At 38.1% G+C, this 72,089-nt stretch overlaps 2 long non-coding RNA genes across 3 annotated transcripts; both read right to left on the bottom strand.

Annotated features, from left to right (window-relative positions):
• Nucleotides 1-29,925: 29,925 nt before the first annotated feature.
• On the bottom strand, nt 29,926-31,497 carry LOC122029891. The gene is made up of 2 exons (XR_006125225.1): nt 31,328-31,497; nt 29,926-30,001 (listed from the first exon to the last, which is right to left on the bottom strand). It is a non-coding gene; the product is annotated as an uncharacterized LOC122029891 (long non-coding RNA).
• Nucleotides 31,498-31,514: 17 nt separating this feature from the next.
• Nucleotides 31,515-32,187, bottom strand: LOC122029892. Of its 2 annotated transcripts, none has more exons than XR_006125227.1 (3): nt 32,046-32,187; nt 31,784-31,846; nt 31,515-31,595 (listed from the first exon to the last, which is right to left on the bottom strand). It is a non-coding gene; the product is annotated as an uncharacterized LOC122029892 (long non-coding RNA). The 2 variants fall into 2 exon arrangements; XR_006125226.1 differs by having other exon boundaries at nt 31,522-31,595; nt 32,108-32,187.
• Nucleotides 32,188-72,089: the final 39,902 nt, after the last annotated feature.

The raw sequence follows: 72,089 nt of genomic DNA on the forward strand, positions 1-72,089 counted from the left end.
ATAGGCCATAGAAAAGAAAATATTTATCAAGTTGAACTATTTGGTGCTACTAATGTGTTTGCTAAGTGTCTCATGTCCAAAGAAGAGGAGACGTGGCTTTGGCACCGGAGACTCGCTCACACCAACATGAAGAATATCAAAAATCTCTCAAGGAAGGAGTTGGTGCACGGATTGCCAAAGTTGAAGTTTCAAAAGGACAAAATATGTGATGCATGTCAAATGGGTAAGCAAACCAAAGCTACTCATAAAGGTAAAAATGTTGTAAGTACTTCAAATGCTTTAGAGCTCATTCACATGGATTTATTTGATAGTAGCAAATATATTTCTTTAAACGGCAGTAGATATTGCTTTGTAATTGTGGATGATTACACTAGATATACATGGGTGTTTTTCTTGAAACATAAGGATCAAACTCTAGATACCTTGATTGCTTTTTGTAATAGAGTAGAAAATGAAAAGGGTCATAAGATAAACAAAATAAGAAGTGATCATGGAGGTGAGTTTGAAAATGATAGATTCACAAGTTTTTGTATGGAAAAAGGCTACAAACATGAGTTTTCAACCCCTAGAACACCTCAACAAAATGGAGTTGTTGAGAGGAAAAATAGGGTGTTACAAGAGGTCGCTAGGAGCATGCTAAATGAATATTCACTACATAGTTTCCTATGGGCCGAAGCAATCAATACGGCTTGTTATGTCCAAAATCGAACTTTAATACATAGGTTTCTAGGAAAAACACCTCATGAATTGTGGTTTGGCAAACAACCTACAATTAAGCATCTTAGAGTATTTGGGTGTAAGGTCTATATTCTAAACACCAAGGATCACTTGGGAAAGTTTTCCGCTAAGGCGGATGAGGGGATTCTTGTAGGATACTCAAGTCATAGCAAGGCATACCGAATTTACAACAAAAGATCAAAACTAGTTGAAGAATCACTAAATGTTGTATTTGAAGAAAATCCCTCTTTAAACGCTATAAGAACAAACAATGAAGAATTACAATTTGAGTTAGAGAAACTAACACTAAATGAGGAAAATCATCAAGGAGAAGAAAATCAAGAAAGTGATGGTGAGAAAAATGAACCTTTGCCACTTGAACCCGAAGTTATAACAAATCAAGACTCAAGACCTATTAGGACTCATGTAAATCATCCCTTAGATCAAGTAGTAGGAGACATTACTCAAGGAGTGAGAACTCGATCTTACTTTAGAAATGAAGGAAGTCAAGTTGCCCTAATATCTCAAATAGAACCAAAAACCATTGATGATGCCTTGTTTGATCCGGATTGGATTTTAGCAATGCAAGATGAATTATCTCAATTTGAGAGAAGTCAAGTTTGGGATTTAGTTCCTAGGCCTAACAACAAATCAATTATTGATACAAAATGGGTTTTTAGGAACAAACTTGATGATAAAGGGATAGTGGTGAGAAACAAAGCTAGATTGGTCGCTAGGGGTTTCAATAAAGTAGAAGGGTTGGACTATGATGAAACTTATGCACCCGTAGCAAGATTGGAGTCAATTAGAATGATGTTGGCCTTTGTTGCCCACAAGGGCTTCAAATTGTACCAAATGGATGTAAAATCAGCATTTTTAAATGGTGCAATAAAAGAAGAAGTATATGTTGAGCAACCACCGGGATTTGAAAATTTGGAGTGTCCAACCCATGTATATAAACTTAAAAAGGCCTTATATGGACTAAAACAAGCTCCTCGGGCTTGGTATGAACGATTGTCAACATTTCTAGTATCAAAAGGGTTTCATAGAGGAAAAATTGATCCTACTCTATTCTTGAAAAATAATGGTAATGATTTGTTTGTGGCCCAAGTATATGTAGATGACATTATTTGTGGTTCCACAAATAAAGATTTTTTAAATGAATTCATTAATCACATGGAGAGTGAATTCGAAATGAGTTTGGTTGGTGAGTTGACATTTTTCCTAGGATTACAAATTAAGCAAACAAAAGAGGGCATTTACATTCATCAATCCAAATATGTCAAAGAGCTATTTAAGAAATTTGGAATGGAAAATGCAAAGGAAATATCTACCCCCATGGCCACAAATACTAAGTTGGATAAAGACATTGAGGGGAAAGAAGTTGACTCCAAAGTGTATCGTAGTGCTATAGGAAGTCTTCTCTATCTCATGTCTAGTAGACCGGATATACTGTTCGCCGTAGGTATATGTGCTAGGTATCAATCTTGTGCCAAGGAGTCACATTTGAGTGCCGTTAAGCGAATTCTTCGTTATCTCAAGGGGACTCAAAATGTTGGTCTTTGGTATCCTAGAACCGAAACTTTTGACCTAGTGGGCTATACCGATTCCGATTATGCCGGATGCAAGTTGGATCGCAAAAGCACTAGTGGTAGTTGTCAATTTCTAGGGTCCTCTTTAGTAAGTTGGTCAAGTAGAAAACAACATTGTGTAGCTCTCTCCACAACCGAAGCGGAATATATTGCCATGGGAGAGTGTGTATCACAATTATTGTGGATGACTCATACTCTAGAAGACTATAAACTTACCTATAACAATGTTCAAGTACTTTGTGATAATGTGAGTACAATCAATTTAACAAAAAATCCCGTTCATCATTCAAGAACGAAACACATAGAGGTTAAACATCATTTTATCCGTGATCATGTAACTCGAGGTGATATCATTTTAAATTATGTTGGATCAAAATCTAACTTAGCCGATATCTTCACCAAATCTCTTCCCGAAGTTGAATTTAGCTTTCTTAGAAGAGAATTGGGAATGTGTTGTATTGATTAAATCAAATCCTCCATGGTCACTTTATAGGTAGAGTCTTTGGGTTCTTCACCTTAATTTTTGCCTCTCACAAACACATAGGGTTATCTTCTTTGTGTGATTTAGATGGGGGTGAGAGGTTAGGAACATTTATCTTGGTCATAATGCTTGTTATGATGCATTAAGATTGGCCAAGAAAAATGATTGTCACATGAAACATTCATTTGTCCAATCATAGGGAAAGCAAGTGTACAACTCATGTGCCCGTTGCCCTACGATTATGATTGGAAATTTCCAATTGATCATGTAACAACTCACTTCTGAAACATTGGTTGTAGTGTGTTATTGGATGGGGATTATTATGAAAAAGATAGATACAAACTTCCTCATATCTTTGAAGTTTTCAATAATTTGTGATTTTGTTTAAGTTTTCACTAAGACGAGTTTATTTTTATTAAACTTTATTTTTCCTTGATAATATGGGACATATATAGTGTCTATGCAAAATTTCATGATTTTTGGGGTAGTGTACAATTAGTTGTGCTTTTCCAAATCTTGGTTCTGAAAGTTTTTCAGACATGCAGAACTATCAGGCTTCCCAATCGATTGGTCAATCGATTGGGAGGCTCGCACTTGGCCACAGAAGGCATCTGAATCGATCAGTGGATCGATTCAGAGTACCTAGATCGATCAATGGATCGATTGAGAGGCTCACACTTTTCCACAAAAGGCATCTGAATCGATCAGTGGATCGATTCAGAGAACCTCAATCGATCAATGGATCGATTGAGAGACCCTTTCGTTTTTCCACAGAAGGCATCTGAATCGATCCATGGATCGATTCAGTATTTTGTTCGACTTTCACAGAAGCATTTTGAATCGATCGACCGATCGATTCAATTACTCTCAATCGATCGGTCGATCGATCGAAGCCCTAAAACCCGTCTTAAACCCGTGGATCCGAATCGATCCCTTACTTTTTCCTTTTCTCTTTCTCTCTCTCGACGCGGCTTTTGCCCTAGGCGACTTCCCAGGCGACGGTTCTGCCTGTCTCGATCATCACTCCGGCGTGCTTCTCCGGCGAAGAGGCGCTATTCCACTTCTCTTCCAGTTCTCTCTCGAAACACTGGGCAGCTCCTTTCCTCTTCTCCGCGTCCTCACACAAAATGCGGACTCAAAACCCTAAACCTAGGTAAAACTCATTGCTCTACTCCTTGTTGTTCCTTTTTGCTCCTATTTTTGACCTAATCTGTATTTTGTGTGTCTTTGTGCATTGCATTATCCCTCATGCATTGCATTACTTGCATTACCCTTGAATCTTTGCATTACTGTCAAACCATTCACTGTCCCTTACTCATGCACTTTGTATTCCTTCCCGTTCACTGTCAACTCTGGGCATCTCGTGCATTTGTTTTCTATCCCACAGAAAGAAACAAAAGGTCCGTGAATCGGGCGAAGGGTCGTCTGTTCCTTCCTCACGTCCTCAACCTCCCACTGACCCTAGGTTTCCAAATGCTGCAATGCAACAAACTTTCACCAAAAACACCTTCAAACTTATTCCCCCTAGATCAGTGAATTTGCAATATTATAGATCTTCTTGTTTTGATACCTATAATAGGTTCAAGCATTATAAACTTGACTCTTTGTTGACTTGTGAGAGGGACATCAATATAGGTCTTGTCTCCGAATTCTATAATAATTTACACACTTCAGATGGTGTAAATTATCGCACTCGTGTTGCAAAACGGAGCCTGGACTTCTCTTGTGAGATTCTTCAATCTTATCTCGAATGTCTACCCTCAAACAATGATTTTGTCTTTTATCCGAATCTTCCCGATGAGCTGCCTCCACCTTTTGAGCATATTAGCATTGCCTCCATGCATCAGTTCTTCTTTGGTCGTCCTCGTCCGGATGGGCCAGATGCTCATATCACTAAGTTTTCTTCTCTTGAGTTATCGGCTGAAAATGCCGCTTTGTTTAAAGTAATCATCAACTGTCTTTTCCCCATTGCCTCTCGTGCCCTGGCCATTCTATGACCGCCTCATATGTTTGCTCTCTACGCCATTCGTCATTCCCTTGACATCAACATCCCTCTGAATATCTTTCATTGCATCATCCATTTCACCCAGCCCGTGCAGCAGACGATACATATGCCTTTCGGACATCTTATCACAGATTGGCTGGCGTCCCAGAAGGTTGATGTTTCCCGGGGACGGCTGGAGCACATGACAGTGGCTTATTCTCGGATCTCTTCCCGCTCTTTCAAGAAGTCGGGTCTGATTGGTGGTCCCGCTGGAGTTCGATGGATCGATGGCCGTGCTTTTGGGGAGGGACCCCGGGCTCGCCACAGGGGGGATGCACAGGCCTTGGCTCCTGCGGAGGATGAGGCTGAGGAGGAGTTCCACGGGCCAGCTTCTCCGGATCTTGAGGAGACGGTTTCCACTCGCCTTGAGGAGCTGACCCTGGAGGTAGCCAGCCTGCGTACCACGTTGGATACCGTGGTCCAGCAGCAGACTTCGATGCAGGCGACTATGACTTCGATGCAGCGGACTCTGGACACACTAGTGGACTTAGTGGGCTCGTGGGTGACGGTCCACCCGTCTCAGTCTGGTCCATCCCCCGCCCCTGTTCCCCCTGCTGAGGATGCCCCTGATCCTGACTCTGCGGCGGTTCCTGCTCCGGCTACTACGTCCGCTCCAGCTGCTGATCCTGCTCCCACTCCTCCTGGAGACGAGCTTATCGAGTTTTATGTTCCTATATGATGTATTTTTATCTTGTTGTATGGATGGTTGTTCTGGAGTCCTTTTTGTGAACTCTCTTTTATTTTGAATGTATGATATTTTTTTTTTGCTACACTCTCCTTTTGATTCTACATTTCAGTGTTGTTCTGTTCTGTTGATATATGTGTTTTAGGGGGAGCATTCATTGGATTTATCATATTTGCCTTGTGCACTTATTGAGGGGGAGTTATTTGCTTTTGATTTTTGACAAAGGGGGAGATCTATGTTGAAGTTCATGCTTATTGCTTATGCCTATCTTAGTAAATTAAAATCAAGCTTACTGCAATTATGCAATTATTATTTCAGCAAGCTATAATCATTATTTATCATTGTATTGAAAATTAGCCTAAACTTAAATAGATTGTCAAACATCAAAAAGGGGGAGATTGTTGGTGCAATCATGCCCTGGAAGTTTCAATGTGTTGACAATTATTTAAGTTTAGGTTAATACGGTTGAACTAACATGCATTGTGAGTTTGCAGAAGGAGTTTCTTGCAGGTCAGAAGACCAGATGCAAGAGAAGACCAAGAAGGTCGAGGACTGGATTCTTGGCAAAAAGAGTTCTTGCAGGTCAGAAGACCAGATGCAAGGCAAGAGAAGTCCAAGAAGGTCGGATACCGGATTCTTGGCAAGAGAAGCTCCTGCAAGTCACAAGATTATGTGTGTGATAGGCTCACTGTCAGAGATCGACTGGAAAATCGATTCAGACATTGTGAGTTTGCAGAAGGAGTTTCTTGCAGGTCAGAAGACCAGATGCAAGAGAAGACCAAGAAGGTCGAGGACTGGATTCTTGGCAAAAAGAGTTCTTGCAGGTCAGAAGACCAGATGCAAGGCAAGAGAAGTCCAAGAAGGTCGGATACCGGATTCTTGGCAAGAGAAGCTCCTGCAAGTCACAAGATTATGTGTGTGATAGGCTCACTGTCAGAGATCGACTGGAAAATCGATTCAGACATGGCTGGGCGGAAAATTGCCTCTGAATCGATCAGCCGATCGATTGAAGGTAAGGCAATCGATTGGCTGATCGATTGGTAAAGTTCTGCGCAGCACAGAATGCATCTGGATCGATCAGCCGATCGATTCAAGTTACTGAATCGATCGGCCGATCGATCCGTGAACATTCTGTGCGAAGCACAGAATCGTTCTGAATCGATCAAGGGATTGAATCGATCGGCCGATCGATCCGTGAACATTCTGTGCGAAGCACAGAATCACACTGAATCGATCAGCCGATCGATTCAAGGTATTGAATCGATCGGCCGATCGATTCACGCAGCTGCTAATTTCATGAGCAAGCGCTTGAATCGATTCAAACGCTGCCCCAATAGATCCAAGTCAAATAAAAGAATCTGCACCGTCGATCTTGACGCGATGGTTTCCAACGGATAGTTGTGAATCGATTGGAATATGACCTCAATCGATCCACGGCGACGGCGATGTGAGAAACGGCTAGTTTTCTCAACGTATAAAACACGGAAAGAAGTTGGAAAACATATACAACGAAAAACATACTGTTCCATTGCTCTCCAAGCCTTTTGAAAGCTCTCAAGTGATCAAGATTCAAAAGAAAGGGTTCAAGCTCCTCTCCACTACGTACTGAAATCTCACCTGCAAAGAAGAAGCTGATTAAAGCTTGTAATCCTTCTCTACTTCTTCTTTGTAGCATTTGTGATATTTATTTTGAAGAAAAGGAAGAGGTGTATTTCTGTTAAGATTTCTCCACCTTCGGTGTGATTCCGAAAGGAGAGTTTTTGATAGTGAAAGAGTGTGAGTGGTGTGGATCCTTGGATTAGTCACCTCCTTGAGGAGGTGGATACCAAGTAAATAACGGTGTTAGCATTGCCTTCAGATTTCCGCTGTGCAAAACAAAGTTGGTCAGAAAAAGAAGTGAGCCATTCACCCCCCCCCCTCTAGCTCAACCGATCCTAACAGTTTTGATCCTTGGTTCTCTTGTGGATGCATGCATATGTTAACCAAGTGTGATAGGAGAGGATATTGTAAGAGGAGAGATAGGAATTTTAATTAAAGGAAAGAAAAGAGAGAAATTAAAGGAAAGAAAAGAGAGAACTCAAGAAGCATTTCTCTAGAATATTCTTATCATTAAAGAGGAGAAATAAATAAGGAGGATGAATCAAGTCAAGTTTTCCTCCCCTCATTTTAGTATAAATAGGCATGGAGGGGTGGCTTCATCCTCAACTCACTCTCCTCCTCTTCTCCTAGAGGTGCCGAGACACTCCCTCTTTTCTTTCTTTCTTTTTTGTTGCCGAGCAACACAAGAGGAAGAAGCCTCCTCTTCTTCCTCCTCCTCTCCACCAAAAGACCTAGCCACTTCTTCCTCCATTGGTGCCGAGCAAAGCAAGCAAGGAAGAAAGGTCCACAAGCAAGTTCTCAACTCTAGGAAACTTAAGCAAAGACGGTAAGCTTCCCCTCACCTGTGGTACAAGGCTTTTATGTGATTTTCGGATTTATAAGGATTAGAAAACCTAGGAAAGAATTTAAGAAAATTCGGCTAAAGAAAAGGTTTTCAAATCTAGGATGATTTAAACAAGACCTCATTTCATGATAAGATTTTCTATGCTATGTAGAAGGATTCTTTTCCATGATTTTATACTGATATGATGTATGATCAGAGGAGTATCTAACCCTAGGATTTAACCAAAAATATTTTAAAGAGGCTAGGAAGATTATTGTCTAACCAAACTAGTGCAAGGTTCCTTCTATGAAATGCTAAGGACCTTTCTATGGATTTCTTGCTTGGAAATTAATTGGAAACAAAAGAAAACTCACTTGTATGCTTCGGACCAGAAAGGTTAAGGGTTAGAAAGACTAAACATGCTCCTATGATAGGATATAAAGTTTCTTAAAGGGTGTTCACATTGCTAGAAACTCATGAACTCTTTTTAGGGTTTTTCGGCCATGATAAAAGGGATAGCTTAGATTAGCCTAAACAAAAATATTAATATGCTCAAGACCTCTGTGATATTATGATATGAAAGTTGATTAATGCTCTCATGTTTAATTGGAATTTAGAAAATTAGTTACATGATATAAGACATGTAAGATCACAAGAGTCCTAGCTTGTTTATGATCCAATTTTGTGTATGATGTTCTTAGTAACTTTTGCCATGATATTTATTTAGGCTTTCCATGCTTTAGGCCACATAAGAAACCTAGCTTAAGGACTGGTAGGTTTCGGCCATGAAGGAAAATAAAAGAAAAAGGGAAAGAAACCTAGGAAATGCTATACATAATGAGAAGAAATGAAATTATGTTATGTAATATGCCATGATATGTTATAGCATAGGAAATGCTATACATAATGAGAAGAAATGAAATTATGTTATGTAATATGCCATGATATGTTATAGCATAGGAAATGCTATATATAATGAGAAGAAATGAAATTATGTTATGTAATATGCTATTATGATATGTTATAGCATAGGAAATGCTATACATAATGAGAAGAAATGAAATTATGTTATGTAATATGCCATGATATGTTATAGCATAGGAAATGCTATACATAATGAGAAGAAATGAAATTATGTTATGTAATATGCTATGATATGTTATAGCATAGGAAATGTTATACATAATGAGAAGAAATGAAATTATGTTATGTAATATGCCATGATATGTTATAGCATAGGAAATGCTATACATAATGAGAAGAAATGAAATTATGTTACGTAATATGCCATGATATGTTATAGCATAGGAAATGCTATACATAATGAGAAGAAATGAAATTATGTTACGTAATATGCCATGATATGTTATAGCATAGGAAATGTTATACATAATGAAAAGAAATGAAATTATGTTACGTAATATGCCATGATATGTTATAGCATAGGAAATGCTATACATAATGAGAAGAAATGAAATTATTTTACGTAATGATATGTTATAGCATAGGAAATGCTATACATAATGAAAAGAACTGAAAAAGGAAATGCATGAAAGATTGTTAGGGACATGATATGATAGTTATGCTTGATAAGTTATTTTTTTTGTATGGTTTGTACCATGGGTGGGCTCCGTAAACGCCCCGGGGTCAATGGAGTAAGACTCGGGCCTCGTCAGTAATGGGCCTCTGAATGCCCTAGGTCGATGGAGTAAGACTCGGGCCTAGTATGTATGCATGGTAGGGTTCAAGACTTGCTACCTTGGACCTACCTATGAAGCGCGCGCATTATGTATGTGGTACAAACCAGGATCCCCTCTAATGATGATATTAATTTCAAGTACTTATAAGTATAAGTTTTCAAATTCATGATGCATTGCCTACATATGTGCTTGAATTATCTGATGATTAAATATAATGTCATGTGATATTATATGAATATGAATATGATACCCTTGTATGTCGTATTCTTATGATACCTCGCATGATATTGATATGCAATGATATGAATTCGGTTTTAGTGAGTAGGAAAGGAACTTACTGAGCCATGAGTGCTCATAGCTTACTTTCCTTGTACCGCAGATATGGGGGACGGATATTCGGAACGACGGAGCAGCAGGAGGAGCAGATAGTGATGTGTGTGGTGGTGGCTCGGCAAGAACGATTCGGACAAATTAATATTTTTAGTTATATGATCAATATTTGCACATTCGAACTAATCAGAATATGTGATATCATGCTTATTTAAATAAAAGGAATGATTTAAAATTTTCTGCTGTTATAGTATAACTAAAGCATGTACGTAAGTAGTATAAGATCGTAGCGCCACCCTTGGGTAAGAAGGGTGGGCTTTACATTTGACCCTTAGACCCTAGAGTTGACTTCTCTAAATTCTTTAGGGCCTTTTCTAGAGTGTCAAGTCTTGACTTCAAGACTTGATTTTCTTTCTCTAAAACCTCAAGTTTTAATTTGTCATTCTTTCTTGAGGTGTTCCTAGGCATATGTCTAGTTGTCTTGGGGTTTCTACCTAGGTTCTCCTTAGCCTTAGATGAGTTAGTCCTAGGGTTGGCTTTCCTAGTGTTATCCTCATCTAGGCTCACATGTTTGGCACCTAAGCATGTATATTGATTCCTATAATTAACATGCTTATCATTCTTGACAATAGCAATAAGGCTACTAGCATGCATCCTACTAGAATTGCAAGAATGTGCCTTAGAGATTACCTTAGGGTTTGCCCTAGCTCCCCCTATACGTGTGCTCGATCTCTTGTCCTTGTGAGATTGCCTCTCCCTCGGACATTGGCTCCTATAGTGTCCCCTTCGCTTGCATTGGAAGCACACCACGTGCTCCTTGCCCTTGCGTGTTGGGACTCTGGCTTCCTTGACCTTTGGCGCCGGTGGAGTCTTCCTAACCCTCCTTGGACACTTACTCTTGTAATATCCATACTCCCTACACTCAAAGCACATTATATGTAATTTACAAGAAATTAAATTGCTTGAGTTACCTAGGGTTGAGGATGGTTGAACGCTCTCTCCTTCATCCCTTCCGGAGGTAGAAGCTTCTACTTCTTGCTCCGAACTTGAAGAAGAACTCTCCTCCTCTTCATCCTTAGATGTTGAGTGACCCTCAACCTCTAAATCCATGCCTCCATGATGTGAGCGACTTGGCTCACTTGCCTCCTCTTCATGGCTTGAAGTGGAGTTCCCCTCATGAAACTTGGCCAAGTTATTCCACAACTCCTTGGCGTTGTTGTAACCACCTATTCTACACAAAATGTCATTAGGTAAAGAAAATTCAATGATTTTCGTTACCTCATCATTGATGGTTGATTGGTGGATTTGCTCCTTGGTCCACTCCTTCTTCTCTAGGGTTTCTCCTTTCTTGTCCATCGGAGACTTGAAACCTAATTGAACACAACTCCAATTTTCAATGTTAGTCATAAGAAAATACCTCATTCTTACCTTCCAATACGCGAAGTCGCAGCACTCGTAGAATGGTGGAAACGTGATGTCTTCTCCGAGTCGATCCATTCTCTAGCTTGTGCTCCCCCGGGTGTTAATCCGATGAAGAGCAACCTCGCTCTGATACCACTTGTTAGGATCGATGATCGCGGCTAGAGAGGGGGGGTGTGAATAGCCGCCCCAAATTACTCGTTTCTTTCTACAATTAGGGTTAGCGCAGCGGAAATAAAACGAATAGAAACGAAAGGGAAAGAAGACAAACCTCAAACAAACCGATGTAACGAGGTTCGGAGATAAACTCTTACTCCTCGGCGTGTCCGTAAGGTGGACGAAACCTATCAATCCGTCGGTGGATGAGTCCCCGGAGAACCGGCTAATAGATGCTCCTTGTGGGTGGAGAAACCTCGCCACAATACTTGTAACAACAAGAAAGAGTACAAGAAATACAAGTAGAAAGACAAGAACAATGTACAAACACTAACTCGCCTTCTCGTCGACTGCCTGTGAAGCAACAACTTCTTGGACAACAGCAGCAGCTGACCGTCGACTGGAAGCTCACACGAAGCTTACTGGGGAGAGCTCAAACAAAGCTCAGATCGCAAGCAGCAGCAAGCTCGAAGAAGGAGAGGAAGAAGAGAGTGTCAGCCCTGTAGCCCTCGACCTCTTTATATTACCTGTGCCTGCGAAGAACCTGCAACGAAGACAGAAGACGCAGAACCTAGCCGTTGTTACTCACAACGGCTAGTTCTGGACCGATCAGGCTGAAGCCTGATCGGTCCAGGGAACCTCTGATCGGTCCTGGGGACCGATCAGGCCCCAGTCTGATCGGTCCCCGGACCGATCCCACCTCTCTTACAGAGAGGTGGCTGCATCTCTGATCGGTCGTGGAGACCGATCAGACTCCCTGCTGATCGGTCTCCAGACCGATCAGTTCACTCACAGAAGGTTGGCTCAACTCCTCTGATCGGTCTCCAGACCGATCAGATGACTTACAGAACCCTTCTGTTTGTTATCTGATCGGTCACCAGACCGATCAGATACTCAGGCGTATCGCTGGATCGGTCACCAGACCGATCCAGGTTTAGAACTCCGACCTAACCCGGTCCTGAGAACGAGCTACCGAGCCCTCTCCGACTTCGTCCGGTCCAGAGAACGAGCTACCGAGCCCTCTCTGACCACAGTTCGGAGAACGAGCTACCGAGCCCTCTCCGACTTTCCGTGCCAAGTCTCCAACTTGGTCTTCTCCGTGCTAAGTCTCCATACTTGGACTTTTCCCGTGCCAAGCTCCCTGCTTGGACTTTTCACCAGATGTCTGGTCAACCTTGACCCATCTGGATTTCCCTTGCCTGGCTTCACTCACCAGGACTTCCAAACTGCCTAGCTTCACTCACTAGGTCTTTCCCTTGCCTGGCTTCACTCACCAGGACTTCCCAACTGCCTGGTTTCACTCACCAGGACTTTTACCTGGCTTCACTCACTAGGGTTTCCCATCTGCCTGGCTTCACTCACCAGGGTTTTCCCTTTCACCTAGCTTCACTCACTAGGATTTTCACCTGGCTTCACTCACCAGGATTTCCCGATTGCCTGGCTTCACTCACCAGGACTTTCCAAACTGCCTGGTTTCACTCACCAGGACTTTCCGAACTGCCTGCTTCACTCACCAGGACTTTCCGAACTGCCTAACATCCCAGTTAGGACTTCCCAGTCAAGTATCTGGTCAACCTTGACCTACTTGACTCTTCTTCATCCAACCTGATCAGACCCTGATCAGTATCTCTCCGCATGGACAACTGCACCTGCATTGTCCATGTCTACATGGCTTTCTGTATTGTCAAACATCGAAACCATGACCAAGGTTTACGCTTGGTCAACTAGGTCAACCTTGACCTACTGAAAATTACACCAACAGGCTTGACCATTTGGGACTTAGGTTTGTGACCCAAACCTTTCTTGTCCTTGGACATTGGTTTTTGACCCTTAAACCCTAGAGATGACTTCTCCAAGTTCTTAAGAGCCTTTTCCAAAGTATCAAGTCTTGACCTCAAGACTTGATTCTCCTTCTCTAATACCTCAATTTTTAATTTTTCATTTTTCTTTGAGGTATTCCTAGGCATGTGTCTAGTTGATTTGGGATTCCTACCTAGGTTTTCCTTAGCCTTAGATGGGTTAATTCTAGGGTTGACTTTCCAAGTGTTATCCTTATCTAGACTCACATGTTTGGCACCTAAGCATGTGTATCGATTTCTAATGTTATCATGCTTACCATTATTAACAATAGCAATAAGGCTACTAGCATGTGTCTAATTATTATTGCAATAATGTGCCTTAGATATTACCTTAGGGTTTGCCTTAGCTCCCCCTATCGATGTGCTCGTCTTCTTGTCCTTGTGAGGTTGCCTCCCCCTCGGACATTGGCTCCGATAATGCCCCCTTCGCTTGCATTGGAAGCACACCACGTGCTCCTTGCTCTTGCGTATCGGGACTCCGACTTCCTTGACTTTTGGTGCCAGTGGAGTCTTCCTAATACTCCTTGGACACTTACTCTTGTAATGTCCATACTCCCTACACTCAAAGCACATTATGTGTAATTTATTTGAAATTAAATGGCTTGAGTTACCTAGGGTTGAGGATGGATGTGAGCTCTCTTCTTCATCCCTTCCGGAGATAGAAGCTTCTTCTTCTTGCTCCGATCTTGAAGAAGAACTCTCCTCCTCTTCTTCTTTAGATGTTGAGTGACCCTCAACTTCTAAATCCATTCCTCCATGAAATGAGCTCCTTGGCTCACTTGACTCCTCTTCATGGCTTGAAGTGGAGTTCCCCTCATGGAACTTAGCCAAGTTGTTCCACAACTCCTTGGCATTGTTGTATCCACCTATCTTACACAAAACATCATTAGGTAAAGAAAATTCAAAAATTTTCAATACCTCATCGTTGACTAGGGATTGGTGGACTTGTTCCTTGGTCCACTCCTTCTTCTCTAGGGTTTCTCCTTTCTTGTCCATCGGAGGCTTGAAACCTAATTGAACACACCTCCAATTTTCAAGGTTAGTCATAAGAAAGTACTTCATTCTTACCTTCCAAAACGCGAAGTCGTCGCGATCGTAGAAGGGTGGAATCGTGACATCTTCTCCGAATAGATCCATTCTCTAGCTCGTGCTCCCCCGGGTGTTGATCCAACGAAGAGCGACCTCGCTCTGATACCACTTGTTAGGATCGATGATCGCGGCTAGAGAGGGGGGGTGTGAATAGCCGACCCCAAATCGTTCGTTTCTTTCTACAAATCAAGGTTAGTGCAGCGGAAATAAACAATAGAAACGACAACGGAGAATAGCAAACCTCAAACTCGTCGATGTAACGAGGTTCGGAGATAAACTCCTACTCCTCGGCGTGTCCGTAAGGTGGACGAGCCCTATCAATCCGTCGGTGGATGAGTCCCTGGAGAATCGGCTAATAAATACTCCTTGTGGGTGGAGAAACCTCGCCACAATCTCTTTGCAACAGCAATAAGGAGTACAACCGTAGAGAAAGCAAACAAGAACAATCGAAATGTAAAACCCTTTGCTTGCCTTCTCGTTGCCGACTGGAATCCTGATGAAGCAGCAACTTCTCGGATCCAAGCTCAGCTAGAAAACCAGCAGGAAGCTCACCCGAAGCTTCGGCAGCGAGAGCTCAGCAGAACTCAGCAGGAAGAAGAAGAAGGAAGAAGAACTGTACAGGCCCTCGAACTCCTTTTATAACCTGCGAAGAAGACACAGAAGAAACTAGCCGTTGCTACGCAACGGCTAGGATGTGGACCGATCAGGCTTCATCCTGATCGGTCCACAAGGGTCCTGATCGGTCACAAGACCGATCAGGCCCTTCCCTGATCGGTCATGGAGACCGATCAGGTCCTTCCCTGATCGGTCCCATGACCGATCAGGTCCTTTCCCTCGGTGATCTCTTCGATCGTCTCGATCGGTCCGGACCGATCGGAACTTCACCGTATACATCGATCGATCAGCGATCGGTCACGACCGATCGATAAGCAACAGAATATACATTTGGTTCGATCGGTCACCGACCGATCGATAACCCCGATCATCGGATCGGTTACGGACCGATCAGGTTTAAACTCCCCTAAACCCTACTTGGTCCTGAGAACGAGCTACCGAGCCCTCTCCGACTTCGTCCGGTCCAGAGAACGAGCTACCGAGCCCTCTCCGACCACAGTCCGGAGAACGAGTTACCGAGCCCTCTCTGACTTCGTCCGGTCCAGAGAACGAGCTACCGAGCCCTCTCTGACCACAGTCCGGAGAACGAGCTACCGAGCCCTCTCTGACTTTCCGTGCCAAGTCTCCATTCTTGGACTTTTCACCAGATGTTTGGTCAACCTTGACCCATTTGGATTTCCCTTGCCTGGCTTCACTCACCAGGACTTCCAAACTGCCTAGCTTCACTCACTAGGTCTTTTACCTGGCTTCACTCACCAGGGTTTCCCATCTGCCTGGCTTCACTCACCAGGACTTTCTCCAACTGCCTGACTTCACTCACTAGGACTTTCACTTTCACCTAGCTTCACTCACTAGGATTTTCACTTGGCTTCACTCACCAGGATTTCCTGAACTGCCTAACATCCCAGTTAGGACTTCCCAGTCAAGTATTCGGTCAACCTTGACCTACTTGACTCTTCTTTATCCAACCTGATCAGACCCTGATCAGTATCTCTCCGCATGGACAACTGCACCTGCATTGTCCATGTCTACATGTCTTTCTGTATTGTCAAACATCGAAACCATGACCAAGGTTTACGCTTGGTCAACTAGGTCAACCTTGACCTACTGGAATTTGCACCAACAAACTAATCCATAACCACAACTGAATAGCAAATACAGTATTAAGTGTCCTTATAAACAGTTATCAAATTTCCTTAACACATAAAGGCTTAATTAACTCAAAGAAACAAATCATAATTTATTTTATTCGCAAGGATCCCTAGGACTTCCATAGTGCAGACATCACACACCCCTCTTGCATATCCTTGTCGCCTTCCTTCATATTAGCTTTCTTTTTTCTTTATCTGCAGTAGGAGGAATGCAAACTATAAGCAAAATGCTTAGTGAGCGCTATCTAACTCACAAAATCTCGATATGCATGTATATAAATAAAAACATGCTAAAACTGAATGCTAACATGTAAAGCTACTCATGCCTATACATAGCAAAGAAATCATACTAACTGAAATACTAAACATGTATAGCTAATCATGCTCATAAATAGCAAAGAACAGTAAACTAACTCATGCTCTTCTATTAATAAAGTAACATACTGAAAGGCTAAACATGTAAGGCAAGTCTATACTATCATGCTTGCATAAAGAACTTAACTTACTGAATTCTAAACACCTTCTGTATCTTATTTCACTTGCTTAAAGACTTATTCTTTAATACTTATGTGAAACTTATTTTTTTTTTAATACTTTTATACTGATGTGAAACTTATTTTACTTGTTCAAAAGCTTATACTTTTAATACTTCAAAATAGTAATCAACTTCTCTTGGGCCCAGGCTTAGTACCATCTTATGCGCGTTCCCTAATAGGTTGGGGTAGCGAGCCACCAATCCTAAAAGAGCAGACCTTGGTCTACCAGGGCCAAGACCTCGGAATTGGACACCTGGATTTGTTTAACGACAACCTCGGAAGTCGGGTACTAGCCTCTTCTTAAAAGTAAAATACTTATAATCTTAATTACTTCTTCTTTAAATGCCTTGGCATTTTAATAGGCACCTTGTGTGCCAAAAATCCCTAAAGTCTTGACTTTGGGATCTACTTAAGGTCTTGGCCTTTTCTCTCTTTTTCTTTATCTTTCTTATACTTTTCTTTATCTTTCTTATACTTTCCTTAAACCCAAAATACTGTTAGGGTATCCTTCGTATGCATCTATGAATGAAACTAACTATGTAACACATAATAATGCATAGAATACAAAAGAAATCTGCACATACAATACTTATCAAAAATCTGCACTAATGCTTAACAGAAATCTGCATTCTAGCTTAACAAAAATCTGCATATAAGCTTAATAAAAATCTGCATTCTAAGCTTAAAAAAAATCTGCACACTAATGCTTAATAAAATTCTGTTCTAAACAAGCCACTGAAATCTAACTAAACACTTATTACCGGTTGCTACATATTATCACTTATCACTGGTTGCTACACTTATACTAGACAGGGAAAATAGATTCTCTAGTATAGCATTTAACACTTACCAACATAGTTGCTGGACAAAAGATGAAAACTTCAATCATAACATTCTTCACATAAAGACACGAACTAACCAAAAAAATTCCCACAGAACTCACAAAATTGATTTGAACAGCCGCTAAGCCATCATAATCACTCTAGCTCAGTTCATAACATTTAGCATAGTTTTTTTTCCACAGATAATGCATACTATCCTCCATGTTACTCTAGTTCTATTCCTAGCATTGAGCTCACAATATATATCTGCTGTCGAGGATAATCAATTCATAACACATATAGTTCATATTTGCCTATTCTTCTAGCAGCAAAGCAACCTAAATGAATCACGTATCAATACCTTTAAAGAACTCAAAAGCACACAACGATCCAGAAAATCACCATGTAACACATCAAAATCTTTTGAATAAACCTTGAAAATCCACAGCTAGATTAAAAATCAGAGCAACATTGAACAGAACCCGGAAATTTCCTCAATTCCAAACATCACCACTATTTCCGGATTGGATCATTCTTGACTTAAATCTGAAACAATAGGAGCTGACGGTGCCCTTTGAGCTAGCAACAAACAAAACAATCTAAACATGGAAACCAGATCATAAAGCTGGGGAGCCTAACTGCATGATCAATTCATTCAAATCTCTTCTCCTATTCCTTATAAAACTCACGGTAGCAGCTTCAAACTCATTAATCTTTACAGCTTATTCTGAAAATCCAAAAGAATCTCAATTCAAACTCAGATCCTTTGAATTCCACGGCAGCAAACACAATTAGAAAATTTGTACAACATGCTTCGAATTCGAGAATGCAAAGATCCGAGACCTAATCATTCTAAGTTCCTCTTTCTTGTTCTTTCTTTAACCTCCCGGCAGCAAACAAAACCCAAAAAAACTTCATGGCAGAAACTCAAACAAACAAGGAAACATCAAAACGAAGTCGGAATTACTCTTACTGTAGGTGAGTGAGCAACTCACATTGCTGTTCCCGAACTCACAACCGGAAAGAACTTCTAGGGTTTCGGTGCTCTGATCAGAGGACTCGAAATTGCGGCTCCTCCTCGTGCTCCCGACTTCTCCTCATCGAGAGAAGCTCGGCGGTGTGAAGAGCTCTCGGAAATCTCCCTCCGCTGGCCGCCGGAGGGAGGAAACCCTAGCTCCTTCGTGTTTCCGCCCGAGAGAAGAACGGCGTCGCGCCGCGAGAAGGAGGAGGAAAAGGTTTCGGGTCGGGAGAAATTAGGGCTCGGGATTTTACCTCCTCAACTTATCCCTCTTTATAATCTCCATATTCTGTTAACTTGTTAAATAAATTTTCCTACCTTTTCTAAACAAAACCGACGGCTGGATCACTTGGTCAGCCGGGTTTTGACCGAGCCAAAGGCCGCCGGTTCAAGTCCCCAGCCAAGCCTTTTATTCTCCTTTTATTCTGCTATTAACTATTTATTACTTAAGTACAATTCAACCCTTATTTGATCAAGTAATAACTGCTAGCCCAGTTGGTTAGCTGGGTTTTGCTCGGGTCAGGGGTTGCCGGTTCAAGCCTCAGCTTGGATATTTTTTTGTCGAAACTTCTTTCGTTTAGTAAAAATACCAAACGACCTCCAAAAATTGCATAAAAATATTCTATAAATTCCAAAAAATCTCTAGAATTTTTCTAAAGCATTTCTAGATTTTAATAAGGTCATTTAGGACTCCAAATCATGAAATTTGGGGTGTTACATCATATGCTCGTTTTAAGGAGCTAGCTTCCTCTCGAATCTTATACGGAAATACATGCTTGAAGAACGAGATATTTCTCGATTCTATTATCGAGTTCTTGTGTATATCTGATATTTGTGACTCATACACAAAAAATTGATACGCACTGCTATTATATGCATATCCAATAAATATGCAATCAATTATCTTTAGTCCTATCTTAATTCTTTTTGGATCAAGCACCAAAACTTTGCTAAGACACCCCCATATTCATAAATATTTGTAAGATGATTGTCTTCTATTCCATAACTCATAAGGTCTCTTATCTATTTTCTTTTAGGGTACCTTATTTAAAAGGTAATTAGCTGTTAACACAACTTCTCCCCATATGAACTCTGTCAATCCAAAGCTCAATAGAAGAGCATTCATCATCTCCTTTAGAGTTCGATTCTTTCGCTCAGCAACTCCATTTTACTGAGGAGTATAGGAGTTGTTGTTTCGTGTCTAATCCTATGTTCAACACACAACTCAGTAAACGGTGATACATATTCACCGCATCGGTTATTTCAAACCACCTTAATCATTTTATTTAATTGGTTTTTAACCTCATTCTTATATAGAGCAAATTTCTCTATAGATCCATCCTTACTTTTGAGAAGATACATATAAAAATATTTTGTGTTATCATCTATAAAAATGATGAAGTATTTATTCCCACTAAGTGTTGGTGTACCTTTGAGGTCACACATGTTGGTGTGAATTAGCCTAAGTCTTGAAAGATAGCTAATTTTTTTTTTAAGTATAGTTTTTAAGGCCAAAGTTAAAAATTCAAGGTTTCAAACATAAGTTTTCAAAATCAAAATTCCAAAACTAAGTTTGAAAAATCTAATTTCCACAATTTTCAATAACAAAGCAATTTTTAAAACTAATTTTTGTAAAATTTAACTTCCAAATCAAATTGTCAAAATTAAGTGAAAAAAAATTCAATTTTCAAAACTAAGTTAGATATAATTTTCAAAATCAATTTTTTAACAAAAAGTAAAACCCAAAACAACTTAGTTTTATAAGAGTTAGTTTTCAAAAATAAGTTTAAGAAATATTTAAGAAAATATTTTTCAATCATTAACATAAAATGTTGAAGTATTTGCTAAAAATATTCAAAGCAGAATATTTTTTTTTTTTAAAAACAAAGGAGTTTTCAAAATAATTTTGTAAAATTCTTTTTTCAGAATCAAATTTTCAAAAAAAATTGCACATTTTTAAGCAAGTTGAGTTTAGACTTTGATTTTCAAAGATAAGTTTAACAATTCAATTTGAAATACTGAAGTAGTTTTATTTCTCCCCCTGAACCTGACATTAACTCAAATGTCTAACCAGTTTGTTACTGACTGACTTATCAGAAGATAGTAGCTTTCACTTGGTTAGTCAAGTTAAGTTCAATCTTAACTTGATTAATGTATATTTTGTATTTAACGCCCAGACTTATATCGATGCACTGAAATAAACATCTTAAGTCTTAGGCAAGTGGCCTATACATCTCACCCCTTTCTATGTTCGTCAATCACAAGCAAGTTAAGCCTAGAGTTTTGGTGAGATGCTCAAAACTAGTCCTATGGGTACATGCTTTCTAAGGATTTTGAACTAGTCTAAGGCTAAAAATATATTTAAAAATCTAAAAATAGGAAAGTTTTGAAAATGAAATATGTTTTAACCTATAATTTGAGAATAGCCATTTTTGAAAGATATTTTTGAAATTTGAAACTCCTAGTCTATTTAATTTACTTATATTTCTAAAGTTGGTGTGAGACATTCTCCTATGCCATAACCAAGTTTCTTCTTTTTGTGTTAAATAACACTTAATTGAAGAGGTGGTTAAGTTGATAGCATAGATGTTGTCTTTTCTAAAACCTTTTAGACTTATAGTAGGATTATCTAGATGTTTGATTAAACACTCTATGGATAGAAATTTAACCTTATACCTAGTATCACACAATTGACTTATACTCAGGAGATTGTATTTAAAATTCTTGACAAGTAGAACATTTATAATTATGAAATCTAATTTTAATTCAATATTACCTATTCTGATTACCTTGAGTTTGCCGTTGTTTCCAAAGGCAACTGTTCCTAAGCTTTTGTAAGTGAGTTGAGTGAACTTGGTGTGATCTCCAGTCATGTATTTGGAGCAACCACTGTCTAAAATCCACTTGGTTTCCTCCAATGAGTAGGAATTAAGGTTAGTCTTTTATTTTTAAAGTTAATTTAATAATTCTTAAAATAGTTTTTAAAGTTAAAATAATTTTAAAATAATTTTTAAAGTTTAAAAGAAATTTAGTTTTAATTCAAAATTTAATTTAAATTTGAAATTTAATTTTAATTCATTTGAAATTTAATTTGAAATTCAAAATTTAATTTCAATTTAATTTAATTTGAAATTCAAAATTTAATTTTAATTCATTTGAAATTCGAAATTTAATTTGAAATTTGAAATTTAATTTTAATTTAATTTAATTTGAAATTAAAAATTTAATTTTAATTCATTTGAAATTTGAAATTTAATTTTAATTAATTTAATTCGAAATTTAATTTTGATCCTTAGTCATCTTACCCGATTTAAGTTTTCAATCAGGGAATCCTATAATTTTGTGAGATGGGTTGGATTTTAATTATGGAGTTTGGTTTAACTTGTGTTAGATTCAGGTTTAGCTTTGGTCTCTACAAATATGCATTCTTCGGATAAACTTCTAAGCTTGGTGAGTCACATGGACGTCAATAGAAGTAACCAACCTTTCGAGGTTTTCCGAATAGTCCTATCCACGGAGCTTAGTACTAAATCTTGGTCTAACTAGTTAGGATCTATTTAAGGGTAGCTTCGGTCAGTTCCACTTGGCCAAATACACCAGATCGAAACCATATCTTTCTAGACATGCGATGCCCAAGCTTCCCTAACGTACTATCATCCAAAAACTTCACCAGTACCATGATTCAAGTTAAACTTGGTCTCTTTTTAACTAATCCTAATTACCCTGCCGGGTTAGTTTGTTTAGATTACCCTGTCGGGTAAGTTAGTTTTGGAGGTGACAGCTATTCTGGAGCCTCCCCCTGAATTATTGGCTTTTAATTAAAATTTTCGCTTTAGGTTTGTGTCGATTTCTTTTATAATTATAATTAACTTGGTGATAATTTATATTTTGTTGAGTTTTTGATTTCTTTGACTTGTATTTTGGTTTTTGATTTGGTTTATTCGAGTTTATATAATATATTTTTTCTTTAGGTATGTAATATTGATTCATTCCTACTTGTGTGGTCAAACACGCTTTCGGAACCCAAGCTTGATTAGTTGATTTGTATTGGGTTATTAATGACTTAAAGGTTTTATTTGAGTTCGACTTGTATCCAAGTCCGGTTTTATTATAACATGCTTTTTGATTGTTCAGGATTAAGTCTAGATTTTTTGATCTTGTAGTAAATTTTTCTAGTATTTCTTTTAAGTTATTAATTTCTGATTTTAATGATGAATTCTCTTCAAGTATTAGATCTTGAGTTGGATTTGAATTTTTTATTTGTTCCTTGAGGTCTTGATTTTCCTCAAGGAGTGATTTGTTTTCATTTTCTATTTTAATTAACTTACTATTTAAGCAAGAAATAATTTTAAAGAATTTTTTGTTTAAATTAAAATATACCTCATCCGGGCCTTCGGAAATGAGTATGGACTCGTGGCTTGATTCGGGTTCCGACCCGTCTTCCAATTCATCTCCTGACTCGTCTTCCGTTTCAGCTTCGCGGGCCATCAGCGCGAGGTGGCTCTGGTGTTTCTGCTCTTCTACCTCGGATTCGTCCGAGGAGTCATCCCACGTTGCTTTGAGGGCCTTCTTTTTGGTTGGCTTCGGTTTGTCGAACTTCAGTCTTGGACATTCGCTCTTGTAGTGCCCCTTTTTGTTGCATCCGAAGCAAGTCACATTCTTTTGTTCCGCAGGAGGACTGATCTTTTGAAGGTCCTTTTTGCTGAAGCTCTTTTTTCTCCTGGTGAACATTTTTCTTATCAAGTTCACCAGGTATTCTTCGTCTTCTGAATCTTGACCGGAATCCTATTCAGATTCAGACTTGCTCTTCTTTTCTTTGGATGGTCCTGCAAATAAAGCAATACCTTTCTCGGCTCCAGCATTAGTTTGTTCATGTAATTCGAACTCACAGAAAAGCTCGTCTAATTTTAACTTAGATAGATTTTTCGAAATTTTGTAGGCATCTATGATTGATGCCCACAAGCTATTACGAGGAAAGGCATTTAGTGCATACCTTATTAAATCTCTGTTTTCCATCTGATGGCCTATTGCGTGGAGTCCGTTGAGGATGTCCTTGATTCTTGCGTGCAGTTGACTTGTCGTTTCCCCTTCCTGTATTTTTATATTAAATATTTTATTTAAAAATAAATCTCTTTTTGTTACCTTTGCGTCGCTCGTTCCTTCGTGCAGCTCGATAAATTTGTCCCACAATTCTTTAGCATTCTGATGCGGTCCAACCCGGTTCAGCTCTTCTCTTGTTAGGCCGCAGTGTAGCGTATTGATTGCTTTGTTTTCTGTCAACGCCTTTGTCCTCATGTCCGGAGTCCACTGTTCCGTGTCTAGTGGATTTCCGGAGTTGTCGGTTGGAGCTCGGTAGGCTTTTATAACGCTGAACCACTGATCATAATCTGTCTTTAGGTACACTTCCATTCTTTTCTTCCAGTAGGAGAAGTCATCCCCGTTGAATAGGGGAGGGCGTACTGTGCTGAAGCCTTCTAGTTGAGACATTCTGCACACAAGTAAACAACGAAAAGATATTCCAAGACTTGGTCTTGGATTAGTAGTGCGAGAAAAAATAATAGCTGTGTCTAAATTGGTGTTGCACCAATTTAGATTTAATTGCAACGAGAAAAAAATCCCAAATTAATAATAATATCAACTTAGAATTAAGAGTAAATAAAAAAAGAAAAAAAAAATCTTTTCACCCCCTGTCTGATTGGTGGTTGCACCAAATCAGAGCGGTACCTGCTCTGATACCACTTGTTGGATCGTGAAACGTCGATAGAGGGGGGGGTGAATATCGATTCGAAAAATAGCGTTAATAAGAGTTAAGCGCAGCAGAATAATAAAAAAACTTAGACAAACTGAACACGGTGTTTTTTACTTCGTTCGGAGCCTGTGACGACTCCTACTCGAATGTCCGTACTCCGTGAGTACTTTCGTTGGGCAATCACTAGCAGTTCGAAAATGATTACAATTTAAAGTACAGGAATGCTAGCAAAATAAAGAAAATAGCGACAAGAATTAAAGAAAAGGAAATGAGTGTATTGTCGGATCTTTGTTAGCGTCGCTGGAGCGCAAAGCAGTAGAGCAAGCAGTAGAAGACTTTCTTTTCGTTGTTATTTTGAAGCTCCCCTCTGACCCTCCTTTTATATGAGGCTCGGGGCGCCCTGGTGGGACGTGGCAGGTCCAACCAGCAAGCTCCACGTGGCGATGCGCGAGTTTGGATAAAACTTACCTCCGGGCGCCCGAACCTCCTATTTCCAGGAACTCCTTCTCCTGCAAAATAGAGTTAGTCCGAGGCAAATGTATATCCTGTAAAACAGATTGTTAGCACAATTAAAGTTCAACAAAGTAATAGCAAAGAGTATGACTTAGATTCTGTCTTTTCGAGACCGGAATCTAGTCACGATCTCGACTTAGATATCCGAAATGGATCTAAGCCGGATCGACGCCTAATGTTCCTTTCCCGGGAACGCGTCCTCGCAGTCACTCCCCTCCAGTGACTTACCTCACTTACCTGCCAGACGTCCGGTCAGCCCGTCGACCCATCTGGACTTCGTGCCAGCTATCCGGTCAGCCCGTCGACCTAGCTGGGCTTCGTGTCAGACATCCGGTCAGCCCGTCGACCTGTCTGGACTTCTCCTACACACTTGATCAAAGTGTCAGACAACAACAAACTAACTTAACCTGATTTGTCATTCATCTAAACCTAGGTTAAATCGTTAATGCTAACCGCACCAACAGTATCAACTGCACCAATAGTAATAATTACGGGTGCAATCGACTTATGATCAATGTTGACTAAGCTGACCAAACTTGAGCTGAGTTGAGTTGGGATTTCAATATTTGATCAATATGTTGGTTAGTTGAGTGAGACGTCAAGTAGGTTAAAGTTAACAGGATACTTGACAGTCAATCAATATGTTAAGTTGGTTGAGCGAAGAGTCAATTAGCTAAAGCTTGATTAGATACTTGATAAGATATGAAAAGTCCAAGTGGGTCATGATTGATTAGACATTTAGCAATTGGAAATCCAACAGGGGTTAGCAAATGGAAAGTCTAAAGTGGGCCACAGATGATCGAACACTTGAAAGTCAAAAGACCAACATGGAATTAACATAAGATGGAAAGTTCAAGTGGGTCACAATTGCCCAGATACCAATGATAAAAAATTCAAACAAGTCAAATAAGATCGGATGTTTGGCATGGATGAAGCCTAATAGGTCAAGTGTGATTGGATGTTAAGCGCATGAAATTTTGACAGATCAAGGCCAACTAGATGTTGAGTGAAGGAAGTTCTGGTATAAGTTGAGGTCAATCGAGTGCTTGGGGCAATCGACTGCTAAAAGGGGTTGCAATCGATTGTTAGGAAGGGGCAATTGACTGCTAGAAGGGTGCTTGGGTGTTCAGACTCAGGGTGCTTGGGCTAGTGCCCAGGAACCCACTAGAACTTATGCCGAACAAAAATATGCTTAGAGTGCTCAGGGTGCTTGGGGCACTTGGAACTTGGGCTGCTCAGATGCGCAAGGCACTTGAGTAGTCAGCCACTAACACACGCACGATCTTGAACTCATGGTGCTTGGGCGATTGCCCAATAACCCACTCAGACTTGGGCTAATTGCTAAATGTCTAAATATAAAAGCCTATGTTTAGGTTAATCAAACCTTAGGTTTTGATTTCTCTGTTGTCACTCCCTCATTCTCTCGCGTTTCACTCTCGCTCTCGCACTATCTCGTTGCACCGCCCACCAGATCTCTGTGCCGCTTGGACTGCGAGACGTCAATAATCTCTCCTACTTGTCATTGCAGCAGCCACTGTAGGTCCAGGCCGAACGCCGCTTTTAGCTCCTGAGCAATCAAAGCCGACACCACCTCCTCTTCTCTCCCTACTATGTCATTGAAGCCATCACCGCCTGATCATCGGATGCCACCGACCATGGTGTGAGGGTTGTCGCCAACCCTTCTTCAGCCACGAGTGAGAGCCATCGCCCTCCCTTGTCTGATGCCCCTCTTTCCCTCTCGTGCCTTTGGAACCCGTGCACCTCCCTTTGCCGATACTATCCCACAACCATCGCCATCGGCAACCCACAGCTGCGGCCAGCCTCACGACAACCACAGTCGGCCATCTGCCCCATTGCTCACTCGAGAGATTCCAACAGTAGCTTTCCTACCATCTTTGCCACCTTTCCCACTGCCAGCCGAGAGCACCATGCAAGCCAAGCCTTAAAGTTGTTCCAACTCTCCAGCAGTGAGACACCTCTGGAGAAGAATCAACAAGTTGTCATTTGAGCCACCACTGGACTAGGTGAGGTTTAGGCCTAATGTTGGATTAAATCCTAATCTAATCAATGGGATGGATTAATTAGGGCTGATAATAAGATTAACCTTAATATGATCAATGGATTAAATGAAACGTAGTTAATCAATAATTGAGAATAATTAGTGATCATTCGATTAGGATTTTCTCTAATTGGGTTTAGGATTTGGTTTAGCTAGTTGTTTCATAATGTGATTAACTAAATTGTACATTAACCTTAGTGCATGGATATAGTTGATGGATTAGATCACTTTATCTTGACTCTATTTATACTTTTACCTGAGTTTGATATTTATATGTTTGATCTTAGAAATGATTTATTTATTATCTATGCAGTCTCATATTTAAATATTCTTACTCTATAGTGTACAAACGTGTATGGCGTGTAGTATAGGAGTTATCATGCCGATTATTCATATGTTGTAGCGTGCACCTATATATGGTGTGTACTATAGGAGTTATCATATTTGACTACCTATATACTATAGTCGTACACATATATGTGGTGTGTACTATAGGTGTTACCATTACTATACATGTTATATAGTAGACACCTGTTGGATATTTTCATACATATAGATATATATGATTGATAGATCATGTTTCTAGATATATTTATATTTATCATGTTGTTGCATTGATGATAACTGTGTTTGAGTCATGGATATTAGCATCTTACACATCATTTCACTGTATGCATATTGACCATCATGTCTCCATTACAATGTTGAGAGAGTCGACAGTGACCGAGACCCGTATATCCTATCGACTATGTCTCCTATGAGTGGTTGACGATCATGTCTCCACTATGATATTGAGAGAGTTAATAGTGACCAGTGCATCTTATTGACCATATCTCCTATGAGTCGTTGAGTATTATGTCTCTGCTATGATGTTGAGAGAATTAACAGGATATATCTTATCGATCATGTCTCCTATGAGTGGTTGAGTGTGTCATCAATATTGTGATATGTGTATTGTATTGTATCATTGGGTTGTTATACCCTAGGTTGACCACAGGTATTTGTGGTAGAGTAATCTCTTGTAGCTCATAACTAGCTAGCTACTTCCTGTCTACCTATAGATAATTGTGGTAGAGTGATATCCCACAGACAGAGACTTTGACATTACTGATTGCCCATAGGTATTTGTAGTAGAGTGATCTCCCGTAGTCCCTAACTAGATAGCTAAATGTCTTAGTTATTTGTATTTCTTATGATGGAGTGTTGCTCTTACATATGATGATATATTGCTGTTATTTATATTGGCTCATGCTTAGTCTATGCAGTTCTCCTGTTGATCATCTTGGCACTACTCATGGTATCGTTTACAACTGAGTAGGTTGCTTATATTGTAGATGCTTATCGTATATGTTTGAGATATGTTTGTTGCATATGTATGACATTGTCCATACATGTTCATTCATCATACATGTATATACTATCATATGTTGCTTATGTAGTACAAGCAGATCTATTGTAGATCCCTAGTGAGTGATACTGATCAATCTGTCATACTTGTTAGACTGATTTTGGCATGTGCATTTATTATGTTAATTATGGTTGGGTATGTATTTTATACCTATGAGACTTTATACTTTTGACCTCCTTACATATTTAGCCATACACTATATCTATCACTACAACAAAAATAGCTTTTCGCAGCGCGCAAATTCGCTTCCCGCAGCGCGCATTGCACGCTGCACAATTAAAAGCTGTTAAAAGTTCTAAATTATTGACAGCGTGCTTTGCGCGCTGCGAATAATATTATCTGTGGCGTGCTTTGCACGCTGTGGATAATACTTTCCTCGGCGTGCTTTGCACGCTGCGGATAATTCTTTCCGCGGCGTGCTTTGCGCGCTGCGGATAACATTATCCGCATCGCGCAAAGCACGCCGCGGAAAGTATTTTTTTACGCTAAGGATAATAATCTACAGCTTATAAATGTACGTTGTTGATAGTCTTAACTATATTAAAAAAATATTAATTTGATGAAAATAATAAACCAAAATTTTACAACAAATTTAGTACAAATAAATCCACAAAATTAACAAAAGTCATAGTTTTTCATTATAATAAAAAAAATTTAAAGATCTTAAACAAGATACGAAATCTCTATCAAACTAGTTATTACATAACAATAATTAAACTTACAATCCACACAAATTAGTATATTATGTATCAATCACATAATACTATAAATTTCAATAACCATGCAACCGTGCTTCCTATTGCATTATCAAGAAACTGCATTTTATCATTTGGTCGAATTAGGTCCACCTTTTCCACCAAAACTTTATCAACCTAAACTTTCCAACATGATCCACCAAGAATAACGTGATGCACTTTTGTGTTTGGATTTGTGGACGCAATTCGACCTTCTGCAACAACTAATTCATCAGTAGACCAATGAAGCAGCTTACATTTAGTATTAACACAGATATATCCACGACTCACATTTCTCAAATTTGATTGTAAATAAACAATACAAAGTTATTAATTCAACCATATATATTTTTGTAACAATTTTGTGATTCAGAAATACATAATTTTATGATAATCACCTGAAAAACATGACCAAAATCACCACTTTTTTTGGCACCAATATTGATATCTCTATTGCTACCAATTTCATTCCCAATACCGCTACAAATGTCACCACTAGCAATCTAATTTTACAACCAAATCGTGTCAAGCAATGTCATCATGATAATTTAAAAGCATTTAAGTGTACATATCAAACTTTTTATATATATATTGTTTACTTACTAACCTGTTCTCGATGATTTTGTTGTCTCATACTTTGTAAAAACATAGACCTCATTTCTTGCATTTCTAGTTGATTTTGTTGCCTCATTTCTTACATTTGTTGTTGAACATTTTGTACTATAGTTTGAAGTTGTTGAATCGTTCCATTTTGTTGCACAGAAGCTCCAACTTTCGATGGTGTTACTCCAAAGCTCATTCCGCGCACTCTACCCCGAGCTTCTTTGCCAAACACAATGCTAATTGTATCATCAACAATATTAGTTGTGTTTTGAGATTCGGGTGGACATTCTAATATTTTTTCTGCAACAAAAAAACTTTCAATATATTATCATTAATATAATAGATGACTATACTGAACATCAACAAATAATACATGTAAATGAAATCAACATATAATAAAGAAATCAACTCATGTGAAAATTCTGCAGTAGAATACAGAAATGCACAGCATATGTCCTTTTTAGATTGTGCTGGTTCAGATAGTGGCTGAACTTCAGTAGGACCAGCAGATTCAGAAACCTTGTAATCTTTAAATTTCTCAATATCTCCCTCTTCCTCCACAGTTATAGCAATGGTTTGATGGCAGATTATTCAAAATTCATAACAAATAAAAGTAATATCTTGTATCAAAATAAAATATAATAAGAATCAGAGAATATTTATAATGCAAATTGTGAAGGTACTCAGGCCACTTGAATGAGATGGCAATAATACTTCATGCACCTCATATATTCAAACAGCACATCCTCATTACAGTTTACAGGCAGTTCACCAAAAATCTATTTAAACTGAACCAATCACTATAGCTTAAAGGGATCAGCCGAACATAATTCATAATATAGTGAAGGTTTTTCTAACTAAGCAAGTTATGCAGGAGGAGTTTTTATTTTATTCAAAAACTTCATTATCATCTAAAAAAAAATTTAAGAACTCAATCAACATCAATAATGAAAGATGTTTAAACTCCTAGTGGCTGTGGAAAGCAAATAATATAAAAAAAGATTCAAGAATTTGGTAAATTGGTGATATTTGAGAACTATCAATTAGAGGACAATGCACTTTTCCTGCATGATCCAATTGTGATGCAGCAGGTATATGACAAAGCAACTTCATCTAGAGATCTAATATGCTTCTTGTGATTTTGATCCAATCTAGCTAACCTCTCCAATGATCCAATCAAGTAAATGAACTTGAGCAAACAGGCATGGACAATATGAAATTAGTTGTTACTGGTTTAACAATATTCAAGTTGCAACAATGACACATGCAGACTTTGGTGAATCATGAGATCACACGCTCAAAAACAAAAAAGTGATCTCTAAATGAATTATTAGTAAGAGTATTCAACATATCCACAACATATCCTGATATCCACAATGTTTATTAAGATTCAGTACAAAAATAACAATAAAGACATCCATCACAGGCCCAAAGGTTTCTTAATTCAACAAAACCAACAACATATAACTGCTGAAAGTAGTAACAGGAACAAGTATCACAAAATCAAGACAAAAGATGAATAGGAAATTTCCCTCCAAAGCTAATGAAAATTAAATCCTCATGAACTAAAAGGAAGAGCATGAGACTGGTATTGGGTGGGTAAAAGATGAATGCATATGTAATTACCTCACCAACTTTTATCTCTTTGGACCCATCTCCATGTATTATCTTGGCAAGATATCCTTCTTCCATGCACTCCATTTCCACTGTAGCCTTGTCAGTTTCCAACAAATATGGAACCCTCGCTTGAAATTACTTTAGCAATACTTGCAAATATAGTCATGATGCAAAGCAGAGTGGACTCCTAAGCAGAAAAATCTTTGATGACTCCAAATTCAGATTTTAATATGCTTGAATGTAATTTGAAGGCAAGTGCACAAGTTGCTGAAGTGTCCTACCATAAATTAATAATCATTGACCACAATCTAATATAAAACTAATTACATCTGATGTGAAAAATATAAAGAAGATGTTCATTATATAACTTAGATGACCACAATCTAATATAAAACTAATTAATTACATCTGATGTGAAAAATATAAAGATGTTCACTATATAACTTAGAATTGAGAAGTGGTCACCGTTATATATGTATCCTTTTGCCTATAAATATACCACAAGCCATACAACTCCATTCGCATTTCCTATAAGCAGAATCAAAATCAGAAGCAGAAGCAAAAGCAGAGCATGGCGTAGCGGCTTGCAAAAATCATTTCTAAAATGAGCATTTAAGTGTTCATACTTTGTAAGTATACAACAATCAAAGCCGAACACAGTTCATAAAAGTGAAAGAGTCGAGCAGTGCCACCCAAATAAGTTTAGGGACTTAGAGATTAGGGTTACCTTTGGCTTTGAGCTTTTGGCTTGATGTAGAGTGTGGAGTGGTTAACAAAGGGCTTGCTTACTCTTGTTGTGGTCCTATGATACGGAGAGATGGAAGGAAGTCTTGTAGCAGACGACGGCGAGTGCGGAGAGGCGGAGTGGAGTCGTGCGGCCGACAATGGTCAGTGCAGAGAGGTGGAAAGGATCCCTACGGCTGGTGGCGGTGAGTGCCGAGAGGTAGAGAGGAGTCCGGCAACGGCGACGGCGACGGTAGTGAAGAGAGGCAGAGAGCTATTACGGAGAGGCAAGGAGCTGTTGCGGCAATGGGCTCGGGCGGCGAAGGCTTCGGGCAGCGAAGGCTTAACATAACCTATGCGTTCTTTAATTAATTAGCCATGTTTTATTATTTAACAGGATCTTTATTTTTTTTTTGTTTTAATTAACTTTAATTTTTTCTTACTTGATTTTTTTAACCAAGTGGCGTTTTCGTTTCATTATGTATTTTTTTAATTTAATTTTGTTTACGTTCTATTATAATCATGTTTTTTTATTTAATTTTGTTTAACATAATTTTATTTTATTATTACTTTTTTTTTTATTATTTCCAAACTAATCGCAGCATATATGTTCATGCTATTGATAATAAATAAAAGTATTTGCAGCATGTCTATTCTTGTACGCTATTATTGTTACTAAATATTTATAGTATTAACGGCATGCTTTTAATGTGCGCCGTTAATATTTAGATATAAATTTTTTTCTTATTCAAGTTTATACTATTAACGGCGCACATCAACATGCACACCATTAATAATACTATTAACAGCGTGCTTTTAATGTGTGCTGTTAATAGCAAGCTGCGAAAAGCTATTTTTGTTGTAGTGTATTATCTTTTGAGTCATTGGACTCACCACCCTATTGTACTTTATTTTCCTCAGGTAGTAAGTAAATGATATAGAGTCATTTGGATAATACTGTCTATCAGTCTCACATCACATTTAAGAACAGTTTTCTATATTATTTCCTTCATCTTTATTGGCACTTGGGATTTTGAACTTGGTTATGCAATAATTTGACTTGGTTGTGGATTTTAGCTTGTTGGCTATCTTTATTTAGTTTTGTGATTTGTAAGTTGGGCTGACTTGTAGTTATTTATATTTTTTATGTTATGTGGGGATTGTGTAAATCCCTCTATATTGTGTTACTATGTTTTATATCTTCCACTGTGTATTTATGTCCTTGTGGTGAACTCATATCATGATGTATCGTACATTGTCACTAAGAAGTACCGTTCGTTCTATCGGACAAGTATACCTCTAGGGCATGATAATTTATTGGTATTAGAGCCACGAGTTACAAAGCCTATTTTTTGTGTTTCAGATTTCATGGTTTATTTTCTCGATGTAACTTTTTGAATTTTAGGACCAGGCTATGATAGGACCTCTCCAAGCTATAAGAGGTAAGTTTGCATACTTAATCTATACTTCTATTGGTACTTGTATAGTTATCTGTAATAGGAATAACACATGGTGGGTCAGATACTGTTCACGGTCGTGGCCCGGATTAACCACACAAACGACCTGTTGAGTCTATGGGAATTGAAGCTGTTGCCAAAGTTCGATTGATACTGAGTCTAATAGTAGAGGTTAGGCCCATCAAACTCTTACTGGAGATAATGAGTTATATAGTCTCAGGGAATACCACCAATCGTACCAACCCCGACTACTACCAGCTAGGCTAAAGATAAAGCACATATACCATAATTAGCTCAGTTAATAAAGGACTAACTCACACTATTTAATGGAGATTCTGACCCTTGGGTTGCTCGTGCTTGGTTAGATAACTTAAAATGCACGTTTGAGTACATGACTTGCATTGACTCAAAAAAGGATGAATTAGTTGCATACTATTCTAGTCTATAGAGGATTGGCGTATTATTTTCCATGAGAATTATGACCATGTACTGCATGTACCTAGTTGGATAACCTAAAAGGTACATTCAGATAGAAGATCCCTGCCAATGTGAAAAAGTGCAGAGCTAGTTGCTTAACACTTATAAGATCCAACTGTTACTTGGTGAAAATTACAGAAGACGATTTTTGGAAAACAAATGATCACTTGGTGATTATTTTGAGGTGTTTAGAGAGATAGTATTTCTCTATCTTCTGTTCTATAGCTCACCATTAGAGGTTCCTGAATCTTAAGTAGAGTAATCGTAGTGTGATATATTACAAGGCAATGGTTAGACAACTCAACTAACATTATCTCCATCAAGAAGCTCAAGATCTTGACCACATGATCATTTACTCAAGGTCTTAAAGTTTATATTTAGATCAGAATAGTCGACCCTTTGTCGACACTTGTTGGAGAACATTTTTAGGTAAGATTAATAGAGTTTATATACTCATATCGCATGGATTAGCCATATCTCCACCATCTAAAGAGGTGTTGATCATCAATCAGGAAGTCAAGGGATGCCCTTTGGACTTCAGTAGTCATACACTTTTAGTATGATGGAAATATATTTCTACATCTTAATTGTAGCAGTGATGGGAGATTATCATTGAGAAATTAGATTTGTGAGCACATGACAGATCTGCCTCACTAAAACTATGCTGCAACAAACTTCCCCATAAGGTATAATCCCTTTAGTTGGTATAACATAGACAAGCAATGTTGATCCATGATGGATATCTTTAAATTTGTTGGCAATGTGGGAGTAGTAGAAGCATGGTGGGTTCATAACCCCTAGAATGATGATTATCTACTTTAAAAGTAAATCAAGTAGTGTATAAGGGATTCTAGACCATTATGGACTTTTCAATATACTAGAATGGACTAGTATATGAGTGTACTACTTAATTGTTACCCTTAGATGAGGATCCCTTAATTTGAGTAGTAAATTTGGGGACTAAATTTTTATTAGTGGGGGAGAATATAAGATATGATAATTTAATAAGGGCTAATCAAGAAATTACCTTATAGATTTTTCTAAATTTTTAAAAAATATTTTTATATTTTAAAGGAATCATTTTATAATTTATGAGGATAAATGAAATAGAAGGGAAGCCTGTTTAGTCATCTTATTTAAATAAGAAAATGTTTAATTTCAAAACACCATTTTAATTCCTAAATACAAAAGCCTAAGTTTAGGTTAATCAAACCTTATGTTTTGATTTCTCCACCGTCACTCCTTCACTCTCTCGCATTTTGCTCTCTCTCATGCGTGATCTCGCTGCGCCACCCACCCGATTGCAGCGCCACCCCACCCTGATGGCAAGACACCGACGTTCGCTCCTGTTCACCGTTGCAACTGCCACCGCAGGTCTAGGCTATATGCTGCTTTCAACCCTTGAGCAATTGAAGCTGGCACCACCTCCTCTGCTCTCCCTACTACATTGTTAAAACCACCGCTACTAGATCATCGGATGTTGCTGACCGTGGTGTGAGTGTTGTTACTGACCCTTCTTCATCCATGAGTGAGAGCCGTTGGCCTCCCTTGCATGACGCCCCTGTTTCTCTCTCGCGCCTGTAGAACCCAGTATGCTGCCCTTCATCGGTGCTATCCTGCGGCCACCGTTCATAGCCCATAGTTGTTGTCAGCCTCCTAATAACCATAACCTACCATCTACTCTGTTGCTCATCGAGTGATTCTAATAGTAGCTGCCCTACCATCACGGTCGCCTCTCCCATTGTCGGTTGAGATCACTATGCAAGCTAATGAATTTTCCTTCTCAGACCCATCTTTATTTTCTTCTTGTACCTGTGATGGACTTTCATGAAGCTTGGTAAACTTTCTCCATAGATCCTTGGTATATGTATATTTACCTAATTTACACAAAATATTGTTAGGTACCAAATTAACTAAAATTCTGGTTACCTTGTCATGTATCTTAGATTTTTAGAGTTGCTCCTCAATCCATTTCTTCTTCTTAAGAAGTTTTCCTTAGCCATCAATTAGAGCCTCAAATCCTTACATTAGGATGAACTAATCTTCAATGTTCATCATGAAGTCCATTAGTCAAAATCCCCTAATCCAATAGGAGGTGGAACTTGAATGTCATATCCAAGTCTGTCTTTGAACTCCATTTGACCCTTTCAAAATTTGAGAGATTATCTTCTACCTCTAGGTTTTGTGCTTCGATGGAGGTTAATCAGATGAAAAGTGGCCTTGCTCTGATACCACTTGTTAGGACCGGTGAAAGCTAGAGGGGGCGAGTGAATAGCTTCTATCGTTTCATCTCGATTGTGTGTTTGTCGTATGAATGTGTATAGAAGAATTTTAATCAAACTTGATACCACATGCACAACACCTTAGTTTTACTTAGGCGACTAATCCAAGACTTAGTCTAGCGATCTACCACCACTATCCTTCTCCTTCTCAGATAGCTTTCGGAGGTGTAGAAGCCTCTTACAACCTGTTCTTGTAATAAATACAACAAGCATACAAAAATAAATACAAATACAAATAAAATCACAAACAACTTTACAAATGAAATCTTACTTTGGATGCTTTCTTGTTTCTTGTAATTACCTGTTGTTGGTTTGGAAATATAGTAGCACTTTATCCTCAAACCTCTAAGAATCGACACCTTCGATTTCCACCGAAACCTCTTTTAAAGGTTGTTGCTCGGGATCATATCTACCTACCAATCAATTGCTATACATCATTAATCAACTATGACATCAGATTTGATCATTTAAACCTATAGATCGACTTTGTCCATGTATTTTGATTGTTATCAGTCAATTTCTTAACTATAGCAATCGACTAGTAGCCTCTAGTCGAACTGAATAATCAATTTCACAATGTTTTGTTTGTTTATATAGTGCCATCAGTAGATTGTTTGAACTCAACAATCGACTACTATCGTAGTAAAAAAACTATAGAAGTAAACCCTAAACCCAACCATTAATATAGCAAACCCTAATTTTTGGGGTTTAGGATTTGCAACGAACCCTAGTTATTGTAGCAACCCTAGTTACTGTAAGTAACCCTAATTATTGTAGCAAATATACCTCAAACCCAATTTCGGAGTTTAGAGTCCATTGATCGATTCACCCAATAAATTGACTAATACTCATGTTTCAGCCTTACCAAGGCTAAATTCTCATCTTTCTTAGTATCTAGTTAATCTCAACTTGCCAGGATTTCCTTTGCTCAATATCGGGTCAATCTTGACCTAACAAGATTTCTCGTTACCTAGCATCCAGTCAACTTTGATCTGTTGGGACTTTCACTCCTCAACTATGAAATTGGATTTGAAATAGGAGTATTAGTCGATTGATGAACCCTAAACTCTAAAATTGATGTTTAAGGGGGTTTTCAGCACTATAAATAGTTCATCAATCGACTGTAAATAGAATCAGTGAATTATAAATAGTAACTTGCTTAGTAACAATGGGTAGTAATCATGAACATTACTTTGCTACAGTAATGACTGATTGATGGGTTTAATTAGTCAACTAATGACATTATATCAACAAATAGAAGGTTTCTAATTTGACTATGAGATTCCACTGATTAGGCAATAGTCTACTAATGATAATAGGCAGTCGATGGAGAAATCAACTGATAGGTAAGATCAGTCGATTGATGGGCGAAAATCAACCCAATAGTAACCCTATAAAAGAGAGTTTCGAGGAAGATCAAGGCAACTGACTTATAAGGGTTTGAGGTGTTGAATCGAGGCACACGTGAGGGGGGGGGGGGGAGTGAATTACGTGATTTTTAAACAAAAAAACTTATCTTTTTCCTTTGAAATCAAAAGTACATAGCCAAATTAAACACATAAATAGAAAATAAATACAAGTACACGAACTCGGTCGATTTTACTTGGTTTTGTTGGGGTTGCAAGGTTACAAAAATAGTCCCACATTGAAAACACATGGGAAAGATCATGGGTTTATAAGAGAAGGATATCTTCAGTTGGCATGAGGCCTTTTGGGTAGAACCCAAGAGCAAAATCATGAGAGCTTAGGCCCAAAGTGGACAATATCATGCCATTGTAGAGATATCTAAATTCTTTTCGATCCTACAATTGGTATCAGAGCTCGGACTTCCAGAAGGTTTAACCGCTGACTGTGCACAAGAGCTATGGTCTAATTGAGCAATGTGGGTACAATATTAACCAATATTAACCTCGAACAAAGAAAGTGGAGGGTCCTATATTCAGATTAAGAGGACTAGACACCAGGCAAGAAGTCCTAGTTGCGGCTAGGCAAGGAAGTCCTAGTAGGTCGGGTGGACCGAGGGGCAGGAAGACCTGGTGGGTCGAGGATCGGATGTGGGAAGCCTGTGGTTCTTTTTTTGAGGGAGGGATTGTTGGGGTTGCAAGGTTACAAACATAGTCCCACATTGAAAACACATGGGAAAGATCATGGGTTTATAAGAGAAAGATATCTCCATTTGGTATGAGGCCTTTTGGGTAGAGCCCAAGAGCAAAACCATGAGGGCTTAGGCCCAAAGTAGACAATATCATGTCATTGTGGAGATATCTAAAATTTTTTTCGATCCTACAGGTTCAGGGCCTTGAACGACTCCTACTTCAAGACCCAGGTTTCGCAGACCTATCGATGGGTAATCCACTAAATACCTCTTCCAAAACCACCGAAAGAGGGGATCAAGTACAAAAAAATAGGAAAAGTGTAACACGCTACACTCTCCTTTATGCAACAATTAAGTATAATATTAAATGTTCGCTGCCCAACACCTTTATAGATGATTAGATTAGGCTCAGTGTTGGATGGCTCCTCAATAGTAGTTGGGTGTAGTAGTGTCGTAGCAGAGCAGTAACATGAAGCCGGAGCAGTCGGAATGTTAAACGGACGCCTAGAAGCTTGTCGAAGAGATGTGTATGAGTTGTATTGAAGCTTTGGCCGAAACCTCCTTTTATTGAGTGTTGAAAGCATCTTCCATAGCACTGAAGGTGCTTTCAATTATCGCTGAAGTCTTCTATATTATCTGATTGAAGGTGCCTTCTAAGCTCCCGAAGGTGCCTTCCGTCGCCCAGCTCAAGGCTCCTTCCATCGCTTAGAAGGTGCCTCGGGCACTATTCACTCGAGACATTGTTTTGTGCAATTTGATCTTGCAAGTTAATGTTAGCCCAAAACAAATAATAACTTACAAAATAGAGATAGCACAATAAAAGTAGTATTAATTAGATCCTGTCCTCTAGACCCAGACCTAGTCATGGTCTCAGTTTAGATTTCCCAAATTGACCTAAACTAGATCGACACCTACTATCCTCTCAAATGGGATGCGTCCTCACTAAGTCACTCTCCTCGAGTGACTTACCTTCACTTACCAAATGTCAAGTTACCTGCTTGATTTCCAATCTGACCCATCAGGTCTTCCTACTAGAATCACATATCTGAACTTCGCCAATCGGGAATCGAACATCTCGACCTCCTACCGAAATCACACATCTAGACTTCAACCCATCGAGAATCAAACATCCCAACCTCTTGCTAGAATCCCACATTCGGGCTTCATGCCTAGTGTCTGGTCCTCTTGACCTGTCAAGTTAGTCAACCCTCAACAATACATCTAACTTTAATCCACTTGTCATTTATCAAAACTCAGATTTGATCATTAGTGTCAACTGCACTAATAATCTCTCTCTTTTTGATGTAATGACAACCTGGGTTAAAGTAAAAAAAATATAAACACATATAGTAAAAGAAATAACTTTAAGAGAAAAATTGAAACACATAAGTTTTATTCTCTTGATCATTTTTAGGTCTAAGTTTTTCAGATTTTCTTTAGTTTTTCTTACTTAAACTCTAACCCTCTACCTTTGGCATTCATCAAAAAAATATGCATATAAGTATACCAAAGTATGAAAATGTAAATACATAAGTAAGCAAATTAAGTAACAACATTTTCAATGGTAAAGTGTTTAATAAAACTTGCAAGTTTATTTCAAGAAGGAATTAATAATAAGAAAAAAATTAAAGTAATTTGAAAGGAATTTTCAAAATTTACCAAAGGTTTTAAAAATTTTAAAAATAAAAATTTGCAAAAATAAACCTTTTGAAAGCTAAATTTTGCAAGAATTCTGTAACCTATTTTTCATGAGAAATTTCAAAACACTTGGCAAAAGTATTTTTAAAGTGTGATTTTGCAAAAAAAAAAAAATTTGAAAAGAGTATTTCAAATTATTTTTCTAAAATATTTTCATAGTAATTTTCAAATAGAATAACTTTTCAAAAATATTTCAAAAGTGATTTTCAAAGTAAGTTTTAAAACAATTTTTAAAGTGATAAAATACTTTACAAATGATTTTTCAAAATATTTTTGCAACACATTTTCTATTAAGGAAGTTTTTAAAGTATTTTTCAAAAACACTTTTCTTTTCCGTTTTCAAAACAAACATTTGAAAAGGTATAAGAGTATTTTTCAAAGCAAGTTTTTAAAAGAAAGTCTGTAAAATATTTTTCACAAAGATTAAGTAAACTAATTTTTAAAGTTTGATTTTTAGTAAAACTTTTGAAGGTAAAAAAGTAAATTTTGAAATATCTATTCAAAATATTTTTTTAAAAAAATTAAGAAAGTTTTAAAATATTTTTTATTTAAACTACCAATTTGCATAAAGTAGCAAGATGAGGAAAATTTTTGAAATAAGGTATTTTGAAAGTGGGTTTCAAATATCCTCTCCCTAAACCTGACATTATTTAAAAATAATAATAGTCATCTAAAAACTATCCTTAAATATCTAACCGTTAATTACTAACTAACTATTAGAAGATAATAGTATTCACTTGGTTAGTCAAGTTAAGTACTAATGTCGAGTTAGAAATTTACTGAAAAAGGACTACTTAACTTAATCAATGTACTATTATATTTTTCACCTAAACTTATGTTGATGCACTAATATAAGCATCTGAAGTGTAGACAAAAGGCCTACATATTTCACACCATTCTAAGTTTTTTTAAATACACAATCAAGGTAGACCTAGTGTGTGAGATGCTCCTTGCCTAGATCTATAGGATCATGATTTCTAGGGATTTGTCCTAGACTAAGGCCAAAATAAATTTTGAAATACTAGGAAAATGGGAAATTTTAGAAAACATAAGTAATGAATTTTCCTAAAATTTGCAAATCACTTGAAAACTTATTTGATAATAAGAGTCCTAGTCTATCGTGCACATTCCCAATTGTCTTTGAAGGCTACTAAATGTAGGACCGATGCGGCTGGGTAGAAGGGGGGGTTGAATAGCCCTGAAAAATCAAACGCAACCCTTTCTCGTACGATTAAGCTAACACATAAAAAGTAGATTAAATAGAAAATAAAGCATAAAACCGAGGCACCGAATTTGACTTGGTTACAACCGGGGAGGTTGTTAATCCAAGGATGAAGATCGCACTAAGAGCTCCTTCAGGCGGAGAAGCCTCGTTTACAGCAGTGTAAGCACAGAAAGACAGAAGCTAATCTAAACAGTGAAAGCACACAAGTGTTGTTTACAATTTCTGAACTGATGAAAAGCTTCTGGACCAAGGCTATATTTATAGCCTTGGTCGGGGCGCCTAGAAAGGTTCCGGGCGCCCTGGGGGGATAAAATTTATCCCCTAACGTTCAGATCGAGATAATTCTCGATCTGGTCAAACTTACTGTTCCGGTCAGTTCCGGGCGCCCCGGACCCCGAAAGTCAACACAGTTGACTTTTCCATCCGGGACCGCTTCTCTGGTTCAGTCCCGCTTCGGTCCGGTTCTTCCGCTCCGGATCCGCTTGATTGGGTGATCTCTGCTATCTGGAATAGGGCTCATCCGAACCCAACTTCCGGTCTTCTCGAGCGGGCTTCCCTCCGGCATCTCGTCCCTCGGAACCGCCGCGTGTTTCCTTCTCGTCCGCCAGCGTACTCATCCGCAGTCTTCGTCCCTCGGATCGCTAGCTGCGTCTCTTGCTCCCCGAGCAATCTTCCGCTCCGGCTTTCGTCCCTCGGAACCACCGCGCGCTTTTCCTTCTCGTCCGCCGGTGTACTCTTCCGCAGCACCTCGTCCCTCGGACTGCTGTCCTTCTCGCTAGCTGCGTCTTCCGCTCGAATACCTGTGTTCCTAAGCTCCTGCTTACTTAGACACAAGGTTAGAAAACAACAGAACCTAACTCAACTTGTTGATCACACCAAAACCAACCTTGGGGTTCCAACAATCTCCCCCTTTTTGGTGTGATCAACCCAAGTTAAGCTAGGGTTATCTAGACAAAAAATAAAGTAACTAAATTTACAATTTAGTGCACAAAGATAGAAAAAAATAGTTTTAGGCTACCTCCCCCTAGACTTATACTTATCCTTCTCCCCCTTTGATCACAAAAAAATGGGGTTCCAAGGAAAAATCTAAGGGTTAAAGACTTAGAAAATTTTGAAAAGCTACCTGAAAAAAAATTTTCTAAGTCAAAAGATTCTAAGTTAGAAAAAGAATTTTGCAATCAATAAAACTTAATTAACTATTTAAAAAATATTTTTGAATCAAAAGCAGAAAAAATTCTAAGTAAAATTTTAAGTAAAAGATTTTTAATATATATATTTTTTTAAAGATTTTAACTTAGGAAAAATAATTTTTGAAAATTTTTCTAAAAACTCTAAGTAAAAATTATTTTTGAAAATAGAATTTAAAAAAATATTTAAAAAAAATTTAAGTCAAAATTTTGAAACATGTTTGAATAACCTTTTTTTTTTAAAAAAAAAACATTAAGTAATTCTAGTATTAATGCTTTATTAATTAATCATTTATTTCAATATTGGCTTCCAGGCAGTGGCGAGACACTAGGCCTTCTTGGTTATTGGAGCAACAACCACTTTCTAGTCAAAGCCCATAAAGAAATTTTTGTTTAATTTTCTCACTTAAAGCGCTAACTTTGATTTTAGAATTTACACTAAGCAAGATTTAGGAACCTAATAAAGGTTCCAACCTATTGGATTAACTAAAAATTTCTTAGGGACATATTTTCTAGAGATATTTTTAATTTGTCCTTGGTGATATCTATAATACCAATTCAAATTATTGAACCTTCTAAAATCGGTTTTAGATGAGCAAGCAAAGTTTTTCAAGTTTTCTACTTGAATTTTTAAATTTTGAATTTCTAATTTTAATTTTTCATTTTCTAAATTTGATTTATCTAGCATTTCTAACGGACAAGATGTAGCTAATATTGCTTTTAAATCTTTATTTTCATTTTCTAATTTGCAGTAATCTTTTGTTAAAATTTTAATGAATTTAAACATTTTATCAGGAGGAAGAGATCGTACCTCACTTACCTTGTCGATCTCGTTGTCGGTTTCTCCCCCTGAACTGCTGCTTTCTTCGGACGTGGCTCCCCCTTCATCGATGCTTTCGATGCTCATTTCGGAAGAGCTTGACTCGCAGTCGTTGTCTTGATGACTCGCCATTAACGCGAGCCCGGAGAACTCCTCGACTTCCGATTCCGACGACGTATCGTCCCACGTCGCTTTTAGGGCCTTGCGCTTTTGGATAGGCTTCTTACCCTTGTCCTTTCCTTTGTTCTTCAGTTTAGGGCAATTGTCCTTGACGTGCCCTTCTTCATCGCAATGGTAGCAGCGGATGGTTCTTTTCTTTCTTCCCTGCGGATGGTTAGATTTCCTAGATTTACAAATATTTTTAAATCGTCTTACCATCATTACCATTTCCTCGTCGTCGAGAGAAGATTCTGACTGAGGTTCGTCTCTCGAAGCTTTAAGAGCGACATTATTCTTGGGCTCCTTCGGACCTGCACATCTTGACTCATGCACTTCAAAAGTTGAAAAGAATTCGTCTAATGAAATTTTTTCTAGATCTTTTGAAATGTAAAAGGCATCTACTAGTGATGCCCATTTTGAGTTTCTAGGAAAGGAATTTAGGGCATACCTTAGCGAATCTCGGTTACTTACCTCTTCTCCGAGATTCGTAAGTCTGGTGATGAGTTCCTGAATCCTCGAGTGTAGATGTGCAATTGTTTCACCTTCTTCAAATCGGAGGTTTGTAAGTTGGTTACGAAGTAAATCCCGTCTTGCAAGTTTGGCTTCGGATGTTCCTTCGTGTAACTCAAGGAATTTCTCCCAAAGCTCCTTTGCCGAGTTGTAGGTACCGACTCGATTGACTTCTTGTGTTGGAAGTACACTTAGCAGATGGAATTCTGCTTTCTTGTTTGCCACGTGGTCAGCCTGCTCCTTCTTTGACCATTGATTTCTTGCTTTGCCCTCTGGTGCTTCATAGCCAAATTCCATTGTTAGTAATAAATCATAATCTGTTTCAAGAAATACCTCCATTCGCTTTTTCCAGCTAGCGAAGTCCCCTTCGAATTTTGGTGCGTGGATGTTAGATCCGGCCATCTTGTTGCTTCGTTCGGCGGTTAGTCCTCCTGAAGCGACTTGGCTCTGATACCACTTGTAGGACCGATGCGGCCGGGTAGAAGGGGGGGTTGAATAGCCCTAAAAAATCAAACACAACCCTTTCTCGTATGATTAAGCTAACACATAAAAAGTAGATTAAATAGAAAATAAAGCATAAAACCGAGGCACCGAATTTGACTTGGTTACAACCGGGGAGGTTGTTAATCCAAGGATGAAGATCGCACTAAGAGCTCCTTCAGGCGGAGAAGCCTCGTTTACAGCAGTGTAAGCACAGAAAGACAGAAGCTAATCTAAACAGTGGAAGCACACAAGTGTTGTTTACAATTTCTGAACTGATGAAAAGCTTCTGGACCAAGGCTATATTTATAGCCTTGGTCGGGGCGCCTAGAAAGGTTCCGGGCGCCCTGGGGGGGATAAAATTTATCCCCTAACGTTCAGATCGAGATAATTCTCGATCTGGTCAAACTTACTGTTCCGGGCGCCCGGATGGATTCCGGGCGCCCCGGAGGGGTCCGGGCGCCCCGGTCAGTTCCGGGCGCCCCGGACCCCAAAAGTCAACAAAGTTGACTTTTTCATCCGGGACCGCTTCTCTGGTTCAGTCCCACTTCGGTCCAGTTCTTCCGCTCCGGATCCGCTTGATTGGGTGATCTCTGCTATCCGGAATAGGGCTCACCCGAACCCAACTTCCGGTCTTCTCGAGCGGGCTTCCCTCCGGCTTCTCGTCCCTCGGAACCGCCGTGTGTTTCCTTCTCGTCCACCAGCGTACTCATCCGCAGTCTTCGTCCCTCGGATCGCTAGCTGCGTCTCTTGCTCCCCGAGCAATCTTCTGCTCCGGCTTTCGTCCCTCGGAACCACCGCGCGCTTTTCCTTCTCGTCCGCCGGTGTACTCTTCCGCAACACCTCGTCCCTCGGACTGCTGTCCTTCTCGCTAGCTGCGTCTTCCGCTCGAATACCTGTGTTCCTAAGCTCCTGCTTACTTAGACACAAGGTTAGAAAACAACAGAACCTAACTCAACTTGTTGATCACACCAAAACCAACCTTGGGGTTCCAACACTAAATTCAAATTCTGGCAGTGGTTAGTGAAAATGTCATCTAGATTTGATTTAGACTCAATATAGATAAGTTCAACATCTCCTTTAGCTAATGATCTCTTATAAAATGGTGTTTAACTTCTATATATTTGGTTTTTAAATGATGCATTGAATTTTTTGGTTAAATAGATTAAACTTATATTATCAATAAAGATTTTTATATTTTAAGTTACAGTCATGTAATGTATGCATCATCCATAATAATTGTGTTACATTCTCACCCATAGCTATATATTCTGTCTCAGTTGTAGATAAAACAACACAATATTATTTCTACTAAATTAGTTGACAAGTGATGGTTCAAGTAATTGACATCCACCACTTATAATTTTTCTATCTAATTTACAACTAGTATAGTCTGAGTCAGAATATCCTAAAAGTTTAAAATTAGTTGTTCTAGGGTACCATATTCCTATATTTTGTATACCTTTTAGACATTTGAAAATTCTTTTAACATTTTGTAGATGGGATTCTTTTAGATATGTTTGATATCTAGCACATACTAACTACAAATAGTATATCAAGTTGGCTTGCAGTTAGGCATAGAAGACTATGTATGACACTTCTATAATACTTTAGGTCTACCGGTGTTCTATTTGAATTACTATCTATATTTTCATTTATTGCCATGGGTGTTTTTATTTATTTAGAATTATGCATTCTAAGTTTTCTAAGTAATTCCTTTGTATATTTTTCTTGATAGACATAATTACCTTCATTAGTTTGTTTAATTTGTAAGCCTAAGAAGAAGGTTAACTTACCTACTAAACTCATTTCAAATTCTTGTTCCATTAGATTTATAAATTCCTGTAGAAATTTTGAGTTTGTAGATCCAAAAATTATGTCATCGACGTATACTTGGACAATAAAAATATCATATCTAAGGGTTTTTATAAATAGGATTGGGTCAATTGACCTTGGTTGAATCCTTTGGAAATTAGATAGGAGGTTAGCCTTTCATATCAAGCCTTAGGTTCTTGTTTAAGACCATACAATACTTTCTTTAGTTTAAACATATGGTCAGGATGATCTAGACTTTCAAACCTAATGGGTGACCTATATAGACCTCTTCTTTTATTAGCCCATTTAAGAAAGTGGATTTAACATCCATTTGATAAAGTCTAAATCCTTTATGGGCTACATAGCTTAGTAGCATTCTAATAGACTTAAGTCTGGCTACTGGGGCATAGGTTTCATCATAGTCAAGTCTCTCTACTTGACTAAACCCTTTAGCTAGTAGTTTAGCTTTATTTCTAACAATTTCCCCATTTTCACTTAGTTTATTTCTAAATACTCATTTTTTTCTATAACCTTTTTACGACTAGGTAATGGTACTAAATCCTAAACTTCATTTCTTTTAAATTAGACCAGTTCTTCCTATATGGCAATAATCCAATCTGGGTTAGGCAGGGATTCTTCTATTATTTTGGGTTCAATCTTAGAAATTAAGGATATTTGACTTAGGTTTTGTAACGACCCGCCTTCTACTACTAAGCTGTAAGGCCGATCACTACATTATGCTGTGCTAAATTACTATTGCGGAAATCTGGATTGATTAAAATTTTACTAAACTGATTACTGTAAAATCTGAACTTAATACTCTAGGTGTACCTAGGAGTTGTACACATGCTAGGGAAGATAATCTATGCCTCTCGGATGTCATGCTAGCTGTAATAAGGCATTTCAATCGATCCATGAATCGATTGGGCTATCGGATCGATCCAGTGATCGATCCAGCTTGATACTGACACGGAGAAAAACCCTGGATCGGTCGGCTGACCGATCCATAAGCTACATTGCTTCTGTATGCGGCAGGATCGGTCTACCGACCGATCCAGGAGCACACTGATCGGTCGGCTGACCGATCAGTGAGCTTTTGTGCTCACTGTTCGCATCTGGATCGGTCGGCTGACCGATCCATAAACTTTCTGTTCGCGATTGGATCGGTCAGCTAACCGATCCAGCGGCACAACCCAACTCTGATCGATCTGTAGATCGATCTGGGTTTCTGATTTCGAATCAGAACCCTGATTTCAACACTGTTTCGTGCCCTAATCACCTTACAAGTTCTAAAATGACTAGGAAACATTCTAACAATGATAACTAACATTCTAACATCATAAAAGATGGGTTCTAAGCATAATAGAGTGCATGGCTAACTAATTCATAGTGATTAACAACTAGAGTGCAAATGATAAAATACTGTAAAGTTCTGATGCTTAAACAAAGCTTGCTAAAATTTCCTAGAATCGTTTATTCCAAGTTCCTGCCACACACACCATCTCTGCATTGTCCTCCAGCTTCCTTTGCTAATCCATCTTTCCTTTACCTTTATCTGCAGTATAAGGAAAAATAGAATCTGTAAGCTTAAAGCTTAGTAAGAAACCATCTACCTCACAAAAACATGCATACGGTGCTAATAATGATTTTAAAACATGCTATTTAAAACATATGCTGAACATGTAAAAGATGGCATGGCATACAATCATTCAAACATGTATATCAAACTGAACATGGAGTTATCATGCATATTCACAGGGAAATACTAAGCTGAAGCATGATACTGAGCTAAGCTATTACTGATCTGATACTAAAACTATACTGAATTCATATAACTATTTTATGACCTTTTGAAAACTATATACATAATAGTTCAAAATAATAATCATGCTGCTGTTTGGGCCCGTCAACTGTACCTGCTATGCGCGCATCCCTAACTAGACCCGGGTTTGCAAGTCCCGAATTTAGAAAGGTTACTAGGTTATCTGAACCTAGGGACCGACTGTGGGAGCCCAACCCAATGGATATCTAATCAAGTACAGTGCCACTGAAAATAAAATACTGAATATAACTACTAATTGCTTATTTTGCTGTTTCTAGGTTATCTGAACCTAGAGCTAGGTTATCTAAACCTAGAGGCGACTGTGGGAGCCCACCCATTGGACCGTAGTCCCATGTAAGCTGAACTAGACTAATATACTGATTTAAGTGCTACTAATGCATTTAACTGAGCTGTTAAAAATATCTGAGGTGGTATTTGTTGGTGCGGGTAGCACTAACGGTCTAACCTAGGTTCTGATGAATGACAAATAGGTTAAGTTAGTTTTGTTGTTATCTGACACTTTGATCGAGTGTGCAGGAGAAGTCCAGACAGGTCGACGGGCTGACCGGATGTCTGGCACGAAGTCCAGCTAGGTCGACGGGCTGATCGGATAGCTGGCGAGAAGTCCAAGCGGGTCGACGGGCTGACCGGATAGCTGGCGAGAAGTCCAGACGGGTCGACGGGCTGACCGGACGTCTGGCAGGTAAGTAAGGTAAGTCACTGGAGGGGAGTGACTGCGAGGACGCGTTCCCGGGAAGGGAATATTAGGCGTCGATCCGACTTAGATCCATTTCGGATATCTAAGTCGAGATCGTGACTAGATTCCGGTCTCAGAAAGACGGAATCTAAGTCATACTATTTGTGCTAATTCATACTATTATAAAATGTGCTAACAATCTATGTTGCAGGTTATATATTGCCTCGGACTAACTTTGTTTTGCAGGAAAAGGGAGTTTTCTGGAACAAAGTGGTCCGGGCGCCCGGAGGGGATCTGGGTGCCCGGAAGGCAAATTATATCCAGTCAAGTCGTCGCCACGTGGAGCATCACGGTTTGAGCAGCTACGTCACATTCCAGGCGCCTGGAAGGAATCCAGGCGCCCGGAACAACATATAAAAGAAGCCCCAGGCAGGAGCTTCAAGGAATCAATCATCTTTCACATCTGAGAACTCTGAGATTACTCGCTCTGCTGCTCTGCGCTCCAACGACGCTCACAAAGCTCCGACGACACGTTCCCGCTCTTTTAAATTCCTTGTCTGTCGGTACAACTTTGTTTTTCTTTTCATTAGCATCTTTTTGTACTTAAATTGTAATTATCCGAATTGCTAGTGAATTGCCCAATGAAAGTACTCAAGGAGTACGGGCCTTCGAGTAGGAGTCGTCACAGGCTCCGAACGAAGTAAAAAACCCTGTGTCTACTTTACTTTTCCGCTGCGCTTATACTCGATATTTTCGAATCGATATTCACCCCCCCCCTCTATCGAATCTAACGGTCCTACAAGTGGTATCAGAGCAGGTACCGCTCTGATTTGGTGCAACCACCAATCAGGCAAAGGGGGGACCTTTTGAAAGAAAAATTAGATATCGTTTGTCTTTAAAATAAAACCTTACGCCTTTCGTTTTTCCCTCCAAAACTGTTTTTGAAAAATACATCACCATCTCTTCACCATTGCTTAGTATTGACAAAATATTACATTTTCAAAAAGTTGAAATAATATTTTTTTATTAATATTTTAATAATATTTTATTACTTTTTTTCGAAAATAGTGAAATATTATTTTTTTTCCAGCACTGCTAATCCAAGACCAAGTCTTGGGATATTTTTTGTTTGTTTCTCTGTGTGCAAGAATAATGACTCTTCTAGAAGGACGGAACCCTCACGAACCTCCACCATACGATCATGAAGACTTCAACTACTGGAAGCGATTAATGGAATGCTTCTTAGGAAGCGTAGACATCGATTATATGCTAATTTTGAGGAAACCTTCTCAAAACTCGGAACTGAACAAAAAGGTAAGTAACATTATTTGTAATGTTTTACCTAATAATATTTTATGCAGATTAGAAAAGTACAAGAATGCATATGAGCTGTGGACCCAGTTGATTAAGCTTCACGAGACGCCGATAGAGCTAGAAGATCAAGTTAAAGTCAAATATGGACTCGAGTCAAATCCAACGGAGAAGCCTACTAAATTAGGGGTTGCGCTCAAGGTTAGTAATATTTACCAAAATACCCCTGCTAATAGTAGTTTAAATAATCAGCATGATGATAGGTATGAAATTAGTCCAAGTATGGTGCATGATAATCTAGATTTAAATGATTTAGATTCAAAGTCACAAAATAATCTAGACTCTGATCAAGTCAATCAAGACTCTGATCAATTTGGCATCAACCTTGACTTGGTCAAACAGAACAATGACCAAATCAATTCAAATAATTTAATCAATTCAGAAAATTTAAAACTAGGTGAGCATTTAGACATAAATAAGTCAAACATTAAAATAAATTTGAATTTAAATGCTAAAAATGAGAAAATGGATAAAATCAATAAATACCTTGATAAAATATTTAGTAATCAAGATAAAATCAGTCTAGAAAATGCTATCCAAAACCAAGATAATTTAATTAATAAAAAATTAAACTTTAAAGATAAAACTAATCTAATAAATTCAATTAACCATATCAATTTAAAAGGCAAAGAAAATGTAAGGATAAAATCAAACACTTTGATAAAATCAAAACGGAATTTAACAAACTTAAAATTAAATGTTAAAGATAACATATTAAACAAAAATAATCTAGAAATTTCAAAATTAACAATTAATAAAAAGCTATTAAAGAAAGATAATTCAATTAACCCAATAAAATTGAAATTGAAAGAACATTCAAATATTAAATACACTCTCTTAAAGAAAGATAATTTGACCAATTTAATTAATTCAAAATTAAAAACTTAAATTTAAATTACAAATTAAACATTAAAATTTAACTAAAACCAACTCTAATTATACAAAAATCATAAATTAAAGACCAATGATTCAGGGGGAGGCTCCAGAATAGCTGGCACCTCCAAAACTAACTTACCCGACAGGGTAACCCAAACAAACTAACCCGGCAGGGTGATTAGGATTAGTTAAAAAGAGATCGCGTCTAACTTGAATCCTGGTACTGGTGAAGTTTTTGGATGATAGTACGTTAGGGAAGCTTGGGCATCGCATGTCTAGAAAGATATGACTTCAATCTGGTGCATTTGGCCAAGTGGAACTGACCGAAGCTACCCTTAAATGGATCCTAACTAGTTAGACCAAGGTTTAGTACTAAGCTCCGTGGATAGGACTATTCGGAAAACCTCTAAAGGTTGGTTACTTCTAATGATGTCCAAGTGACTCAACAAGCTTAGAAGTTTATCCGAAGAATGCCTATTTGTTGAGACCAAAGCTAAACCTGAATCTAACACAAGTTAAACCAAACTCTATAATTAAATCTAATTCATCTTACAAAATTATAGGATTCCCTGATTGAAAACTTAGATTGGGTGAGATGACTAAGGATCAAAACAAAATTTTGAATTAAATTAATTAAATTAAATTTCGAATTAAGTTAATTAAAATAAATTTTGAATTAAGTTAATTAAATTAAATTTAGAATTAATTAAATTAAATTTCGAATTAAGTTAATTAAATTAAATTTCGAATCAAATTAATTAAATTAAATTTCGAATTAAATTAATTAAATTTCTAATTAAATTAATTAAAATAAAATTTGAATTAAGTTAATTAAATTAAATTTCGAACTAAATTAATTAAATTAAATTTTGAATTAAATTAATTAAATTAAACTTCGAATTAAATAACTAACAAGAACTACGATTAATATATGCTAAATTTTAAATTAACTTTAAAAATTATTTTAATTAAATTAATTTTAAAAATTATTTTAAAATTAAATTAACTTTAAAAATTACTTTAAAATTTAAATTAACTTTAAAAATTTATTTTAAAATTAAATTAACTTTAAAAATTATTTTAAAATTAAATTAACTTTAAAAATTACTTTAAAAAATAAATTAACTTTAAAAATTATTTTAAAATTAAATTAACTTTAAAAATTATTTTAAAATTAAATTAACTTTAAAAATTATTTTAAAATTAAAATAACTTTAAAAAAAAAATTATTTTAAAATCAAATTAACTTTTAAAATTATTTTAAAAATTAAATTAACTTTAAAAATTATTTTAAACTTAAAAATATTTTAAAAATTTTATATTTAACTTAAAAAATTTAACTTTAAAAATTTTATTCTAAACTTAAAAATTATTTTTAAATTCTTTAAAAACTCTTTTAAAAATTCTTTAAAAACTATTTTAAAAAAACAAATCTTTAAAAAACACTTTTAAAAATTCTTTAAAAATTCTTTTTAAAATTCTTTAAAAACACTTTTAAAAAATTCTTGAAAAAATTATTTTAAAATCCTTTAAAAACTCTTTTAAAAATTCTTTATAAAATTATTTTAAAATTCTTTTAAAAAAAACTGTTTTAAAAATACTTTAAAAACTATTTTAAAATTATTTACAAACTCTTTTAAAAATTCTTTAAAAAATTATTTTAAAATTCTTTAAAAACTATTTTAAAAATTCTTTAAAAACTATTTTAAAAATTCTTTAAAAAATCACTTTAAAATTCTTTAAAAAACTCTTTTAAAAATTATTTAAAAAAACTATTTTAAAATTCTTTAAAAACTATTTTAAAAATTCTTTAAAAACTATTTAAAAAATTCTTTAAAAACTATTTTAAAAATTCATTAAAAATTATTTTAAAATTCTTTAAAAACTCTTTTAAAAATTCTTTAAAAAATTATTTTAAAATTCTTTAAAAACTATTTTAAAAATTCTTTAAAAACTCTTTTAAAAATTCTTTAAAAAATCATTTCAAAATTCTTTAAAAAACTCTTTTAAAAATTCTTTAAAAAAACTATTTTAAAATTCTTTATAAACTCTTTTAAAATTCTTTAAAAACTCTTTTAAAAATTCTTTAAAAACTATTTTAAAAAAATTCTTTAAAAAACTCTTTTAAAAATTCTTTTAAAAATTCTTTAAAAACTCTTTTAAAAAATTCTTGGAAAAATTATTTTAAAATCCTTTAAAAACTCTTTTAAAAATTCTTTAAAAAATTATTTTAAAATTCTTTAAAAAAAAAACTATTTTAAAAATTCTTTAAAAACTATTTTAAAATTCTTTAAAAACTCTTTTAAAAATTCTTTAAAAAAAATATTTTAAAATTCTTTAAAAAAATTATTTTAAAATTCTTTAAAAACTATTTTAAAAATTCTTTAAAAACTATTTTAAAAATTCTTTAAAAACTCTTTTAAAAATTCTTTAAAAAATTATTTTTAAATTCTTTAAAAACTATTTTAAAAATTCTTTAAAAACGATTTTAAAAATTCTTTAAAAAATCATTTTAAAATTCTTTAAAAACTCTTTTAAAAATTCTTTAAAAAAACTATTTTAAAATTCTTTATAAACTCTTTTAAAAATTCTTTAAAAACTATTTTAAAAATTCTTTAAAAACTATTTTAAAAATTCTTTAAAAACTATTTTAAAAATTCGTTAAAAATTATTTTAAAATTCTTTTAAAAATTCTTTAAAAACTCTTTTAAAAATTCTTTAAAGATTATTTTAATAATTCTTTAAAAACTCTTTTAAAAATTCTTTAAAAATTATTTTAAAAATTCATTAAAAACTCTTTTAAAAATTCTTTAAAAACTATTATAAAATTCTTTTAACTTAAAAAAAATAGTAATAATAATAAATTATTTCTATAGATTATTTTCACTTTAAAAATTATTATTTTGACTTTAAACTCATTTTTAATCTTAAACATCATTTTAACCTTAAAATTATTTTTTAATTTAACTTAACTGAAAATTAAATCTTAAATTAAAACTTAATATTGAAATTACAATTAAAATTAAAAATTTTAACTTAAACTTAAATTAACCACTAATATTAATTTAAATCTAAAATCAAAACTGAATCAAACGTATGTTAATTGACATAAAACGTATTATAAAAATCATTTTAAATTCTTTTTAAATGCTGTTCTAGAAATCCCTTTTAAAAAAAATTTAATAAATAAATAAAAATAATAATAATAATTATAACTAACACTTTCATTGACCAACTCAATCAGGTAATATGAAATTTAAATTATTTCACTAAGTATTAAATTATTAAATCAAGTAAAAAACTAATCAATAAATTATTGATAATGCTTAACTGTTATTGAATTAATAAAATCTTATCTTATTTAACCTTAAACTTTAAGCTTCTGAATCTAAAATTAATTAATAATTGATTAATCAAATTCAAATAAATAGTTATACCAAGGATACAGAGATAATAACATAAGTGTTACTAAATTAGACAAATGTGTTAGGGCTTTGAAATTTAACACAACTAAACCTTAGTATTAAATTAAGGGGAGTAACAAATTCAGGGGGAGGCTCAATTTTTTCTTTTTATCAAACTTTCTATTTAAATCCCCTAGAAGAATTAATAAATTAAGGGAGAGTAATAAATTAAAGGAGGATCTAATTCAGGGGAGGTTTATTTTGTTAATCTCCTTAAGTGTTATTTTTTTTCTCTTTAAAATACTTTAGAAAATTCTATCCCAATTACTTTGAAAATCTTATATTAAATATTCTTAGCAAATATTTTTAAAAGCTTTATTTTAAATATCAGGTTTAGGGGGAGGATTAAATCAATACTTAGCACCTAAATTATTTTCTCCACCTTAAAATTTTTTTTGTTTTTTTTGAAATTGAATTTCGGTGTTCAAATTTAAAGGTTTTACAAACCTAGTCAGTATTGAAAAGTAGATTTTTTCTCAAACTTAGTTTTGAAATCCTTAATCTTGAGAACTTATCTTTATAAACCTATTCTTGAAAACTAGTTTCTCTAAAACTAAATTCTTCAATTTGACTTTATAAACTAAGGTTTTGAAAATTGAATCTTTTGCAAACTCAGTCTTGAAACTTTGATTTTGAAAACTCATGGTTGAAAAGTGTTTCAAAGTTGAAACGTATTTTGAAAATTTAAACCTTGAAATTTTGGTTTTAATAATTCATGGTTGAAAAGTGCTTAAGTTGAAACTTACTGTAACGACCCAATTTTCCCTATTTCAAGTTCTAAAAGTCCATAAAAATATTTGGAAATACTTTTAAAATATTCTAGAGATTTTTAAGAATTTTTAAAGTATTTTTACGTAATTTTTGGAGGTCGTTTAGTATGTTTACAAAAAGAAAGAACTTTTGACAAAAAATTGTTGAAAGCGAGGTTCGACCCCACGACCTCGGGTCGGACTGACCCAAGCAAAACCGGCCCAACCAGCTGAGATACACGGTTTTATTAACCTTATATGGAGTGAATAATATTTAAGCAGTAGTTAGTGAATAGAGAATAAATAGGAAGAAAACTAGTTGCAGCCGAGACTCGAACCTGCGAGCCGCGCTTTAAGCAAAACGCAGCCAACCAACTGTGCCAGCGAGTTATGTTAACTCAAGAGGGAGAAATATAGTTAAGTTGTAATTGGAACCAAAAATAACCCTAGTTATAAAGTGAGGACTAAAGTGATTTTCGGAAAACCTAAAATTTCTTTTCCTCTCCTCACCTCTCGCGTGCGACGGCGGCAGATCAGGCGGAAGGTGAAGCCGACCTAGAGTTCCTCTCCGGCGGTCGGCAAGGGCTTCTTTTCAGAAGCCGTTCACGGATTCGTGGTCTCCTCGTCAAGGAGAACACGCGGATAGGAAGGGATCGCAGAGATCTTCACATCATCCGAACCCTAGAATACTTCATCTTCTTCGGTTGTAAGTTAAAGAAGCAAGGTGAGTTGCTTCTCACCTGCAGTAGGAGTAGTTCCGATTCGTTTAGTGTTTTCTTGTTTGTTCGAGTTTTACGGTGAAGCATGATCAGGGGTTTTGTTTTCTGCCGTGAGTTTCCCGAATTGGGATTTGGTGTTTCCTTGTTTCTCTTGTTTTCTGTTGAAACATGCTGTAAAGATTATGGTTTTGTGCTTACTGCCGGGGATCTCAAAGAAAAGGAATGAATTGTTTAGTTTAGGCATATGATTTGGATTTCCTTCATGCCTTGCAATTAGAAATTCAAGTTAGAGTTAGAATTTTCTGTTGTGACCTTGCTGTGCAATTCGGGATTGTGACCTTGCTGTGCAAATTGGATTGGTACGGATTATGGTTTGTGCCAATTAGCCCTAGCTGTTTTTTTTTCAATTGGCACATTAGTTTAGACTTCCTTTTCATGCTGCAATGGGCACGAACAGCCCTCATTGCCCGGTTTCGGTTGGTGCATATGAGGAACAGAAATGATGTATATAAATGTAGCATGTAGAACAAGTATGGTTTTGAGTTTACAGTAGAAATTCCCATTAGATTTATTGGATTGATCCCTCTTGCTAATAAAAGAGTATACCATTAGCTGTATGTGTAAGTTGACTCTCCATCTCGTATATCTAAGGTTATGGCTTTTCTTTAGTCACATATCAGTTATTTCACATGCACCTATTGACCAATTTCATTCATGCCCAACCAAGGTATTAGAGTATGATGTGGCACATTCACAGTAGAAGCAACAGCAATTTAGTCAAGTAACTCCACCTTTAGGGAAAAGTCTTTAAGTATGACCATGCATTCCTAATAGCCTTTTGGTTAATGACTTAGAACTACATGAACATATTTAGATTTCTAGTCCCCTTGCTACTAGAATAACATATGCAGATTTTGTTAAGCATTGTAGTGCAGATTTGCTTAAAGTATTTAGTTTCTTTAGCAGTGTAGATTTTAGTTTTGTTCATTTCTATTTCCAGTAAGCATGAAAAGGGTTGCATTAGTTTAGCATTGCAGGTTGTGACTTTTCCTTGTTACTGCCGAACATGTTTAGGCCATATATTGTACATTGCAGATTTAGTTCCTCTACTAATTCTTACACATGAACAACCCTTTTAATTTAGTATGCTACTTAGTTTTCTCATCCTGTTCTTTGAGTTTAGATCTGCTAAAAAGGTAATCATATTATGATCCTTAGTATGTTTAGCATTTTTAGTCTTGGATTCCTATGCTCAACGAACATGAACAGCTTAAGCTTAAAGTATGCATAGTTGATTCTTTTTTAGCAAATCAGTATCTATTTCTTTAGCATTTTACAAGTACGAACAGCACCTTGTAGCATTTCAGATTTAGTACTTATTGTTGATTTAGTAGCATGAGCAGCCTTGCCATTTTTAAAGTATCAGTTGAACATGAGCAGTAATGATTCCTATCTTTAGTCTTTTCCTATTGGACTAATATGAGAAGTTATAAGCTAAGAAAGACCAAGACTTTAACTTGATCCCAATTTCAGAAGTTTAAGATCAAAAGCGCACACAAGGTGTTTGCTTAAATGCCAAGTAAGGGCAAGTATAAAGAAGTTATAAAGAAAGTATTTTACTTTTAAAGGGCATGTACCGGACACAAGATCCAAGGGATGGGCTCCAAGTTGCCCCTAGGCACATGGCCTAGAAGTATCTTAGTAGTTTCGGGATTAGCTACCTCGATTCTTATTAAGAATGCGCGCAAAGTGGTACAATGCCGGGCCCAAGAGAAGTTGATTATTATTTTCAAGTATTAAAGTATAAATTTTAAACAAGTGAAATAAAAGAATAAATTTAGAGTAAATGAAGTAAGTTTCACTTTGTTTTAAAGATCAGCCAGTTTAGCTTTCTTTTATGCTAAGCAGCTTTACATGTTTAGTAGTTTTACATGTTTAGTAGTTTTACATGTTCAGTAGTTTTAAATGTTTAGTAGTTTTACATGTTTAGTAGTTTTACATGTTCAGTAGTTTTACATGTTTAGTAGTTTTACATGTTTAGTAGCTTTACATATTTAGTATACTTCTTTTATAGTTTCATTCTTATGAGCATGATTAGCTATACATGTTTAGTATTTCAGTTAGCATAATTCCTTTGCTATATATGAGCATGAGTAGTTTTATATGTTAGCATTCAGTTTTAGCATGTTTTTATTTATATACATGCATATCGAGTTTTTTTTTGTGAGTAGATAGCGCTCACTAAGCTTTATGCTTATAGACTGCACTTCCTCCTACTGCAGATAAAGGAAAGGAAAGGATTTAGCAAGGAAGGCGACAAGGTGGTGGTGATGAAGGTGTGTGATGGCTGGACTATGGAGAGATCCAGAATGAGCTGGCAAATTGCCAAGACTTTTCTGTTTAGTTATTTTAGTTCTCTTTTAATGCTATGATGAAGTTGAGATTGTAATTGAGTCTATTCCGCACTTGTAGTTTGGTATGTCTTATCGTTGGAGTTCTATTTGTTTACTATTGCTAGAATAGTTTCCTTTTAGTTATTGTGATATTATTACTGCGTGGTTGTGAAGTATTTATACCAGCCGCATGTGGCTGATGGTTTATTATTTGTTTGTATTATGGGAAATGGTCACCGGTACAGGGGAGACTCTGCCGAAATTTTTCGGTAGGGTTTTCCTAGAGATTTTTAATAAACCGGTTAAGTAGAGTTAGTAGATAAGTAACGGTCACTCTTAGAGAGTAGTAGTAGTAGTAGTAAGAAGGGTGGTCTTTACACTTACTTTGAAAATTTGATCTTAAAATCTGTAACTTATAACCCCATGTTTGGAAATTAGAATATCTAAACTTAGCGTTCCTAAACTTAAGCTTGAAAATTAGCCTTCAAAAATTTCTCTTAAGTTTACAAAGTCAATTAATTTTGCAGATATTATCTTTCAAAATTACTCAAAATGTACTAAATACTAAGTTATGTTGCTAAATTAGCTATTTTCAAAACTTAGTTATTTTACAAAAGTTAAGAAACAAAAGCTAAATTACTATTTAAACTCCCCCAAGTCAACTTGGTACTTTTATCAGTATCTTTGAATTTTGAATCAAACTTAGATATTTTCCAAAATTAGCTGTTTCTTAAATTTACAAATTTTTACAGTAACTCTACACTATGCTTGTTTACCATTGCCTATTTTTGATGAATGCCAAAGGGGGAGGGTTAGGTGGTTAAGTTAGCTAAACCAAATTGAAAACACCAAAACTAACTTTAAAAACCATGTATCTGTTTTATTTAATTTTTGCATCTTTTCACTAACTTAACCAGGTTGTCATTCCATCAAAAAGGGGGAGATTGTTGGTGCGGGTAGCACTAACGGTCTAACCTAGGTTCTGATGAATGACAAATATGTTAAGTTAGTTTTGTTGTTATCTGACACTTTGATCGAGTGTGCAGGAGAAGTCCAGACAGGTCGACGGGCTGACCGGATGTCTGGCACGAAGTCCAGCTAGGTCGACGGGCTGACCGGATAGCTGGCGAGAAGTCCAGACGGGTCGAAGGGCTGACCGGACGTCTGGCAGGTAAGTAAGGTAAGTCACTGGAGGGGAGTGACTGCGAGGACGCGTTCCCGGGAAGGGAATATTAGGCGTCGATTCGACTTAGATCCATTTCGGATATCTTAGTCGAGATCGTGACTAGATTCCGATCTCGGAAAGACGGAATCTAAGTCATACTATTTGTGCTAATTCATACTATTATAAAATGTGCTAACAATCTATGTTGCAGGTTATATATTACCTCGGACTAACTTTGTTTTGCAGGAAAAGGGAGTTTTCTGGAACAAAGTGGTCCGGGCGCGCGGAGGGGATCCGGGCGCCCGGAAGGCAAATTATATCCAGCCAAGTCGTCGCCACGTGGAGCATCACGGTTTGAGCAGCTACGTCACATTCCAGGCGCCCGGAAACAACATATAAAAGAAGCCCCAGGCAGGAGCTTCAAGGAATCAATCATCTTTCACATCTGAGAACTCTGAGATTACTCGCTCTGCTGCTCTGCGCTCCAACGACGCTCACAAAGCTCCGACGACACGTTCCCGCTCTTTTAAATTCCTTGTATGTCGGTACAACTTTGTTTTTCTTTTCATTAGCATCTTTTTGTACTTAAATTATAATTATCCGAATTGCTAGTGAATTGCCCAACGAAAGTACTCAAGGAGTACGGGCCTTCGAGTAGGAGTCGTCACAGGCTCCGAACGAAATAAAAAACTCTGTGTCTACTTTACTTTTCCGCTGCGCTTATACTCGATATTTTCGAATCGATATTCACCCCCCTCTATCGAATCTAACGGTCCTACAGTATTTAGCTACACTAATCATTTTGTCGAACACCTGGTGTGCTCCAACTCTCCCCTCTAATAGGGAGACCACCTCTAGGCACCCGGCAACATCTAGAGCCTCCAACTGAAGGAGAACAACGTGTCTGGCCCATCTAAAGGTGCTCATCTAGATCCCTAATCTGTGAGGAGGGTTTAAACACACCCTATGTGTCGGAACAATCTGCATATAACTAAACTGATGCATAGAAAACCAAACGGAAGCTACTTATACTGCAGGTGAGGGGTTTCTTACCTCGTACACTAATTTCCTTACAATTCTATTTGCTAGAATTCCGGTGGAGGCAACCCCTTCGACAATCTTCTCGCGTCTATGCGTTCCTCTCGCGAAGAAGAGCGTCCTCGTGCCGGAGTTGTCGCCGGAAGATGACCTTGGGGCCCTAGGGAGGGAACCCTAGGATTCTGGTGGTTGGCGCCGAGAGAAGGAAGAGGGAAGGAGGGGCGGCGGTGAGGATTTGAGAGAGAGGCAAAGTCACGATCCAAAGAAAATAATCCCTCACTTACTTAATTTCCTATTTATATTTAGGAATTAATTCACCCAACTCTAATATAAATTTTATTGGTTCCCTTTCCTTTCAGCACGGCCCTGCTGGGTTCAACTGGTTACTAACATTATCCGTAAACCGTAGGTCTCGGGTTCAATTCCCGCTTAGGCTATTTTCGTTTTCTATTTATTTTTTGCTACTTCCGCTATCCAAAAAATTCTGAAAAAATATCTAAAAATTTCAGAATAATTATAGAATATTTCTAATATAGTTTTGAAAATTTTCGGGCGTTACAATCCCCCATACCTTATAAAAAGTTCGTCCTCGAACTTAGAATAATTCTGGGTACTTCTGTCTCATGCTGGCTTCTATCTCCCATGTTGCCTCTTCTGCTGTGTGACTGTGCCAAATGACTTTGACTAATGGTACTTCCTTGTTCCGTAATTTCTTAACTGCTCGGTCTATTATCTGAATAGGCTGACTGTCATAGCTGAGGTCTTCGCGGATCTGTACCGACTTGGCTCAATCACCTGGGTGGCATCTGGGATATGCTTCTTCAGCATAGAGACATGAAATACATTGTGGGCAGCTGACATTTCCTAGGGTAGCTCTAGCTGATATGCTACCTTGCCCACTCTTCTGCTGATGAGGTATGGTCCCACATATCTGAGACTAAGTTTGCCCTTCTTCCCAAAACGCATTACTCCCTTCATGGGAGCTACTATGAGGAACACTGTATTCCCGACTGAAAACTCTAAGGGTCTGCGCCACGTATCAGCATAGCTTTTCTGGCGGCTCTGAGCTGTCTCTATCCTCTGGCGGATCTGCTGTATAGCTGCTGTGGTATCTGCTACTAGATCTGTCTGAAGTTCTAGTTCTTTCTGTTCACCACTCTCATACCAGCAGATTGGAGATCTACACCTCCGCCCATAGAGAGCCTCATAAGGTGCCATACCGATAGTGGCCTGATAGCTGTTGTTGTATGCAAATTCTGCTAGACTCAGATATTTGCACCAACTTCCTTTGAAATCTAGGGCACATGCTCGGAGCATATCTTCGAGTACCTGATTTACCCGCTCCGTCTGTCCATTTGTCTGAGGATGGAAGGCTGTGCTAAACTTCAACTTCGTGCCCAAAGCTGACTGTACACACTCCCAGAAGTGTGATGTGAATCTGCTATCTCTGTCTGATATAATGGTTCGTGGGACTCCATGTAATCTAATGATCTCCTTGAGATACAACTGTGCTAGCTGTTCCATAAAGTAGGATATCCTGATAGCTAAGAAGTGGGCTGATTTAGTCAATCTGTCGACTATTACCCAGATGGTATCAAAACCATTCGTGGTTCTGGGTAATCCCACTATAAAATCCATAGAAATGTCTTCCCACTTCCATTCTGGTATCTGTATGGGCTGCAAAACTCCCCCTGGTCTCTGATATTCTGCCTTAACCCTCTGACAGGTTAGGCAGGTGCTGACATATCGAGCGACGTATCTCTTCATCCCAGGCCACCAAAAATGTTTCTTCAAGTCCTGGTACATTTTGGTGGAGCCAGGATGCATCGCATAGGGAGTCTTGTGAGCCTCATCTAAAATCTTCTTTTTGAGTTCCTCCTGATCTGGAACACATAGCCTGTCACCAAAATACAACACCCCGCTATCTGATATTCTGAACTCTCCACCTTCTGATTCTGCTAAGCCTTGCTTGATCCTCTGAATTTCAGGATCCTGCTCCTGAGCTGTCTGGATGTCACCGAGCAAGGTAGACTCTAATGTCATAGTAGAGAGCTATCCGACTATGAGCTCGAGATCGAAATCTGAGATCTCCTTCTGTAGGGGCGGTGACATGGCTGCTAGAGATAATAGGGTAGCGCTAGACTTTCTGCTGAGGGCTTCTGCTACCCTATTCGCTTTTCCTCGGTGGTAGAGGATATCTATGTCGTAGTCTTTGACCAGTTCTAGCCATCTGCGCTGTCGCATATTCAGATCCTTCTGAGTGAAGAAGTACTTCAGACTCTGATGATCTGTATACACTCTGAACTGAGCTCCATACAAGTAATGTCTCCAAATCTTGAGAGCGAACACCACTGCTGCAAGCTCAAGGTCATGAGTAGGATAGTTCTTCTCATAATCCTTAAGTTGTCTGGAGGCATAGGCGATCACCTTGCCATCTTGCATCAACACTGCTCCTAGTCCCAACTTCGAGGCATCACTATATATGTCAAAGCTATCTGCATTTTCTGGTAAAGTCAGAATAGGTGCACTGGTCAATCTTCTTTTCAGCTCGCTGAAACTGTTCTCACAGTCCTCTGTCCACTGAAATTTTCTGTAGTAACCTGCTAATCCCAGAAAGCTTCTGATCTCACTGGCGTTCTTGGGTCTTTTCCAGTTGCTCACAGCTTCTATCTTACTGGGGTCTACCATGATACCATCCTTTGAGATGATGTGACCCAGGAAGGACACCTGATCTAACCAAAATTCACATTTTGTGAACTTGACGTACAACTGGTTCTGCTGAAGGGTCTGCAGTACTATTTTCATGTGCTCTGCGTGTTCTTCCTGAGTTCCTGAGTAGATAAGAATGTCATCGATGAATACAATAACAAATTTATCTAGGTAATCTCTGAATACCCTGTTCATGAGGTCCATGGAGGTAGCTGGAGCATTTGTCACGCCAAAGGGCATGACTACGAACTCATAATGTCCGTATCTAGTCCTGAATGCTGTCTTGGGTATGCCCCCTTCTTTAACCTTCACCTGATGATAACTTGATCTGAGGTCTATTTTAGAGAACACTGCTGCTCCCTTTAGCTGATCAAACATGTCATCTATTCTGGGAAGAGGATACCTGTTCTTGATTGTGACTTGGTTCAGTGCCCGGTAGTCTATACACAGGCGCATGCTCCCGTCTTTCTTCTTCACGAACAATACAGGTGCTCCCTATGGTGAGTGACTAGAACGTATGAAGCCCTTGTCAAGTAGCTCCTGTAATTGCTCATGAAGTTCTTTCAGTTCTGCTGGGGCCATGCGATAAGGCGCTTTGGAAATAGGATTTGTACCGGGAATGAGCTCTATCTCAAATTCGATCTCCTATCGGTGCTAGGCACGGTAACTCTTGTGGAAGACTCTTGGGTAGTCACATCCGACTCGGACCTCTGCTTGTTGGTCCTTGTCTGGCCAGTCTTGACTACGTGTCTAAGAACCCGTACATCCCGAATCCATCAACCTCTGTGCCTTCATAGATGAGAGAAACTTTTGGCCTTTCTCCCGGTTTCCCGATGAACTTAAACTTGAGGTTGGAATATGACTTTCATTTCGGCACTCGATGGAGGCACCGTATTTGATCAAGAAGTCCATCCCGAAGATGACGTCGTAGTCGGTCATATTAATCACTATCAGATCGCAAAAGAGCTCTCTGTCTGCTATAGTGACCGACACTGCTTTGAGCCAGTGCGTAGATGCCATAACTTCTCCTGAAGGTAAGGTCGTAAGGAACTGGCTACTGAGTACCTCTAGAGGTACTGCTAACTTCTCAGCAAATGCCCTGGATATGTATGAATGGGTTGCCCCAGTATCGAATAAGACAGTTGCTATTTGCTGGAAAATATTAATCTAACCTGCAACAACTGTCGAGGCATTTGCTACGTCCTCTCTGGTGAGTGAGTAGATCCTCGCTTTGGTCATAGCTGGAGGGGCTTCTAATCTGCCCTGGCTGATGTGTGGACCATCTAAAGCGGCCTGCATCTGTTGTAACTGAGTTGGCTGGCCTCCATACTGAATCGGCTGTGGCTGAGGAAGACTGATCTTGTTTGGACACTGCTTGGCTATATGCCCTTCCTGTCCGCATTCAAAGCATCCTTGTGTACCCTTACGACAAACTCCAGGATGGAATTTCCCACTAGTAGCACACTTTGGATAACTGGCCTGCTTGCTGGTTGGTCCTCCTTTTGGGTAACTCCCTGGTTTGCGCTTGTTGCTGGAGTTCCCTTTCCAGTTAGAGCCATGGGAGCTGTGGCCCTGCTGTTTCTGAGTGCCTGAGCCTCCTTGGCCTTTAGCTTCTGAGAGGACTTGCTTCTGCTGCTTGATGCTATTCTGGTAATGCTCGATTGAAACCTTGCTCACTAATTCTTCGTGGTTTGTGGCCTATGAACGCCACCACGTTCATCGCTATTTCCGGCCTCGGCATCTTGAGCATCAACGGATTCGTTCCCTTTACTTGACTAATTACGGGCATAGGCGAGCCAACTGTTGAATTTCTTCACGACTTCCTCAACCGATAGGTTGCCCTGATGAAACTCCGTGAACTCGTCGTAGTGGCGGTTGGTGACCCGCATGTGAAAGAATTCCTCAAAGAATTCCTTCTCGAAGTCAACCCATGTCATACGGTTCCTTTGGGGCGCTCGATTCTCTCCACCGGATCGTGCATCTCCGCCGAGACGGAAGGGCGCACTTCACCTTCTCATGTTACGGCCAGTCGAAGCTCCACCCAGTGTTTTGAACCAGGCATGTGCATCCCATGGTTCACTGCTGAGAAGTTCTTTGGTTTGACTCTTTGCCCTTGGATCGAGATAGGCTCTCTCTGCGTTCTGCTTCTTTGAGAGTCTTGTAAACGGGTGGTGGAACCTCTAAGACCACGGTGTCGCTAAATTAGGCTCGGGTGATAGTGGGGTGTTACTGCGACTAGCCTTTAAGGTGGCTATTTCTTGTTGCTGTTCATCTAGTGCTGTAAGGTCTGGGGGAGGCACTGAGCTGCCTGCCTCATGCTGGGGCTCAATGGCTGCTGCCCTTCTAGCTGGGCATCCTCGTGCCATTTCTAAAGACATGAAGGACATACATGACTAACACAAGCATAATAGAGTAACTATTGTTATCATGTTAACTACTATCATAAACAAGCATGCTTCAGTTATATCTAAACATGAAAACAAGAAACCTAAAGAAAGTGAGAGATGTTCTTACTTGGAAGCTGCAGGTACAATGCTGATGTGTGTGTAGGAAGTAGGGAAACTGCTCTGATACCACTCTGTAACGACCCGCCTTCTACTACTAAGCTGTAAGGCCGATCGCTACATTATATTGTGCTAAATTACTATTGCGGAAATTTGGATTGATTAAAATTTTACTAAACTGATTACTGTAAAATCTGAACTTAATACTCTAGGTGTACCTAGGAGTTGTACACATGCTAGGGAAGATAATCTATGCCTCTCGGATGTCCTGCTAGCTGTAATAAGGCATTTCAATCGATTCATGAATCGATTGGGCTATCGAATCGATCCAGTGATCGATCCAGCTTGATACTGGCACAGAGAAAACCCTGGATCGGTCGGCTGACCGATCCAAAAGCTACATTGCTTCTGTATGCGGTGGACTGAGCTCGCCGAAGCCGGGATCGAGACCTGTGACGCTCTCGCCGACGATGCTCAACACGTCTTCGTTGGGGTCGTGGTCGTTCAACAGGACCGGGAGGGTGACGATCCACTGGATCGGTCAGCTGACCGATCCAGTGGCACAACCCAACTCTGATCGATCTGTAGATTGATCTGGGTTCTGATTTCGAATCAGAACCCTGATTTCAGCACTGTTTCGTGCCCTAAACTTGTAAAATGACTAGGAAACATTCTAACAATGACAACTAACATTCTAACATCATAAAAGATGGGTTCTAAGCATAATAGAGTGCATGGCTAACTAATTCATAGTGATTAACAACTAGAGTGCAAATGATAAAATACTGTAAAGTTCTGATGCTTAAACAAAGCTTGCTAAAATTTCCTAGAATCGTTTATTCCAAGTTCCTGCCACACACACCATCTCTGCATTGTCCTCCAACTTCCTTTGCTAATCCATCTTTCCTTTACCTTTATCTGCAGTATAAGGAAAAATAGAATCTGTAAGCTTAAAGCTTAGTAAGAAACCATCTACCTCACAAAAACATGTATACGGTGCTAATAATGATTTTAAAACATGTTATTTAAAACATATGCTGAACATGTAAAAGATGGCATGACATACAATCATTCAAACATGTATATCAAACTGAACATGGAGTTATCATGCATATTCACAGGGAAATACTAAGCTGGAGCATGATACTGAGCTAAGCTATTACTGATCTGATACTAAAACTGTACTGAATTCATATAACTATTTTATGAACTTTTGAAAACTATATACATAATAGTTCAAAATAATAATCATGCTGCTGTTTGGGCCCAGCAACTGTACCTGCTGTGCGCGCATCCCTAACTAGACCCGAATTTAGAAAGGTTACTAGGTTATCTGAACCTAGGGACCGACTGTGGGAGCTCAGCCCAATAGATATCTAATCCAGTACAGTGCCACTGAAAATAAAATACTGAATAAAACTACTAATTGCTTATTTTGCTGTTTCTAGGTTATTTGAACCTAGAGCTAGGTTATCTAAACCTAGAGGCGACTGTGGGAGCCCACCCATTGGACCGTAGTCCCATGTAAGCTGAACTAGACTAATATACTGATTTAAGTGCTACTAATGCATTTAACTGAGCTGTTAAAAATATCTGAGGTGGTATTTAGCTACACTAATCATTTTGTCGAACACCTAGTGTGCTCCAACTCTCCCCTCTAATAGGGAGACCACCTCTAGGCACCCGGCAACGTCTAGAGCCTCCAACTGAAGGAGAACAACATGTCTGGCCCATCTAGAGGTGCTCATCTAGGTCCCTAATATGTGAGGAGGGTTTAAACACACCCTATGTGTCGGAACAATCTGCATATAACTAAACTGATGTATAGAAAACCAAACAGAAGCTACTTATACTGCAGGTGAGGGGTTTCTTACCTCGTACGCTAATTTCCTTACAATTCTAGTTGCTAGAATTCCGGTGGAGGCAACCCCTTCGACAATCTTCTCGCGTCTATGCGTTCCTCTCGCGAAGAAGAGCGTCCTCGTGTCGGAGTTGTCGCCGGAAGATGACCTTGGGGCCCTAGGGAGGGAACCCTAGGATTTTGGTGGTTGGCGCCGAGAGAAGGAAGAGGGAAGGAGGGGCGGCGGTGAGGGTTTGAGAGAGAGGCAAAGTCACGATCCAAAGAAAATAATCCCTCACTTACTTAATTTCCTATTTATATTTAGGAATTAATTCACCCAACTCTAATATAAATTTTATTGGTTCCCTTTCCTTTCAGCACGACCCTGCTGGGTTCAACTGGTTACTAACATTATCTGTAAACCGTAGGTCTCGGGTTCAATTCCCGCTTAGGCTATTTTCGTTTTCTATTTATTTTTTGCTACTTCCGCTATCCTAAAAATTCCAGAAAAATATCTAAAAATTCTAGAATAATTATAGAATATTTCTAATATAGTTTTGAAAATTTTCAGGCGTTACAATCCCCCATACCTTATAAAAAGTTCGTTCTCGTACTTAGAATAATTCTGGGTACTTCTGTCTCATGCTGGCTTCTATCTCCCATGTTGCCTCTTCTGCTGTGTGACTGTGCCAAATGACTTTGACTAATGGTACTTCCTTGTTCCACAATTTCTTAACTGCGGTCTATTATCTGAATAGGCTGACTGTCATAGCTGAGGTCTTCGCGGATCTGTACCGACTGGGGCTCAATCACCTGGGTGGCATCTGGGATATGCTTCTTCAGCATAGAGACATGAAATACATTGTGGGCAGCTGACATTTCCTGGGGTAGCTCTAGCTTATATGCTACCTTGCCCACTCTTCTGCTGATGAGGTATGGTCCCACATATCTGGGACTAAGTTTGCCCTTCTTCCCAAAACGCATTACTCCCTTCATGGGAGCTACTCTGAGAAACAATGTATTCCCGACTGAAAACTCTAAGGGTCTGCGCCGCGTATCAGCATAGCTTTTTTGGCGCTGCTGTATAGCTGCTATGGTATCTGCTACTAGATCTGTCTGAAGTTCTAGTTCTTTCTGTTCACCACTCTCATACCAGCAGATTGGAGATCTACACCTCCGCCCATAGAGAGCCTCATAAGGTGCCATACCGATAGTGGCCTGATAGCTGTTGTTGTATGCAAATTCTGCTAGACTCAGATATTTGCACCAACTTCCTTTGAAATCTAGGGCACATGCTCGGAGCATAACTTCGAGTACCTGATTTACCCGCTGACTGTACACACTCCCAGAAGTGTGATGTGAATCTGCTATCTCTGTCTGATATAATGGTTCGTGGGACTCCATGTAATCTAATGATCTCCTTGAGATACAACTGTGCTAGCTGTTCCATAGAGTAGGATATCCTGATAGCTAAGAAGTGGGCTGATTTAGTCAATCTGTCGACTATTACCCAGATGGTATCAAAACCATTCGTGGTTCTGGGTAATCCCACTATAAAATCCATAGAAATGTCTTCCCACTTCCATTCTGGTATCTAGATCTTCTGAAGCAAACCCCCTAGTCTCGATGTTCAGCCTTCACTTGTTGACATATAAGACATCGTGCCACCAAAATGTTTCTTCAAGTCCTGGTACATTTTGGTGGAGCCAGGATGCATCGCATAGGGAGTCTTGTGAGCCTCATCTAAAATCTTCTTTGAGTTCCTCCCGATCTGGAACACATAGCCTGTGACCAAAATACAATACCCCGCTATCTGAACTCTCCACCTTCCGATTCTGCTAAGCCTTGCTTGATTCTCTGAATTTCGGGATCCTGCTCCTGAGCTGTCTGGATGTCACCGAGCAAGGTAGACTCTAATGTCATAGTAGAGAGCTATCCGACTATGAGCTCGAGACCGAAATCTGAGATCTCCTTCAGTAGGGCGGTGACATGGCTGCTAGAGATAAGGCTTTCTGCTGAGGGCGTCTGCTACCCTATTCGCTTTCCTCGGTGGTAGAGGATATCTATGTCGTAGTCTTTGACCAGCTCTAGCCATCTGCGCTGTTAAGAAGTACTTAAGACTCTGATGATCTGTATACACTCTGCACCGAGCTCCATACAAGTAATGTCTCCAAATCTTGAGAGCGACACTGCTACAAGCTCAAGGTCATGAGTAGGATAGTTCTTCTCATAATCCTTAAGTTAGGCATAGGCGATCACCTTGCCATCTTGCATCAACACTGCTCCTAGTCCCAACTCGAGGCATCACTATATATATCATAGCTATCTCTCATTTTGGTAAAGTCGAATAGGTGTCAATCTTCTTTTCTTGAAACTATTCTCAGATCCTCGTCACCTGAAATTTTCTATTCTTTATGGTAAGAGGGGGAGGCTATCTTGGAGAAGTCCTCTACAATTTCTGTAGTAAACTGCTAATCCCGAAGCTTCGATCTCATTGGCGTTCTTGGGTCTTTTCCAGTTGCACAGCTTCTATCTTACTGGGGTCTACCATGATACCATCCTTTGAGATGATGTAACCCAGGAAGGACACCTGATCTAACCAAAATTCACATTTTGTGAACTTGACGTACAAGTTGGTTCTGAAGGGTGCAGATACTATTTTCAGTGCTCTGCGTGTTCTTCCCGTTCACGAGTAGATGAGAATGTCATCGATGAATACAATAACAAATTTATCTAGGTAATCTCTGAATACCCTGTTCATGAGGTCCATGAAGGTAGCTGGACCAAAGGGCATGACTACGAACTCATAATGTCCGTATCTAGTCCTGAACGTTGTCTTGGGTATGTCCCCTTCTTTAACCTTCACCTGATGATAACCTGAAAACACTGCTGCTCCCTTTAGCTGATCAAACAGGTCATCTATTCTGGGAAGAGGATACCTGTTCTTGACTGTGACTTGGTTCAGTGCCCGGTAGTCTATACACAGGCGCATGCTCCCGTCTTTCTTCTTCACGAACAATACAGGTGCTCCCCATGGTGAGTGACTAGGATGTATGAAGCCCTTGTCAAGCAGCTCCTGTAATTGCTCATGAAGTTCCTTCAGTTCTGCTGGAGCCATGCGGTAAGGTGCTTTGGAGATAGGATTTGTACCGGGGATGAGCTCTATCTCAAATTCGATCTCCCTGTCTGGTGCTAGGCCTGGTAACTCTTCAGGGAAGACTCCTGGGTAGTCACATACGACTCGGACCTCTGCTAGCTGTTGGTCCTTGTCTTGACTGGTACTGACTACGTGTGCTAAGAACCCCGTACATCCTGAATCCATCAACCTCTGTGCCTTCATAGCTGAGAGAAACTTTTTGGCCTTTCTCCTAGGTTCCCCGACGAACTCAAACTGCGCTTCTGCTTCAGGTTGGAATATGACTTTCTGTTTACGGCACTCAATGGAGGCACCGTATTTGATCAAGAAGTCCATCCCGAAGATGACGTCGTAGTCGGTCATATTAATCACTATCAGATCGCAAAAGAGCTCTCTGTCTGCTATAGTGACCGGCACTGCTCTGAGCCAGTGCGTAGATGCCATAACTTCTCCTGAAGGTAAGGTCGTAAGGAACTGGCTACTGAGTACCTCTAGAGGTACTTCTAACTTCTCAGCTATGGATTTTGTAATTTTGATTGGATTTATGTTTTGATTTTGTAAATTTTCTTGATTGATTATTTTGAGGTTTATTTTTAATAATGAATTTTATCTTTAAGTATATAATATTGATTTTGTCTTACATTGTTAGTTAAATAAGTTTTAGACACCCAAGCTTTAGTTATTTTTTAATTTTAAGTTAGAGTTAAAAATGATTTAAAGGTAGAGTTAGACTTGTATCTGAGTTCAGATTTATTGTACACAACTCTTTGAGATCCAAGTATCATATTTAGATACTTGGTTACTGAGGTAAAGTTTTCCAACTAATCTTTTAGTTCTTTAACTTGACTTTTAGGGCAGAGTTTTCTTCCTCAAGTCTTGTAACTTGAGTTGAATTTCTGTCTTGAACTTAATCAGTTAAAGAGGTTAAGTTCAGTTGTTTCTTAAAGGTATGGTTTTCTTTAAGGAGGAGTTTAGCGTGTTCCTCAGTTTTTGTTAATTTTTTGTTCAAGCAAGAAATTATCTTAAAAAACTTTGTAGTGTAATTAAAATTTACCCTATTTGATTCATTTGAATTAGATGCAGATTTGTTACTCAACTCGTATTTGAACTCATCTTCTTGATTTGATTCACCTCCGGTTGCCATCAGCGTGAGGTAACTTGCTTGCTTTGGTTTGTCGGCTTCCAATCCGTCCTATGAAGACTCGCCCCACATCGGCTGAAGTGCCTTCTTTTGCTTTGTCTTCTTTGTCTTGTCTTCGTTTGGGCATTCGTGTTTGAAGTGCCCCTTTTTGTTGCAACCGTAGCACATGACGTTCACCTTTGGATTGTTGGATGTGGACTTGGACATCTTCTTCATGTT

Source organism: Zingiber officinale, chromosome 10B (assembly GCF_018446385.1).
Source record: "Zingiber officinale cultivar Zhangliang chromosome 10B, Zo_v1.1, whole genome shotgun sequence".
In the NCBI taxonomy this organism is placed as follows: Eukaryota; Viridiplantae; Streptophyta; class Magnoliopsida; order Zingiberales; family Zingiberaceae; genus Zingiber; species Zingiber officinale.